Genomic DNA, 72,089 nt, shown 5'->3' with positions numbered 1-72,089 from the left:
TTAATTCTAAAAGTGCTTGTATCACTGAAATATACTTTCAGAAATCTAAAAAACCTAATTTAAGTAATATACCGCAAAAAAATTGATTAATAAAAGAAAAAAAATTGGGGTCCTTGAAGGACCCCAGCTTAGTAAGCAACGTTGATAAAAAAGCTTAGTATGTTAAAGGATATATATATTTCTAAATAATATACATTTCTATACAATAAAAAGTTTATTGTATACAATTATCAGTTTTCAGCTTGTACTTGGTTAAGTAATGTATGATCAATTTATTCAATTCATTATTCCTCGATAGAATTTTCGACAAACTTAAATCACCTTCCATTCTTCATAAGCACAAAAAAAAATATATTTTTCTTCTGAAAAAAAACATGTACATCAAAAATAGCATATAAATTCACAAAACCTATCAAAAAGTACTGTTTGCAATTACAACTTCTTCAGTAAAAATCTCAATGAGATGGAAAATGGATATCATTTTTGTAACGAAGAAATATATGGACCATACACTGACAAAGAACATAAACATAATATTACAGATTTGTCTATTATTGAATCTGAATATCTACAGTAACATCATGAGTCTTGGCACAAAATTCAGATTAAGTAAGAAGATTTAGAAAATTCGAAGTTTCAATACCATCTCTTATGACCATCACAATTAAATCTCATCATCACTCTTAATACCATCACAATCGTTCGATAGTTTAGCATGTTCTCCACTATACAAGTGAGGTTGTGAGGAATCGGTAATTTTCTTATAGTATTGATTATTATATCGTGGCGGACCGAATCAAAAGCACCGGTAATGTCTATGAAAACTATGGCCGTTATTTGACCTCGTCGATGTCTAGTCGTGGTCTCCTCCATCAGTGATGCTACTGCTTTTTCTGCCGAGCCACCTGTACGAAATCCGAACTGTCTTCGGATAAGCTAGTCTGCCTTCTCTAGATAGTAGTTGATCCGTTGCACCACCAATTTTTCTAGGACTTTATCCATTGTAGAGAGTAATCAGATGGGCGATGCGACTGCAGCACCCCTGGATTCCTATCTTTCTTCAGGAAAAGCAAGACCTTACCACGTTTGAAATACTTTGGGAACACTGACAACTTGACTAAACTATTGAAGATATCTGTGATAACATGACCATGGGCTGCGACTAGGGTTTCCAAAAGAGGAATATTTATGTTATCAAAACCCGGAGCTTGTTTATTGTTCAGTCTTCTGACTATTTCATTGATCTCCGTATAAGTGAATGGTGGGCCCGTCATAATCATAGATGGCGTGTATGGAGTCAAATTTATAGTATCCGGGAGGTTCGGAAAGATCTCCAATTGTGCTTGGACCGCTTCCAGCATCGTGGCACCGGTATGTGGAACGTTTGACATCATTGCCTGTGGTGGTGGGTGCTTCGTTTTGAACATAGATTGGTACGCTTGTGCAAATGGGCGGCTTTCCTCTGCGTAGAAGACAATCCAACTAGTCGATATTGCCTTGTTTACCACCTTAATATGCCCTGCTCTGAATTTTCTGAACTCCTTTCTCGCCTGTACTCCATCATCACCCTTGGCTTAATGAAACGACGCTCGAGTTTACGGAGTTGCCTGTGTGAAGCCGCTAACTCATCCGTCCACCATTTCAAAGAAGCGGCAATACGCGGTTGTGCACAGCCCAATAATTGGGCACACCGATTTTGAGCCGCTGCATTGAGGCATCAAAGCATGCATTAACCTGATCCTCGTCCACAATCATGTGAAGTTGTTCTTGGAGGTCCATGAAGATCTGCTCGGTAGCAGACCTGATCTTTGCTAATCGTCTTGCGGTAGTTCTATACTTCGTGGGTCTTTGATATCTATGCGTAATATTGAGTTGTATATATAGTTGTTGGATATATTGTGCACACTATACGAATCTTCCGTATCCACTGACCAATCGGATACGCCTGTAAATATTTTGTGACGTAGTAAACGTAAGATCTGGCCATCGTTTTGCGTCATAACGTTGTTAGGTAGGTCTTGTCCGTCTAGAATTAAACAGAAACAAGTTTCTGCTGGTGGGAAATTCCTGCATCGCGCGCCCTCTTGGATCCGTCTCTCGATAGCCCCACCACGAAGAATGACAATTTGCGTCCACACAGAAGATAATGTCGGTACCTGGTGCTGACTCGAAAAAAATCATCCATCTCCCTATGGCTTCGTCTACTTCTTCGTACGGATAAATATAGACACTAGCAATTATAAGTTTACGTCCCTATAGACTTATCTGAACAGCTACCAGGTGGCGGCCAATCTTGTACGTGGCCGGTCTAATATGAGTCGATGGGACTAATGTAGCAATTGTGCATAGTTGCGCCGTCAACGACTGCCATGATTGTGGAATACCACGTAAAAGACCTCTATTTTGCCATGGTTCTTGAAGTCGAACCACATCTATTGACTGTGCTCTTACGAAAGCCTCCATATGTTCGATACAGATCTTAGCTTTGTCTGCGTTTAATTGGAGGAGACGAAGTCCGTGCCTTACTTTGTTGTTTTTTGCCGAATGTGACGTCATCAGTTTCGTGTTACTTTACTGTCATTATTCAAGCCTACATAGTTAATAACTTATTGTTACACATTTCTCTTCGAGCGTCACACATTACCAATCTCTGCGTCGCTGATTCAATAACTGTCAAGTCGACCGCAGACCTATTATGAGGAGAAAACTGGGATATTCTCTGCTCCTCGACCTGTGGTCCGTGCTAAAGCGGAGATCTTGCGCCATGTTCATGAGCACACAGTCAACACATCTGCCCGTTCTGTCCATATGAGTGTTGACCGGTTGACTATACCCGGTCATCTGCGTTCGTCTCGTCTATACGCCTAGTGTATTTTGCCAGTTCCGATAGCGATAACTCATGAGTTCACGTGTGTTGACATATACTCGCCTTTTTTCACTACTCCTTGTGAGAGAGGGTATTTTCTTCGTCGTTGGTCTTGTCGAAAGTGTCCCCTTGGTGTACCCAGTGTACTGTCCCTATAGTCGGAAGTGTAATGGTCAGACGTAATGTGCTTCCGTCGGTGTGGTGGATACCAGTCACGCCCATAAGGATCATAATCAGACCTCCTAATCTTTCTTTGAGCATAGAAATTGGGAGAGTTTGTGGCCTTCCTACTTGACGGCTGAGCCAACTGTTCTTCTGCGTGTTGTACCTGTACATTGTCCCATGCCGTATACTGAGTAATTTATCTTTATCCATGTTCATAATTCAACCCCCCCCCCTTAATTGTTAATCCGAATGTCTTAATTTAACGCAATCAGTCTCTAAAATTTAAAAATGTCTGTGTTGTGATTCATTGTGTCGGATCTTATTTCAATATGTTCTGTTAATGCAAATTTTAGTGAACCTAGGTAATGTGTGAATCCATTCATTTTCATCATGTTCAAAACTTAACGATAAATTTTAAAGTATTATGAAAATTTTGATTCAATCTAAATAACCTTCGAACATTAGGCATGTATGGACTAGGATGTACTTCCAGTAGGTCAACAAAAAATAATCTAATGCGTGTTAGTCAAACGGCAACCGTCAAAATAATTGGTTAGGGCTGTGGATTTGATTTTACTTAACATTTAATTTTACTTTTTTTAAGAGGCTTTAGTTGCTATAGAAACGAGTGATGCTTTCCCATCACTGGAAACTTGAACACGACCGGACTACAGGAGAAAGGCTTTCTTTCAATAGCTCTTTGAAAGGGTCCTTATAGTTATTCCGATTTCTAAAATATACAACAAATTTGCAATCGAGTACAGGTGCTAAATATACACACAGGATTCTAAGATCGTCATGAAGTAAAAAAAGAATAATAAAGGCTACAATAATCTCAATAATATCTGAAATTTAATTCACTCATTTCATTTGAGCAATAAGGGGAATCATCAGAAGGAGGGAATATTTGAATACAGCATTTGATTGTATAATATAATTTCGACATAGTAATAATTTTCTTTCTTGAATGTGGATCATGTTCACGCTCCTCTCTCTCTTCTTCCCTCTCATCTTGCGTAGCAAGTCTTTTACTGAAACAGATGAAATTTACATAAATATGAGACAATATTCTATTTTCATAACTATGAACAATAATGTTCTATAAATATCGACGTTGAGTCGCCTTTTATATTCCTATATCAACGTTTCCCAACCTTTCTGAATCCAAGGACCAGCAAAATATTTGAAAGTTCGACGGACGTCTAACTTACAGCATGAGTAGCGTGACTATGTGTCTCGTATTTTGCGGGACATTCCAATGCTTTCGTTCATACTTTTTTTTATTTTCTGTAATCACTTCCCAAGAGATCTGTGTGATCCGATTCATAAAATTGACCCTCAATTTTCAACGAAGCTTATTCGAATTGGTAAAATTTAGTTAAAATGGTAAATGAAGATAACTTTCATAACATACAATGATAATTATAAGTAAATTATATAAACACACTTATCTTAGATCTTACGTATGCATTGTCATGCTCAATGTTTTTTCCGTGAACTACTTAGTCCTTCACTTTTCCACTGATTGAAAATTTTCAGCGATTACAACTACCGTGTGTCGCCCAGAATAAGACCTACCCCGAAAATAAGATCTAGCAGGATTTTTTTGGATACTCCTAATATAAGCCTTACCCCGAAAATAAGCCTTAGTTAAAATAGCCAATGAGAAGCATTTGGTATGTCATTGCAACACATGACAGATGTATTGAATTATATAAAATGATAATGGGTTTATTGTTATTTATTATTAAAAAAATATAAATAAGTGATATGATTGAAATTTATATTTGAAATAAGTTATAATTAAAAAAAATTCATTTTTCGTTAAAATAAAAGCAGGCCTTCTTGCACGAGAGGTGAACGCCTATGCAAACAGATAAATTTGAGATTTTGACTTTCATCGATGAAAATGAAGAAAATTGCTAACCAAGCGTTTCTGATGAGAAATAAGAGAACAGCATATGATCGGTGTTCTGTTCGCGTCTGCGAAAGAATGGAATTCCCGGTTTAAAAATGAAACAACATACTTTATTTAATTTCGAATTGATCAGATCAAAAATTTAGCAGTCATGCTTCTCGAACGGCGGTAACAACACCTCTATTTGGACACACTTAGCGCCGAGGACCAAACATCCGCATGAGAAAATTAAAGAAAAATATATAAAAAATGTGAACACAGCGCCATCTGGTGGCGTATTACCGAACTGTAAACATACTCCTGCCCTAATTAATTACTATTAATTATAATACATTAGAGTCACGAGGGAAGCTTGATGACCTTGGTAATATTCCGCTTGTAGAGGCCCTTGCTAGTCTTCACCGTGACTACACGAACGAGTCCATCAGTTCCGGGATGCGTTTCCACAATTTTAGCAATCGGCCAGCTTGATGGTGGAAGGTTGCTCTCCTTAAGTACCACAACATCATCTACGGACAGGTTGGGGCAAGTGTTTTTCCACTTATGCCTTTGTTGCAGAAAATGGAGGTATTCAGTGTGCCTTCGTTTCCAGAAACTATTCTTCAGATTCCGAACAAGTTGCCATCTCGTTGAAGGGTGCTTGACATCGTCCACTTCTTCTGGAACTGAGCACAGAATATCGCCAGTCAAAAAATGAGAGGGTGTCAACACTTGCATCGAGTCTACGTCTTTGTCGTTGTGAGCCACCAATGGTCTGGAATTGAGTATCCCTTCGATTTGACACACTAGAGTAGATAGCTCTTTAAATGTCAGGCGTGAATCTCCAACGACTCATTTCAAATGAAACTTGACTGATTTAATTCCGGCCTCCCAAAGCCCTCCAAAATGAGGAGAAGAAGGTGGTATCATGTGCCACTGAATTGAACGTTGGTTGAGGAAAAATGAAATTTTTGGATTGTTGTTTATCTCCTTCGCGAACAACGTTAGTTCATCGAGCTTACGTCGTGCACCAACGAAATTCGTTGCATTATCACAGTACATATTCAATGGCGCGCCACGTCGCGAATTTAATCACCGCAATGAAAGAATCTGATGAGAGATCACTCACAATTTCAAGGTGTACAGCCTTGGTTGCCAAGCATATGAAAAGAGCAATGTATTCCTTCACGAATTTGGATCCACGACCCTTATGAAGCTTTATCTCGATAGGGCCAGCAAAATCTACACCACACTTCGTGAATGGTCTGCTCATGGTGACTCGAGGACCTGGTAAATCAGCCATCAGCTGAGAAGTCGATTTGCAACGGAACCGGAAACACACAATGCACTTGTGAATAACGCTATGAATTATTCTCTTAGCTCCAATAATCCAATACGATTGCTTCAAGATGTTGGATAGAAGCGTCGGACCTGCATGCAAATTCGCAATGTGAGATTCAAGAATAATAAGCAGGACTAATTGGGTGATCTTTCGGCAGAATGATCGGGTGTTTGGCTCCATAAGTCAATTTTGATCGTTGAATCCTGTTTCCTGCCCGTAAAACGCCATCTTTATCGATGAATGGATTCCATGATCCAAGAATGCTTTTACAGTTCAATGGTTTTCCGTTACGAATGCAATTTATCTCATCGTTGAAGTAACAGTCTTGAACCCACCGAATGATCACCTTCTTTACACGTTCTATCTCAGACAACTGCAATGGCTTCACAGTGGGTTTCGCGGTGTTGCTGCCTGTAAGTTTTGTCCCGAAGCATTTTGACAAAAATCTGAAGCAGTATGCAACGATACGAATTATTTTAGACAGAGATGAATATTTTTCAAATAAATCACTCAGAGTGTCGTTGATCGATGTTGCTGTGAGTATATTGGATCCAGTCTTTCTTCAGGTATAGGTGATGATTTCAGCAAGTCATCATTTGTCTTAGGCCAGTTCGTAGATGGATCACGGAGAAATGGTGGTCCATGCCACCACAGTTCATATTCTTGCAGCAGCTCAGGACTAATTCCTCGAGACGCAAGATCAGCTGGGTTGTCCTTTGATGCGACATGATTCCACACACTTACTGGTGGCGTATCGAGAATCTCTGAAGTCCTGTTGGCGACAAAGGATTTCCATCTTCGTGGGTGTGACGACAACCAGGACAAAACCACTCTGGAATCAGTCCATGCAAAAACTTGAATGCCTGGTAGCTTGATCATTTTCAGCACCGATTTGAACAGCTGAGCTACCAGAAATGCACCACAGAGTTCAAGTTTTGGGATCGACAGTTGTTTCACAGGCGCTATCTAAGTCTTTGACACAAACAGAGTGATCTTAGTATTCCCAGAATTTTCTTGACAGTAATAAATCACAGCAGCATAAGCTTGAGCAGAGGAATCACAAAATCCATGTAATGATATCGGACCCTCTGATGCTGATACACAACGAGGCACCTTTAGCACATTTATTGCATTAAAATGAGCTTGAAACTCAAGCCATTCCTTCGTTAGAACATCGGGTAATGGATCATCCCAATCACATTTCACCACCCACAACTTTTGGTAGAATATTTTGATCCATACTATACAAGGGGAAATTAATCCCATTGGATCGAATATCTGAGCAGATCTAGAGAGGACCTTGCGTTTTGTCAAGGGAACTTCAATATTAAAGCATGGTGTGAAGAAAAAGGCATCATCCACAGAGTTCCAGTTCAATCCCAATACCTTGGACTGTTCATTGCTGTCAATTGCAATATTATAGTCACCACAATCTGCATCCAGCTCCCTCAGAAGTGACTTCGAATTCGATCTCCACTTACGAAGCTCAAAACCTCTGATTCGAAGTAACGAAGACACTTGTGAGCACAACAGCTTGGCATCTTCCGTAGTATCTGCACCGGATAGCAAATCATCTACGCAGAAGTCATTAGAAATGATTCTTGCTGCATCTGGATAATCGCCTTGACTGTCAATGCTTATTTGCTTCAAGCATCTAGTAGCCGGGAACGACGAGGAACACAAACCGTAGGTGACCGTTTGTAATTTTTACACAGCGACAGGATCAGAGGAATTGTCACGCCATAAAATACGTTGGTATGATTGATCAGAAGGAGACACAAGTATCTGTCTGTACATTTTTGCAATGTCTGCCGAAAATGCAATTTTATGCACTCGAAAGGTCAGCAATATTTCAAATATATCACGTTGTAGTTTAGGACCAACACCAAGAATGGAATTCAATGAGACGGAATTCTTACTAGTACATGATCCGTCGAAAACGACTCTCAACTTTGTGGTTGAACTAGAATGCTTATGTACAGTACGGTGAGGGAGAAAAAATTTCTGATCATCTGGAATCATCGAGCAGTCATCATCAGCCAAGTGCACGAGACCCAAATCCTCGTATTCTTGCATAAACGATCTGTATTCCCTTGACAATTCTGGGTCGTGCTTGAATTTTCTTTGCATCGACTGCAGACGCGAGAATGCAGAGTCATAAGAGTTTCCCAATTTGACATCAGGTTGGTAGATTGGAAGCTTCACAACAAAACGTCCATTCTCGTTGATCGAGACATTTTCCCTGAAATGCTTTTCCCAGAATTCCTCCTCAGGAGTTAGTTCAGGAACCTTTACACAAGGAATTGATTCGATCTCCCAAAACCGTTTCAGTTCGTCATTCACGCTGAGATTTGTCACTATCAGTCCAACAACCGAAGAGACATTGGGATGGGTCGTTACTGGCAAAATCAACAATCTTGAATTTTTGGCAATGGGCTCCTTGTTTGCGTTCATCACCTGACCAGGAAGAATTATCGAGAAGAAGTGATCAGCTCCTATGATTAAATCAATATCATTTGGAGTGGAAAATGTTGGATCCGCCAGGTTTAGACCGTCAAGCATGTTGCGATCTTTGAACTTGATCACCGAAGATGGTTGAGGAGCAGTCAATCTCTTTAGTACAAAAGCATCCATGTTGAACATTTCGCGTTGATCGTATTTTGATGTTATGCACAAACTGAAAATTCCTTGAATAGTGGTCGGCTGGTACGATGCCAATCCAGCTACTGGGACACGAACACATCTTTGTATGCTCCCAAGTTTATACGTGTACTCACTCCCTGATTAGAAAATAAAATTTCATTTCTATTATATACGTACACATGTTTGATTAGAAATAACAATTTCTTACCCGAAACTACTCGAAATAAATTTCCCTCATCGTAGAACATTTACATAATAAGCTATGTAATCATTAACCTTATGTGTAGTAGCATCTTTGTATGCTCCCAAGTTTATACGTGTACTTTCTGCTTGATGAGAAAACAAAATTTCTCATTTTTATTATATACGTACACATGTTTGATTGGAAATGACAATTCAAAACCTGAAACTACTCGAAATAAATTTCCCTCATATTAGAACATTTTCACAATATACCAAGTAATCATCAACCGTATGTACAGTGGTATCCATTCTTATTGAATACTGTAGCCTCGTAGGGTTGAAACTACTATGTTTATTTTGAAGAAGGGACTGAAAATTTACATCTGGGGGAAAAAAATCTGGCTTACAACAAAATATATACCGCGTGGGCGACATCACAACAACTTCATTCGAACTACTCTCGAACACGACTGCCACGAGAGTGAATCACGGGCACGCCACCTGTATTTACGAATACGTACCTGACGGCCTTGACCGTCACAGACTCCCCCTCTGGTTTCATGAAACCGTCTCGGTATGAAACCAGGAAGAGTCTTCAAACATAAACAATACGGTGCATATAAACAATCAAAAATATTTGACGAACACATTTCAATAGTGGAGGGCAATAAAAATAAAAATAAAAATCACACATATTTTCAAAAATAATATATATATAGTTCATTCTTCACGAGAACGATGACTTGTAGATAGATCAATCTACGACTTTTTCGGAGGGCGGCCTCGTCGATGCATAGGCATCACCGGTGTTTATGCAATGTTCTTGCAAGGTCGAAATGCTGACGTATGATTCACTCCAAGTGATACCTGAGGTGAAGATGTACTGGCCACATCATGTCTACATGGAGATCTCTGGGACACAGCAGAATTTTGGTGCCTGTCTACAGTTTTCGTCTTTTTCTTTCGTCTTGTGGAACTCTACGTGATCCTGGAAGACGGATTCGTCCTCGAAGGTCATCTCACAGTATTGACAGACGGTCACCTGGACGCGAATTGGCTTTCGCGATTCTGGCAATGACGCTGTCGTTTCCGCGGCGTACGCCTCGTTCATGTGGGTCATGACGTGCTTTATCACCTGCAATTTCCGACTGAATGTGGACTGGCAGATTCCGCAAACGTATGCAGCCTGCAAGCGACTGGCGGACACGACCTTGCAGCTGCTTGAAGTTGGTGACTTTGTGGACATGGAATGGTTTCTTGAGTGTTGCTCGTCAACGTGTCTCTGAAACTGACTGTTCTGAACGAACTGGCAGACCTGACATCGGAATAAATATCTAACGTCGAGCGGAGGATTCGCTGCGACCCTTTGTTTCTTTGCATCGTCTTTTCCGGACATAGCCGTTGTTTCTATCAAGGCCTCGACCTTTTTTCGTCCCCTTTCTCTCTGGCTTCGGATGTTCACGAGTCCAGGCGGGACAGGCTTGCGACCCCTTTTGGTTTTCGCTGGAGACATTCGGTACTGAGACACAGGTGGTGGTGAACTATTACCAGTGTTGATATGATGTTCAACGAATGAACTAGGCTCTCCTCCTGGTTTGAAGACATCCTGATATCGCTTAGCGGGTGCGAAGTTGACGCTTTTGCTCGGGAGTCAAAACTCTTCCCTCGTCAGCACGCAATAGGTATGAATGCATGAAGTCCACTGATTCTGATACTGCACATTCAGCCGCTGGAACCTGCGGGAATGAGAATTGGTGATGGGGAGTGTCACTGAAAAACAAACATTTCCTTTTTAGATCCACAGCGATGCCTGCTGCCGTCAGGAAGTCTAATCCCAGCAGCGATCGGTTTCCCTTTGCTTCTGGAAACACTAAAAAGGTGGTATCAATAGTTTGATTTCCAACGCGTACAGGTACTTTGACTTCATAGACCTTGCTGAGAGACCGGGTACATCAGCCAGACAAATAGTCGTGGTGGCAATGTTCATTGGTATAGTTTTACTTAGGAAAAGCTTGTATAAGAGTTCCCCTGCAACCGAGTGTGTCGCACTTGTGTCGATACATATGAGACCACGATCTTAACATACTTGAATTTCCATCAGCGGTAGCGATACCTGAGCGTCTGTGGGTTGACAGCTGTACAAAATAGCGTTGTTTGGTGATTTCACAGCTGTCGCAGTCGATGGAGAGCAATTTGGACATTTTGCTTTGATGAACCCTGGCATACGACATCCATAGCAAACGATAGACGATCTGTCATGTAAAGGTACGGATTTTTGGGGTTGCACAGTTTCACAAACTTGTTCGTGTTTATTCGAAAAATTGTTTCGGTTGAAAACACTTCTGATATTGTCAAAGGCATCCAGTTTATTGGCAAGAACAGCGGGTGAGATTACTTCAGCCCACTCACAGGAGGGACTTTCTTTTTCATCTGGTCGGTAATGACCAAGTCCTTTAACCCATGGAAAGTTGTGATGTTCGATTCAGTTAACCAGTTCTCGAAGAACGACCTGAGCTCGAAATAGTAATCACGCCAAGTACTATCTTTCGATTTCTTGTCAGTAGCAAACAGTTGACGGAATTTTTCAGCAGATAATCGGAAACGTTTCAGGGGGACCCCTTTTACATGTTGATAATCAGATGCTTTATCTTCTGGTTCCTGTGCGATGAGCGATGTTACACTACTCGGCAGGACTGTGATGAGGTGGGATACCCAAAATTCTTCAGGGACCTTCATCAATTTGAGTTGCCGTTCAGCGAGAGATAGAAACAAGGATATGTCATCCTTTTGAACGTCGAAACTCGGGAGCAGTTTATGAAGTTCAAATCGAAGTTCTGGTGACGTTGACACAGAGCTGGCACAGTTATAAGCCACTTCGGTTTGAAGTTTGAGTTTTTCAAGTTCGAATTGCATATCCAACTTTCGGATTTCGATTTCCTTTTCTGCTTGAAGCGTGGCTTGTTCCCGTTGATCTTTGCGTTTAGAGTCCGAAATTCTCTCATCGATGACAGTTAGCAGGAATTCTTTCATAAAGTCCTCATCATAATCGTCGTATTTGATAATTGCAGATTTTATCTGAATGACTGTCATGGCGGTTGACACTGCTACTCCCAATGCTTGAGCTAGAACGATGAGGTCACACTATATATAAACGAATGTTTCAATAACAATAAAAAAAATCTACACTTTTCAGACTCGCGGACCGATATAAAAACTGAACATTAAACATTTTCACACTCAATGAACACTTTCGCGAATTTCGTTTCAGGTTGAAAATGAACACGGATGAACATTCGAAAAAACGAATGCGATGGATTCTTTTCTGGTTGAAAACGAACATCGGACGATCATTTTCACACTCGACGAACACTTTCGCAAATTTCGAAACAGCTGATGCAATGAATTCTTTTCAGGTTGAAAATGAACATCGGACGAACATTTCCGACGAAAGTTTCACTTACTAATTGGTAGGTACGTTCAAGCTGAACACTGATTCCCCTCGAGTTGAAAAAAAACGTCATATTTCACGTTGGATGTCAAATTGTAGCCTCGTAGGGTTGAAACTACTATATTTATTTTAAAGAAGGGACTGAAAATTTACATCTGAGGGAACAAAATCCGACTTACAACACAATATACAACGCGTGGGCGACATCACAACAACTTCATTCTAACTACTCCCGAACACGACTGCAACAAGAGTGAATCTCGGAATACGTATTTGTTTGGTTGGAAATTACAATTTCTTACCCGAAACTATTCGAAATAAATTTCCCTCGTCATAGAAAATTTTCATAATATCTATGTAATTATTAACCATATCTATAATGGCAGCTTTATATGCTCCCAAGTTCATACGTGTACTTACTCCCTGATTAGAGAACAAAATTTCATTTTTATTATATAGGTACACATGTTTGATTACAAATGACAATTTCTTACCTGAAACTACTCGAGATAAATTTCCCTCATCGTAGAATATTTCCTAATAAACTATGTAATCATCAACCGTATGTATAGTGGCAGCTTTATATGCTCTCAAGTTCATACGTGTACTTACTCCCTGATTAGAGAACAAAATTTCATTTTTATTATATAGGTACACATGTTTGATTACAAATGACAATTTCTTACATGAAACTACTAGAGATAAATTTCCCTCATCGTAGAATATTTCCTAATAAACTATGTAATCATCAACCGTATGTATAGTGGCAGCTTTATATGCTCTCAAGTTCATACGTGTACTTACTCCCTGATTAGAGAACAAAATTTCATTTTTATTATATAGGTACACATGTTTGATTACAAATGACAATTTCTTACCTGAAACTACTCGAGATAAATTTCCCTCATCGTAGAATATTTCCTAATAAACTATGTAATCATCAACCGTATGTATAGTGGCAGCTTTATATGCTCTCAAGTTCATACGTGTACTTACTCCCTGATTAGAGAACAAAATTTCATTTTTATTATATAGGTACACATGTTTGATTACAAATGACAATTTCTTACCTGAAACTACTCGAGATAAATTTCCCTCATCGTAGAATATTTCCTAATAAACTATGTAATCATCAACCGTATGTATAGTGGCAGCTTTATATGCTCCCAAGTTCATACGTGTACTTACTCCCTGATTAGAGAACAAAATTTAATTTTTATTATATACGTACACACACACGTTTGATTGGAAATGACAATTTCTTACCCGAAATTACTCGAGATAAATTTCCCTCTTTGTAGAATATTTCCTAATAAACTATGTAATCACCAACATTATGCATTGTAACATATTTGTATGCTCCTAAGTTTATACGTGTACTTACTGCCTGATTAGAAAACAAAATTTCGCGTTTATTATATACGCACTAGTTCGATTGAAAATGACAATTTCTTACCCGAAACTACTCCAAAAAATTTCCCTCATCGTAGACATTTTCTTAATAAACTATGTAATCATCAACCGTATGTATAGTGGCAGCTTTATATGCTCCCAAGTTCATACGTGTACTTACTCCCTGATTAGAGAACAAAATTTAATTTTTATTATATACGTACACATGTTTGATTGGAAATGACAATTTCTTACCCGAAACAACTCGAAATAAATTTCCCTCATCATAGAACATTTTCATAATAAATTATGTAATCATTAACCATATCTATAGTGGCATCTTTGTATGCTTAAAAGTTTATACGTGTACTTACAAACTGGTTACCGGACGAAATTCCAATCTTATTGAATATGTACTTGTTCGATTGGAAATGACTATTTCTTACCCGAAACTACTCGAGATAAATTTCCCTCATCATAGAATATTTCCTAATAAAGTATGTAATCATCAACCGTATGCATAGTGGCATCTTTGTATGCTCCCAAGTTTATAGGTGTACTTACTCCCTGATTAGAGAACAAAATTTCATTTTTATTATATACGTACACACACACACGTTTGATTGGAAATGACAATTTCTTACCCGAAACTACTCGAAATAAATTTCCCTCATCCTAGAATATTTTCATAATCAACTATGTAATCATCAACATTATGTATTGTAACATATTTGTTATGCTCCCAAGGTTATATGTGTACTTACAAACTGGTTACCGGACGAAATTTCAATCTTATTGAATATGTACTTGTTTGATTGAAAATGAAAATTTCTTACCCGAAACTACTCGAAATTAATTTTCCTCATCATAGAACATTTTGATAAAATTTGTAATCATTAACCATATCTATAGTGACAACTTTGTATGCTCCCTAGTTTATACGTGAACTTACTCCCTGATTAGAGAACAAAATTTCATGTTTATTATATACGCACTTGTTCGATTGAAAATGACAATTTCTTACCCGAAACTACTCCAAAAAATTTCCCTCATCGTAGACATTTTCTTAATAAACTATGTAATCATCAACCGTATGTACAGTGACATCTTTGTATGCTCCCAAGTTAATACGTGAACTTACTCCCTGATTAGAGAACAAAATTTAATTTTTATTATATACGTACACATGTTTGATTGGAAATGACAATTTCTTACCCGAAACAACTCGAAATAAATTTCCCTCATCATAGAACATTTTCATAATAAATTATGTAATCATTAACCATATCTATAGTGGCATCTTTGTATGCTTCCAAGTTTATACGTGTACTTACTGGCTGGTTAGAAAACAAAGTTGTATTTTTATTATATACGTACTTTTCTTGTTTGATTGAAAATGCAATTTCTTACTCGAAAATGCTCGAAATAAATTTCCCTCGTCGTATATTTTTTTCTTATTTTTCTCTCATCGCGTAATTTTTTACTATTTTCCCCTCAACACGTAGAACATTTTCATAACAATGTGTAATCATGAACTGTATCTACTCTTCGAAGAAATAAATATTATTAAGATGCGATTTGAAGAAATTCATTACCTAATACATTGCATTCTCCTTATTATAAATTTTCTTCCCGTTTATTCTCCTTAAATAAACGTCTTAGCAGCAGTCTCTCTCAAAGAGGAAGGTGTAACGGCCCTTTTTTATTTTTAATCGAAAACACTGTTACATAAAAATAGTGGAAAGGGGAAATACTGTGTTAGGCTAAAAGCTTGAAGGCTAAAATTCTGCGAGGGACAGAACCGACCAATTGGGCCTATCGTTTTCCGTGTTCAAGTGTCGCTCCATTCCAATTCATTTGATGATCAACCAGCACAATAACGAAAATACTACGACTCTGGATGTCATAAGGGATCGCCATTCCTTCTCGAACAATACCTTCTAGAGCAGTGATTCCAAACGTTGGCGTTAACGACCCCTGGGGGGCGATGGAATGTTCCAGGGGGGGGCGGTCATATTACTGGAAAGTGTTCTTGATTGAAATCTGACATTGCAGTACAGTCGAGTCCCGTTATAACGAACTTCTAAACGAACTTCATTAAACGAGACCCGAGAAATTTCTTCGCAATAACGAAATTTCGTTATAAAAGAATTCCGGGTTTTCACATTATTCCTATGTAAAGTTGTCTGGGGGATTAGAAAAGTTTTCGTCAAAATGAGATTTTCACTGTAACAGTATTCGTTAAAACGGGATTCGACAGTAATATCTCTACTTTCTCCCTAATTTAACCTCTCTTATTTTTCAAATGTGTTTTATGTCTTTTTTCGAAATTCCAAAAAGTCGCATATATTGTCCAGTACACTTATAACATAACCCGCATATAGCATAAACCGTGGGTATAACATAGGTAGTGTAATCCTTTGAATTTGTCCCCATTCATACCAGACCAGAATTGAAAGTTTTCGTCGGTTCCTAGCCTTTACAGGCTGTCTTCCGACCTACAAATTCCCTGGGATTGGCATATGATGGAAAAGACAAGTTGTGCTTGCGTGTCAGTGATGTAGTGAGTGTATGTGTAGAGAGAAATAGATTTTAATGTCAATCCAAGTGGACAATTTACAGATCTTTGAATTCAGAGCATTCATCACGAAAAATATTTACTATATTCCAGTGATGGTAACCTTGTCAAGCAAAATTTCCCTTGAAAATTCCGAAAATTATCCCGCCATCTATCGGTGGAATTATGCAGTCAAGTATTTTACACTAGAAAAACATTTTTTTTTTTTTACATTTATATTTTTTTATCAACGAAAATTCTTTTTGATGAACTCTCAAAATCTTATACAAACGCCATGAAATTTTCCATGTGGACCGATTTTGGCCAATTTTTCCCATGAATATGGGAAATTTCCCACGAGTTACCATCACTGCTATATTCTGAAGGAACATTTGTCATTAAGAGGGTGAAAAGAGTAGTTGGTGTGTGTTGTGTTACCGAAAAACCCCCACGGATTATGTGGCATAATTGACAGGTGCTAATCAGAGATTTATGTTTACAGAGCATGAGTAATTTTTTTTTTTAATATCGTTCATTCATTAAATATTACAATAATTATACACTTTTCATGGTTGCACTGTCTGTGAACACAAGCCAAGAGCTGGGCATGGTGGTGGCAATTTGATTCTAGTCTGGTCTGGTCTGTGAACACCCCTCAGTAGTCAACCCTTTTATATGCGTTGTTACTAAATTGCACAGACCTTGTAATACTTTACGTATACATTCATAACTATACAAGCAAGGCTCAAGACTAATGCAGTTAACATAATAATTATCAAAAACTGAGTGCAATTTCAAAAAAAAAAATTATAATAATTGCAATATACAACTTTTTTTTTATCACAATCCACAAATGTCCACAAAATAAAAATAAGTGTTGTCTTATAAGTTTGCGAAAAGGAATAAATGAGAATATCACCAGTCCAGTCCAGTCATCGAAACCGTCTACACGTGTGTTTGTGCTCCATACTAAATGGATTATTAATTATTTCTGAGGAAGTTTTAAGTGGCGCGTGATATGTTCGCGTACATAGGAATGTTTTCTGCACATATGGGAAGTTACGGCGAGTGAGTCGAGAGCGGTGTTCGTAAGTTACGCTCGTTAAAAGTTTCGTTGAAATAGCACGTGGTTTCCTTAATGATAGGCCTACGGAGCACTTCTGCTAAGTGGTTTCTAAGCGGGATAAGTCGCGTCTAACTAATCTAACGGAGAAAATTTTGATGGAATAATGACAAGACGCAGGTAAAGCATCAACTTGTGTCACGCTGCGAGGTCAACAAATAAGATTGCTTGTCATTACCGCAAACGCTGTTTCAAGTGAATAGTAGTGATGGCTGGAAGCGAAATCAGGGACGTTCGGATTCTTCCTACTGCTAGAAGCTTCACCGTTGCCGACTATCGACAGACTGAATCCAGGAGAGATTTTGATCGTGTGCTTGGACAACACAGGCGTGTGGAGAATCTCCAGGACTTTATTTTCCAGAACTTTTTTGGGAGGTGAGTACCGAACTTTCGACTCCCGTTTTCTTTGGGAATTGATCAATCATGGCGAGAAATTACAAATGCTTTTTGGGGGCTCATGTTTCTAAGGAAGCGGTTGCATGTTGGGAACATTGTGGCAACATAGTAAAATTCACTAAAAATAACGAAGGGTAAATATAATAACAGGCAAAAGGCTGTTTTGGGATGCCCTTCAGGGTGTTTTCACTGCGGCAAGTTTAGTTCATGAAAAAGGTATTTTGATAAATGCTAAATGTAATTCTAGTAACGAATTCAAGAAACTAAGAGATTTATTTGTTGATTTTTGTGAAATTGAGAATAAACAGGAAGCTTCAGCAATACAACGAGATATAGTTGGCAGGGGTATTAAATTCTTCAGCAACTCATGTCAGCACGTATCAATTAAAATAATTGATAATATTGGCACTGTGCTATTTGAATCTTTTTTTTAATGTTATCCTTCAACGTAAGAAGTTTTTAAGGAATAAACAGTTGGAGGGAATTTAGATAATTACAGAAAATATATTTCATGGGCCGCCGCCTCCTCACATCCAGGAGCCGGGCTCCATGAGAAATATTAGATCCAACTCAAATATTTCTCATTGGAGCCTTTGATGGAACTTCAAATAATTACGTGAAAGGAAATATTTTATTTCATGCCCCCCTCATCCTGAAACTGGATCCCTTGGTAAGATCTGTGGAGATCTTGGTAAGACCTGCTAAGGTCAAAGTAATGAAAATTCTAAATTTTTTAATGTCATAATTTCAACTAAATACATTCACAAATTTTGAAAAAGTTCAAACGTCTAATGATGCTTTTATTTCATGTCAATAGGGTGAGGACTGGATATAGAGAGAACCACCAGACCAGAACCAAAGTTTCCCCCCCCCCCCCCATGGCCAGCTCCATAAGGTCTGACTGTGGGACTATAGACGGGCCCATATAAGAAGGGAAGATATGTGTTTGAGTTTTGTGCAAGAGTATGGATGTGTATGAAAGAGAAAAATTGACAATTTCGGGATAAATGGTCCTGGTCGGTCATTGCTAATAAGAATTTTAGCCTTGGAAAAAAAAAATGCCACCACAACAGTTCAGCCTAAGGAGAGGAAACAGTTCAAGAAAAATAATGGTACAGTGGTCATTTACATGTGAGTTCAAAGCAAGCTCTGTAAACTCATTTTCTAGGTAACGATAATTTTTGCAAAAACGTTAATTTGCAGTAAATCCAAGCAGGCACCACCATCACCAGTCAAATCACAAAATTTGTAAAGATGTTATACAATAGTCACTCAAACATCAGTCAAACCAATCCTATTCGCCAGGGTGATTCTTGTTTTTAAATTTTTGATATAAATATGATTAATGCCTTGGCATGCCATTCATGAGCCTTGGACAAAGTGATATTCCATAGCTCCTACCTAACACATGACTCCCACAAGGGTAGGGCTGACAGGGGTCCAGCCCTGGGGTTTGGAATGATCCTCATCACGCTATATGAATTAACTACAGAGGGTCCCGTAAAGAGTGCCATGGGGCCCTAGGTGGAGTAGACTTGGAAGTCCGGGGGGGGGGGGGGCACAATGATGATGATGTCAATTCATATATGCATATATACATTAGATTAGTCGACTCCACTTTTCACCAACTCCCCCGTATCTCCGCCCATGCATGGGGCCCACCAAAAGTCCCAGCGTAGGGGCCGTTCTCCAGGATGTGAGGGCCACGACATAGCACGAAGTGTAGCCATCTACAAATATTTTCATAGTAAAAAATCATGGTATCTTTCTTTCTTTCTTTCAAACCGAGCATAACTCCGGGCTATCGCCATGGGCAATTTACTACCGAATGAGTTGAGCCGGCAGTGTGAGGGAGTTTATCTAATGACCTGAATGATTATATAGTGTTGTCTGATTTGTCAGTGGTGCCACCTATACTTCAGGAGTGAAGTGTAATGATTGAAATATTTTTTACCGTTGCAGGCCTTGATTTATATATTCTGTTATGATTATATATATGTCTATGTCTGACACTTTGTTCATGAAGAAACACACATAACACCTATTTAAATCACAAACAAAATTTAAATCAATGAAACAAAACCAAAAAATTGAATATTAGACATCAATGTCTCAGAACTTTTTTTTTGATGATCGTGGAAATTTAAAGGTAGAATAAAAGAAACGTCACTTAAATTTCTTTCAGTGCAAAACTTATTGTGTATATTTTCTTATTCTGTGTTTCATTTTTAGGCGTTAAGAAAAGAAATAACGTACAGATAGAAACATAAAAAGATTTTACTTACTTGAGCTAAACACAAAAAATATCACGTCGAATATTTACTAGAAATTTTTATATTTTTCTTTCATTGAAATGCGTTTTAACTTTCCCATGGCAGAAACTGATATAAAGTTGAAGTCATCAACTTTTCTTACATCAAGAAAACAGGAGGGAAATATTACATGAATTCATCACATTATCATTATTGATTTACTGGCTGTTCCGATCAATCGATTTCGATTGTTTTCGATCGTTGATCACAGTTAATAAATTTAGTTAAGTTAATCGACTCGATCTCAATCTGATTAAAATTCAACTAAAATTTCCACTAAACTTATGTAAGTTAACTTTATTTACTTGAAGAAACCAATTAGATGTCAACCAATATAATGATTGTCGTCAAAACATTTTAGGTGAGTGACCATATTTAGATAATCTTGAATCAATGATTTTCAAAATTTTCTTCGGGGATTGGAAAATACGAGTCGATTCAACGAAAACTGGGGAGGATTTCAGTTCCAAATTGAGTGTGTTTGAGTTTTAAAAGAAAAGCTCAAAATATATATTGTTTCCACTGTGAACTGCTTTTTTTTTGCTTTTCGAATATTGACATGCTACATTGAATAACTTTTTGTAAGCGCCAACATGGTCCACGCGATCCCTTGTGTTTCGAACCCTTGATGATGTATGATTATGCCATAAATAAATAAACTAACAAGAAAAAAAAATTAAATACGACGCCAAACTCAGTCGAATACATGTTTAAGATTTTCATTTTTGAACAATGATTCAATGCATTTTGAAGTACCTAAAACTTGATTACAAGTTAATAGTATTACGGCACAGGACGCGTCCGAATGTTTATTTGTTTATATATGTATTTTTCATATAATTTCAAACATGGTCGTGTCACCGTCACTCAGCAGGTTGATACGTCCCGTTTTTTCTTATATATTATACGTCCCGTTTTATATATATACACGTTATAACGGGATTCAACTGTATACCAAACCGGACCCTACTTAAAAGATAGGCTACTTTAGAAATTCGTCAGAGCAGGGCAAATACCCGAAATGGGGGAAGAACTGTCGGGCAACAGCTGTTTCTATGCATCAACAATCACTTTCGGAATGTTTACTTTGTTCCAGGACCGTCTTAAGAGCATCATGGGCCTCGGGCAAAGTGATTTTTCTGACGCCCTACCTGGCGAATTCTCGAAAATTTGAACCGGTTATCATTTTTGTCGGGCCCATCTTTTCTTGAAGCCCCCGGGCGTGCTCGGGTGGGCCCATGCGTTAAGACGGCACTGCTTTGTTTACTGTGATTCTCAAGCAATGCGTTTCAGACATGTATAATATGCCTTTGCAATGGTTTGTCACATCTTTGTCGCTGCCAGTATATGTATAATAAACTGAAGAGCCAAAAAAACTGGTACACCTGCGTAATATCGTGTAGGGCCCCCGCGTGCACGCAGAAGTGCCGCAACACGACGTGGCATGGACTCGACTAATGTCTGAAGTAGTGCTGGAGGTAATTGACACCATGAATCCTGCAGGGCTGTCCATAAATCCGTAGGAGTAAGAGGGGGTGGAGATCTCTTCTGAACAGCACGTTGCAAGGCATCCCAGATATTTTCAATAATGTTCATGTCTGGGGATTTAGGTGGCCAGCAGAAGTGTCTAAAGTCAGAAGAGTGTTCCTGGAGCCACTTTGCAGCAATTCTGGACGTGTGGGGTGTCGTATTGTCCTGCTGAAATTGTCCAAGTCCGTCGGAATGCACAATGGACATGAATGGGTGCAGGTGATCAGACAGGATGCTTACGTACCTGTCACCTGTCAGAGTCGTATCTAGACGTATCAGGGGTCCCATATCACGCCAACTGCACACGCCCCATACCATCACAGAGCCTCCACCAGCTTGAACAGTCCCCTGTTGTCATGTAGGGTCCATAGATTCATGAGGTTGTCACCATACGCGTCCATCAGCTCGAAGCAATTGGAACCGAGACTCGTCAGACCAGGCAACGTGTTTCCAGTCCTCAACAGCCCAATGTCGGTGTTGCCGGGCCCAGGCGAGGCGTAAAGCTTTGTGTCGTGCAGTCATCAAGGGTACACGAGTGGGCCTTCGGTTCCGAAAGCCCATATCGATGATGTTTCGTTGATTGGTTCGCACGCTGACACTTGTTGATGGCCCAGCATTGAAATCTGCAGCAATTTGCGGAAGGGTTGCACGTCTGTCACGTTTAATGATTCTCGTCAGTCGTCGTTGGTGCCTTTCTTGCATGATCTTTTTCCGGCCGCAGCGATATCGTAGATTTAATTTTTTAACGGATTCCCGATATTCACGGTGCACTCTTGAAATGGTCGTACGTGAAAATCCAAATTTCATCGCTACGTCGGAGATGCTATGTCCCATCTCTCGTGCGCCGACTATAACACCGCTTTCAAACTCACTTAAATCTCGATAACCTGCCATTGTAGCAGCAGTAACCGATCTAACAATTATGCCAGACACTTGTTGTGTTATACAGGCGTTGCCGACCGCAGCGCTGTACTCTGATTGGTTCCATATCTCTTTATTTGCATACGCATGCCTGGGCCACTTTTTTTTGGCTCTTCAGTTTAGTTTATGCCTTTATAATGGCTTGTTAATATTTCCATCCCACCAGTAATTAAAGATGACCCAAGCAGCGCCGGATATTATAGCTAATAACATATACAAATAAACGGTGCACTGTTTAACTCATTGAAATTTCCCGTTTAAAATACGGTCAATTCTAACGGTAAAACCTGTTATGACGTCACTATAATCTCTGATTGGATAAAAAGAGGGGGGACGACATGCACAAAAAACGTGGGAATTTCGAAAAGCGTCATTTCATCTAGTGGCGGAAATGTGAACTATCCCATTGAAACGAACCGTTCCTTATACTGCTGAATAAAATAAATTTTGGATTGCATCCTAAGATTTGCAAATATGTGCTAAAAAGCATAGTTTCCCAAACTTTTTTCCATCGACTCCTACTTCAGAATTTTTTTCTCTCATCGTCTTTCCCCCAAGAGAGCCCATATGATCCCATTTTAAATCCGTAGCTTCTATCGCCCCATGCTCCATCCATAGCCCTCCATGGGACGATATTGCTCACTTTGGGAAACACTGTGCTAAAATATGAGAAACATAATATTCAAAAATAAAAAGTTCGGTTCTCACCTGTGGCTGCAGCAAACATCATCGATAGAGCAGCGAAGACAACAAGGATTGCAGCAAGACCGAAGTTCTTCATGATTTGGAATTTCCGAAAGCGAATCTTTCCAAAAAGAAACTGATTTGGAATCGTCAAAACTGCTTCCATATGAATTTTAGAGGCGGAGCATTGCAATCGTAAATATATAAGGTGGGTTATCAGTGATTTTTCGGACGAATCAGGGGAACGGAATCTTTGTTCCGATTGCTCAGATGACTTTCAAATCCAATGATCATATTTTTGTTTCTATGAATCATCATTTTTATTTCGTTAAGTGTCCGCCCATACACGAATGATATACTATGCTTCTGCGGTACCAATCAGAGAAGATGAGATGAGTCATACGAGACTTGATATCAAACGATTCGAAGGGAGAAGTTAATACGCCGTCGATGCTATGCGATTGCTTCGCTTTCAAGAAGAAGCACAAGCAGGGCCTAATACAGGGGTCTTCAACTCATGGCCTTCCAAGCTTTTTGCTGTGGCCCAACAACCACTTTTAGAAAATATCTAATTCAGATTCAATAAAACGTTTGTGCATTTGATACATTAAATGGGCCGCGTAACGAATTCAGGGGGATCTGGGCCTAAACAGTTTTTGAGGACTATGATTCCCTATAGGCTACATGTGACGAAAGGTCAAATTCGACATTCATTAGGTTGCATAATTAGGAGATTTACAGAAATGCTGAAGAACACCTTGGCGAAAAAAATAATTTTAGAGTTATTAAAAAAAAAGATAACTTCATAATTGATGAAAATTTATTATTAATGAAAAAAAGTTACAGAATTTGCAGAATTATTACCAATAACTTTTAGAATTGTTAAGAGTAATTTCAGAATTTTCAAGACTATTTTCAAAATATTTAAAAGCAATAATTCAAGAAAAAAATTATGAATTTTTGAAAGAAATGATATTGATAATTGATGGAAATTTAAAATGAATGGAGAAATATTTTCATAATGATTCGGAAAAATTTCAGATTTAATAAAAGAAATAATTCATCAAAAAGAGTAAATTCATTTAATAAAGAAGGTTTTATTATCATTTTCAAATAAATAAAAATTCAAATTTAATGAAATAAATGAATTCAGTGTGAATAAAAGTGCTCAATAAAATTGAAGAACCCATGTTTAATATCCGAAATAATACCATTGTATGATTTTGTGGCCCCGCGGTTTCGTGGAAAGTTTAATTTGGAACACAATTGCTGACCCCTGGCCTGATACTTGAGTTGAAAACTGCTTTGATGGATTTGATAGAACAGGCTACGGAGAATCTTTTCCAGAAAACTGAATCCACTAATCTTCACAAAAAGAGATTCACTCTGTAAATATTAATAAACTTCATTAATTTCGCTGCACATACAGAGATACTCTTTTCCCAGTATTTTAACTATCCTTTCATTCTCCTTCGCTTTTGAGTTGAAGACTTGTGTGCACTGTCTGTTCTGCATATGACCGTGCTTTGATTCCATTCACATATATTTGTGAATAATATATGTAATGGCAATTACATCACGAAGTAGGGGAAAAAAAAGACACAGAAAATTAATAAATTTTGAATCATTGTTTTACATTCGAAAAAATATTATTAATAGAAACTAAAATTATATATTAATCATTTTCAAATTAGTCAATCAAATATTTGAATGTGTTCACAATCATTTTCCGTATTTTAAATCTTCTGAAAGCTCAATAAAAAAACATCGAATAGTGCAACGATGAACAGGTAAAGGTTTCGAGCAAAACAGCAAATGATCAGAAAACAAGAGTCGACGCGGAAATATTTGTTAATAACACGGGTGTGTTCACGTTCAGGCGTTTTCAGTTCGACTTCTAGAAGATTCTGTACGAATCAAAGTGCCAAGTGTCACCCACATGAATAAATTCATTAGACATACAGAAGCGTTTTATTTGTTCAGTGTTATACCTACGCGTTTTCCATGAGATTTCCTCCCACATAGCTCCAGTTGGATGAACACTTCTTGTGCGTCATTCACGCACAAGAAGGTGTCAATCGTTTACACGAAAATATTTACCCAATCTCCAGGTTCATTGTAAAATGCGCATCAGAAAAAATAACCGAGACTGTAGTAACGCTCAGAAAAAACAGTCAAGTTGCAAAGCAAATTTTAACGGTTTTAGGATATATTCGATGTTATTTTAATTTTACAACTGGTGCTGGTTTTGCCGAATTGGATCTACTTTTTGAGGTAATACATATTCTCAACATATAAATGTAATCTGCGGCCATTAATATCTTCGATGAAATTTCACTTTCAATTGTTTATTTATTTTCCAATCTTTCTCACTGCCGTAAAACGTGGTGAATAGCAAAGAAACTTTGTAAAAGCGCAAACATATACAGGGTACATAGGGGTATACAGGGTGTATACAGGGTGCATAGCAAACAGAAGGTATGGTATTTTACTGGCGAACCGTTTTTCGTAAAGGTATACTTCTAAAAGTTAAAAAAAACGTTTCCAAATAACGTGTAGCACTCAGATATGTCACTCATGTTTCAAGCGATTGCATAGCTATCAAAATAAAAACAATAGATTTTGTTATGTTGATTTAGGTTGCAATTTACTCATTATAGATCCCATTTTAAATTAACATTAATTTATGGGAATGGCCGTGAAGAGATAGGGAGGGTTTAAATTTCACTCAGGCTCGCGTTTATCATTACCATTATGAAACAGAAATCATGATCTCACAAAAAATTTGACACAATGAAAATTGATCAAACAACATTTTTAATTGCAGCAGAAGTTTAATGAAACGGGTAAAGTCTAGTGGCCCCTATAGGATTGAGAACGTGAAAACACAATGGAATGTTCAATTGGTATACATAGACATGAAATGGACGGCGACCTTTCGACGCGAAAATTCGCAATTTTTAAACATTTATATCGCCCGGAAGTTGATTGAGCTAAAGGGAGGAGGGAAGTATCTGATTTAAAAGTAATTTTCGTAAAAACATAATTTATTCGTCTCCCACTCAATTACGGAAATACTATACAAATTAGAGTTTACAATTAAATTACATATTTTACAACATTTGAAAGAAAATCCAAAGCTAAAGAAAAAAATATTTGAATGGACACGGTAAGGTAGTTAATTCATAATGTGATGAAGAAATCTGGGACAGGGAAGACAGCAGTAGCTAAAAGTTAGTTGCTCTTGACCCTATGACATCTCGTACTTGCGATGCACATATCGGCCCCAATAGGTGTAAATATATTTATTAATTAAATTAAAAAGTGAATTACGACAAACTAAAGCTGATATAAGAGAATTTCATGCTACGGTTTTATTTTTCACTTTAATTAAATGGCAAATTTTTAATAATATACAAGGAAGAGAAAAAGCTGGACAAAAATAAAAATTAAATCTACACTTGAATTTACCTATCTACATAACCATATCGAGTTATTGTTTCCATTTAAATTTATCGGTCAAATTATTTATTATTTGATATAGAAAATTTATGTCAGGTTAAATAAATTTGTCATTTCACGAAATTTGTTTAAATTTCATTTATTGTCTTCCCATTCATTAATTTGTTAATGTGATATTTCTAATGCAGTATTTACTAACCACAAGTAATGGGAAAGAAGGGAAGTTGCTTCCACAATCAAAGGAGTTTCATCTGAGTTTTTGTGAAACGTTCATAATTAGTTGTACAATTAGTTCAGAAGAACGAGGTGGCGAAAAAAATAATTTTTTAAGAAGGACCAAGTGAGTCACTTCACGAGGCTTGTTGATGTGGGGGCAAGATAAAATAGATATGGATAAAGTAGGGGTCTCTCCAGGACACGAATGGAAGATCTCCACGTCGATTAGAAAATTACATCAGTAGAAAATTACAAAGTTATTGTCCCTTCAACAGTTTGGTTATGGAGAATAGGTGTTGAAAAAACAATGTATGAAGTGAGAAACATATACAAAGATAGGATTTTTAAAGAAAATAGTTTTTTGGGGAGAGGAAGGGCCGGACTTGGGGAAGGACTTCCGTTTGTCGTCGCAAATAGGATTCAGAGTTGCCGTTTTCTGGTATTTATCGCTTTTCCTATCCGTAATCCTAACGAAAATCTCTCCCACAATGCACCGCAAACCACAAACACGTTAAAAACGCGGACTTAACGACATCAGCGTAATAGACCCCCCAGCACATTTATTAGCGAAAAATCTAGAATGTGTGTGAGTGTCCCGGAAAAACAGTACATATAGTCAGCATATGTTAGGGGTCGCAGATAAAGTTCTTGTGATAAGGTGGGGTGCTTGCTTTAAAAAGTTTGGGAACCCTGCTTTTGGACATTACCCCTTTCAGACACTATTGCCTCAAATATGTGGGTTGCTTTTGAACTCTGTAGAATTTTTTTTCTTTTTACCTCAGGCAGTAAAGCCCTGACATAGTTTTGAATCGGAAATGTGGAGGATATGAACTTTGAGGACTTTCATCAGAAGGCAGCACTTAAATTTGAATTCACAGTGGTTTTCAAGATGGCTTCTAGGAGAGCGTGTGGCGTTCCGGAAAAAGTGAGATATATCCTCCATGGGCGGAGATATGGAGGCGTGGGGGGGGGGGGAGCAATGCCCCCTCACCCCCAGCATCGAGGGTGAAGTTGACTGATCTAATGTATATATGCATATATGAATTGACATCATCATCATCGTTCCCCACCCCCAGACTTCCAAGTATATCTCCGCCTATGGATCTATCACATTAAATTTAGCAATATAATTCGGGAAAAAAAATCATATTTAAAAACGAATATAATATGCATCATCATGACTGAGAAAAAAATTGAACGAATTTATTTCTTCACAAAAAAAAAAAAAAAATTGAAAAATGAAGATTTACTGACATTTGTTTCTTTTTTTTTGTACTTCTCTAGAAAAAGAAAACCACAGCATTTATTTTAAGAGTAATATTGTTTTTCCTCACCAAACACACATCTAATACTGTAGGCTGAAGGGGGAGAAGGAGGGATTACCTCTTCCAACAACACTCAAAGCTAATTCCTAGTGGCGTCATCTGTCGTCTAAATTGAGGAAAGTGGTTTGGAAATGGTACTCGCAGATGTGCTTTTTCAGTTTTGAATCTGAAAACCATGGGCGGAGATTCGTGGGGACATTGCCCCCCAGCGTCAAAGTTGGAGTCGACTGATCTAATGTATATATGTATATAAGAATTGACATCATCATCGTGGCCCCTAGCAATAATGGCCCCGCCCAGACTTCCAAGTCTATGCGGATAACCCTAGTAATTTCGAAAGTTTGATAAAAAAGCTTAATAAGAGTAATTCTATTTTAGGAATGGAATAAAAAAAGAAACAGATCAAGTTATTGTGTATGACAATGTAAGCAGTTCCAATGAAATTGCATCAGGCTAGAAAATAATAACAAAATTGTAATACAGAGAAATCTCGATATAACAATGGAGAAAATCGACAACACCACTACAATCGAAAGTTTACTGTTTATTATTAGAGTAGAAACATTTCCCATATAGTCTTCGAAAAATACCGTTGAAGAGGGATTTTTTGTGAAATAGACAGACAGACAGAATTTAATTTTTCTCGTCGCTGCCCAGCCCAAAGGGGCTGCCTGGCGACTTACAGACTGCTCTTGCTAGCTATGAAGAGGGTTGTAGACAAGTTTGTGCGTGTTTGTGTAGATGTGAAGTGCTTGTAAGTTAATAGAGAGAAAAAAAAAAACACATACAGTCCGATAAATGCTACCATCAGAATAGTAAAATACACAAAGATCAGACAAACTTCTCCAAAATGGCACTCTATGCAATAGAGCAGTTGATGAGTAAAATCAATAGTAGTAAAAAAAAAAAAAATATATATATATATATATATAAATACATACACATATACACACACATATTTACACATACATATTATGCGATAAATGTATATTATAATGGACACAAAAATGAAATTACTTAGGTACAATTCACCAAAACGCTACATAATGCACTAATGAGAAAATAATAATAAAAAATAAATCTAACATACAAAAGAAGTCATAGAAAAACAAGTGAGTTAGCCGAAATTATACAAATTGGTGCAGTGCAAGATCAGTCATGTACATCAAACCACAATGCCACTCTATGCAATAGAGTTGATCGATTATTTCGATAGCAAATTAAAAGTACAAAAATATTATGATAGACAAAGATTATACAGCTCAGTAGTTGAGAACCTAACGCACCGACCATGGCACATGCAGCACGTTTTGAGGCCTAAGAAATTTTAGTCTTTCACGTGGGTTGTAATCGACCAGCTCTCTCAGATGCTCGTATTCTGAGTTCCTCATCCTTTCAAAGTGATCCTCTGAGATTTGTTGGATGTAGCTGAGGATGGTTGGAATCTTCAGGTCTTTTCTAATGTCAGCCCCTCTGATGTACTTTGGTGCACGCACAAGAGTTCTCAGTATTTTATTCTGTTGACTTTGCAGACGCTGCATGTTGGTTTTTGAAACATGAGCCCATACTGGGGCAGCGTAGGTCATGATAGGTCTAATGATTGATTTAAACAATATGACTTTGTTTTTAAGAGTTAGTCTTGCACTTGGAAATGTAATGCGTGACATCATTCCCATGGTTTGGGTAGCCTTAGTTCTTACGTGATTTATTTGCGGAATGAAGGATAATGATTGGTTTAGAATACATCCCAAATATTTCACTTCCTTCACAGGTCTTATGGCTTCTCTGCCCAGGTAGATTGGTGCTCTAGTGAATTTGGTTCTTCTTGTTAACCAGATGAACTGACACTTGGCATGATTAAGCTCGACAGCATTATCCTCACACCAGTCTTCAACCTCCTCTAGAGTCTCCTGAAGATTTTCTCTGCATTTATCAGATTTTCTGTTGTTGGTGATAATAATTGCATCATCCGCAAAGAGTCCCAGTATGCCCATTTGGGGGGCAGGGAAGTCATTGATGTAGATGGAGAAGAGCTGAGGCCCAAGAACTGATCCTTGGGGAACCGAGGCTCTTATTGGACGAACAGAAGAACAAGCATTTCCATTTTTTACCAGAAAATGCCTGTCTTTAAGATAGCTGTTGAAGAACAACACGTAGTGGTCAGGAAAACCGTATTCAACAAGCTTGGCCAACAGAGTTACGTGATTCGTTTTGTCAAACGCCTTACTAATGTCCAAGCACATTGCGCAGGTGAAATCCTTGTGGTTGAAGGCTTGTATTGCGAATTCTACGACTCGATGCAGCTGTGTGACACAGGAGTGGTTTCTTCTGAATCCATGCTGCTCAGGACGAAGAAAATTAGAAGATTCGAGATAGTTATTGAATCGTATAAGAATAATACGCTCAAACAGCTTAGATATATTGCTCAGAAGGCTGATCGGTCGGAAATTTTTGGCTATGAGAGGGTTAGAGCCAGATTTGTGGATAGGTTTGATTACTGAAAGCTTCCATATCTTCGGGAAGTGACAAGTTTTTAACAAGCTATTAAAAATGTTGGTGAGAGTCATAAGGGCAGATAGGGGCAGATTTTTGAGAGCAAGATTGGAGATTTCATCCAGTCCAGAGGCTTTTTTGATCGTGAGCTTGTTAATAAGTTCTCTAACCTCCTCCATAGTTGTTAGCTCTGAATCTTGAAACCCACTAAGACTCTGATGACGTGGCCTGTTGAGAAATTCCTCAATTTTATGCAAGTGTTCCCGCTGAGTGCCAATCGGTTGATTCGTGTTAGGTTTGAACTGACCCTCGGATTTTTTGTGAAATGCTATAGATAAATTGCATATACATACACTTACCTTCAAACAAGACTACACGATATGAATTCATTGCCCCGGTAGGCGCGTCATGCCGGAGAAAAAATTATGTGTTACAAGAAGAAGGGTTACAGTTCCAAGGGTATCGTGGTGCGGTTGTTTCATACAGTCAGTGCCCGAGTAGTTCACTTCTACGTTTTCCCGATAGATGGCAGCAGCAGATTTCGTTAATAGTTTTCCAAACATTCTATTTTTTGGTGTCATTCGGATATGTCACCGTATTAGAAAACTCGTCTTTTAGCCCCTTTTCAGGTTTTCAGAATATTTTTCCTTTTTTTTTCAGGGAATTTTTTTTTTTTTTTTTGAATCTGAAACATATCTCTTTATTGGTAAGAGTGTTTGTGTGCGTCTTTTTCACACACATTTTTACACGCGTTGACAAACGCCCTCGATATTCCCAGATGAATCCAAGCACGGCAGATGCTATTCTAACCATGGCCCAGTTTGCCCCAGGATAACATAAAAAGTCAGTGGGAGATGGAGTTCTGAAAGAAGAAAACCGCAATATCCATTTGTAGATAGAGATCCATTTGTAGAGAATACCATCTGGTCGGAAATTCCGACATTAAATGAGCTTGACAACTGTAGGACTGACCTCTTACTTTTTTCAGATTAGCAGATTATGGCAGTTCCACTTCACAGGCGATGTGCGCGTATATGTTATTAAAAATGCGCTAAATCAGTAGTAATTATGCATATCAACCGGCAATGTGGTGTAACTATATGTAGTACGTAGTATATTTAGTATGTGGTATAGTATACGTATGTTTATATATATATATAGTATGCACATTAACCGGTAAAGCGTTTTATCACTTTTGCCGACAATTATGAATAATTCCCAAATAAAGATGGAAAACCTGATAAGTATGGAAAAATTTGTGTAACCTTTTTTCTCTTCATTAAAAACCAATTAATTATATTTACCCATACATGATGCCTACACATATTTTGTGTAACCAATCGCTCAGTTTGATACATTTTTCAACATTTGTCACTTTTACCGTTACTTATACATAATTCCCGATTGAAGTTGAAATATCCCTTGAATTGAACCACTTATCCGTTTCTTCCGCACATGATTGGGTGCACTACTACGCATATCTACTCTATAATATAAAATCAAAAACTCGAAAAGGGCCTGTTTCAATGCAACGGAAATTGGTGACGATTTTATGTAACGGTAGTCGGTGACGATTTTATGTTACGAAAATCTGTTATATTTTTGTGTTATGGAAATCGCTTACGATTTTTTGGGTCAAGTTTTCGTTTAACTCTCGCATATATCGGGACCCATTTGACCCATCAAGACCAAGTTATGTGCATGTACCGAAAGGTTCCCACATTCTATAGCAGGGCCCCTAGGCTGGAATAAATGGCGAGTCCCCAAACCAGCTTTTTCCGTCTGTGGTTAATTTATAGTGTGAAAAATCAAAAAGTGATAAGAATCGTTCCGGCACGTGTCAGTCCTGATCTTGTGGGGGTCATGCCGAGAGGTATGTATAATATATATATATATATTGTATAATATATATATATATTATATATATATATATATCACCAGTGCTACCATCACAGGGTCGGGGTACGCGGGGAAATTGCAGATACACCTTCATGGGGTAGTTAAAAGGTTTCATTTCCAGTGGCCGTTGATGGATCTCATTGTTTACTTGTGGCTTTAACATTGAAAAATTTACGATTGCGGAAGCCGAAGATACATCCGGATTGTGGGGCCCCACAAAATTTTCGAATTCGGTCACATGTAATTGCGTGGGGGGTCCTTAATTTCTTCGTTGGTAAAATGAATACAAATGAACATTTGCCGTGGCCCTAACAGGGGGAGTTTTGGGGCCCTGGATGAAACTCATTCTTTTGTGTTGTTCAACTTTGTAGAATTTTCAACAACGGAAGCCCAAGATAAATCTAATCTGAGTCCCCCATTAAAAATCTGCTCGTTGGGTCACAGCTAGTTGATGTGGTGGCCTAGATTTTATTTTGTCTAAAATTGATAAAAATGAAAAGTTTTCGTGGCCCCTCACAGGGGGGATTTCCGACAAGCTTCTAGGTCGGGCCCCATGGAAATGTTGGCAGGTTCCAATTCGGGCGCCCTTGGATGTATCTGATAGATTTTTGTTTTTTAACATTGTAAAATTTGCAACACCGGTAGCCCGAAATAAAACCAGTCTCGGCCCACTAAAAGCATACGAATCGGTGTCCCGGGTAATTGGATGGGAGCCCTGGATTTTACTCGTTGGTAAAATGAATTCAAATGAAATTTTTTCATGGCACTCGCAGTGGGGGTTTTCCGACAAGTTTCCAAGTCGGGGGGGGGGCGATATGGATATTTACAGGTTCCAATTTGGGGCCCTGAATGAATCTCATTCTTTTCTGTTGTTAAGCATTGTAGAATTTGCAATAGCGGAAGACCGAGGTAACGTCAGTCTGGGACCCCACTAAGAGTATGCGATTTGGTGTCCTGGTAATTGGTTGATGGCCCTGGATTTTATTCATTTAAAATGAATACAAATGAAAATTTTTCATGTCACTCGCAGCGGGAGATGACCGACAAGCTTCCAAGTCGGGGGCCTCCATATTTACAGATTTAATTTTGGGGGCCGTGGATGAATCTCACCTATTTCTGTTGTTTAGCAATATAGAATTTGCAACACAGCGGACGCCTAAGATAAATCCACTCTGTGTCCCAGTCTGGGCCCCACTAAAAGTATGCGAACTGGTGTACCGGGTGGGGAGCCGTGGATTTTATTCGTTGGTAAAATGAATAAAAATTAAAAATTTTTCATAGCACTTGCAGTGGGGATTGTGGGACAAGCTTCCAATATGGTTCGTACTCTTCCAAGGTAAAACTTAAAAATTCAAGGACTCTTTACAAACGCATATTTTTCACATGAATAATAGGCGCATAATTAATTTTGATTGAAACTTTCAGGGATTAAATTTCTACATACTTTATTTCACATCATCCGTAATGTATATCATACAGCGAATTCATTGCATACTTATATGCATTTTCAAATTTTCACATCAACATTGAAATATTAAAAAAAAATAATAAAATTCAGTCAAACAAGGTGCACGTTTTCATCATAGAAAAAAAAGCCCCACTGTGTTAATCACTAAACAATCACTGAGCTTTATGACAAATTTCTCCCATGGAAAATGTTTCCACTACAAACAAATCAAAAGTACAAATTAGTCTAATTTCTTTCTGATAATTCAAGAATTATAAACTAAAAACGCACTGAGTATTTATAATAAGCCATACATTTCTCAGAATGATTCATAGGCCACTGCGTATTATCTACAGCTTCCCCCCCCACCCCATCCTTACTTCAGAAAATGGAAGCCAGATGGCAGCATGAACATGAAACAAGAGCAACTCGACAACATAAATACGTTAGGGCCAAGCATACACTCAGAACACACATTCCCGTATGTGCCGATTCGTTAGAAATTCCGAAGAGGAATGTGTACGAGGTACATATTCGGTTAAGTAGTAGGTTGTTTATATTGATTTGAACGAATGATGGTGTTTTTATACATTGTAGTGTTCATATACAACTTCATTTTTCAATAAATGACCTCCAATGAAACATTTATTTTGTTTTCAAAAGCGTCACTTTTTCAGGCTTGACGGAATCATTCACGGCAGGAAGTTAAGTTTTGAGCAATAAATTTGAAGATGATTCGAAGATGAAGCCAGATTTTCACTGAATCGCAATCCTTTTCATTTTTCATACGGGAATTTCAGCATCAAGCTTTTATTACTGGAGGGAGCATGGAGCTGCAGTGACGCCGGCGACAACGAAATCGACAACAGTTATAAATTTTTCAAACATTAATCGATGGTTGGGGGGGGGGGGGGGGTTATGGATTTGATTTTATTCAACATCTTATTTTCCTTTTAAAGTGGCTTTCGTTGCTATAGAAACTAGTGATGCTTTCCCATCACTGAAACTTATCCATGAACGGACTAGAGGAGAAAGGTTTTCATTCAATAGATCTTAGAAAGAGTCTTCATAGTAATTCCGGTTTCAAAAATATGCGATTAATTTGCAATCTGGTAAATGTACTAAATGTACACACAAGATTCCCAGATCGTCATGAAGTAAAAAAAGAATAATAAAGACTACAATATAATCTCAATAATATCTGAAATTTAATTTCCTTTTTTCATTTGAGCAATAAGGGGAATCATCAGAAGGAGGGCATATTTGAATACAGCATTTGCTTGTTTATAATTTAGACATAGTAATAATTTTCTTTCTTGAAAGTGGATCACACGTTCACGCTCCTCTCTCTTCTTCCCTCTCATTTTGCGTAGCAACTCATGTTTTCTGGAAAAGATGAAATTTGCATGAAAATTAGACAATATTTTCATATTTCCAAACAATAATCTATATATATAAAAATGAATGTATGTCTGTCTGTCTGTTTGTCCTTTATGAATTACTACACCATTCATCCGATCGCCACGAAACTTCGGGAAGTTGTTGAGTACACTCCCGCGAAGGTTTCTGGCATACTACATCTATCCTAGATGGCGCGTGTGTCGAAGGTTTCTGGCATAGTTCTGTAGCGGGTGCTAGATAACGGCAATTTATATGTTTTATACTGGCAATTGCATCACTTTTGGATGGTGGTCGAACAGCGCATTCAGCACTGAAATTGCCGTTGAATTTGCAAACCACTGAGACGCCAACATGCAATATCACCAAAATTTCCGGAATGGGCAAAGTTCTCCAAACATGTGAACTTATCATATGGGACGAATGCACAATGGCTCACAAAAAAGCATTGGAAGCGTTTGATCGTACACTGGACAGCCCTTCGGTGGAGCACTCATTTTATTGTTTGGTGATTTTCGGCAAACTCTGCAAGTCATACCACGTTCAACACCCGCTGATGAACTTAATGCATGCTAAATCATCAGTTCTATGGCGACATGTAAAGAAATTGACTTTGAAAACCAATATGCGTGTTCAACTACAAAATGATGCATCCACCGAACGTTTCGCAAAACAATTGCTGGATATTGGGAATGGGAAGATGGCAATCGACAGATCTACACATTGTATCATATTGACAACAAACTTTTGTAAGACGACATCAACCAAAGACGAATTGATTCAAAGGAATTACAAAAATTCATCAGTGGCTCAGTGCACGTGCTATATTTGCAGCTACGAACAACGATGTCAATGCCATCAATTTCAGCATTCAAAACGGAATACCAGGTGAAGTCACAACGTATATGTCCATCCATGCTGTGATGAATGAAGACGAAGTTGTCAATTACCCAACGGAGTTCTTGAATTCACTCGATTTGCCAGGTACGCCACCGCACACTTTAACATTGAAAATTGGCGTTCCTGTCATTCTTCGAAACATCAATCCACCACGACTTTCCAACGGTACAAGACTTTCAGTGAAAAAGATGATGAACAATGTCATCGAAGCTACAATTTTGAATGAGAAATTCAAGGGGAGAGATGTATTTGTGTTGCCACGTATTCCAATGATCCCAACAGATATGTCATTTGAATTCAAACGTTTACAGTTTCTGGTGCGACTCGCTTTTGCAATGACCATCAACAAAGCACAAGGACAATCGCTGCAAGTGTGTGGGCTAGATTTGGAGAATCCGTGCTTCTCACATGGACAACTGTATGTGGCCAGCTCACGCGTGGCAAAACCTTCTGATTTATTCGTGTACGCACCAGACGGAAAAACAAAAAATATCGTGTATCCACAAGCACTCTAATAAATAAATAGAATTAAAACGACGCTTTGAAATGTTTTCCATATGAAAATGAATACGTTTCAATAAAAATTACACAATGTAAATTGAATGTTATTATAACGAGTTAACGTACACGTCAACGATTTGGAGGCATTCTGTTCGTTATTTGCGTATCTTCACCTTGACGTGTACGTCAACAGCACTTTATCGGCTGTTTTCTTTAGTTATTTTTTTTTCTGCCTTGAAGAAATTCTCGTGACATTTAGCGATGCTAACCCTGCAAACCGTTTTTTATTTCGATTCTTTTTCCGGTTTTTATGAATTTTTAAAGTTTCTACGGACTTTTTGTCCACTCTGTAGTTAAAAAACGTAAAATATTGAGATATTAAAATTTTGTCGTACATTTCACGCCAACCCTGTATATCAGTATATACTTGTATGCATGTATTCCATATACAGTCAGATATAAAAAAAAGTACTTTGACATATACATTCGAGTATTTATATGATTTCGCGGACTCGTTTATATTATATAATCCGAATATTTATGAATCAATCTCATCAAGAAATACCAAAAGCGTATTTTGACAATGTCCTATGAAAATATTAATATCATCGAATATATTTGCGCAGTTTTATTTTCTTATTAAGAGAGAAGATACATCGTATAAATGTGCATTCAATTTTGTTTGTACTTTTTTATGTGTGGAGAATTTCTTGAAAAAAAAGGGCTAAAAAATTGAAATTCTACGGTTTATTTTGCATAATCCCGCTGAAAAAAGAACATTTTCGTAAACTATGCAATCATGAACGGATATTGATATTGACATAAACGTATAATGACATAAATCCAAGCACTTACAACCTGGTAAAAAGGAAAATTTAAATTTTTATTGAATACGTACTTGTTTGACTGGAAATGAACATTCCTCGTCCAAAAGTAATCGAAATAAATTTCCTTCATCGTATCAATATTTTTTCTGCTTTTCCCTCGTCGTAGAACATTTTCATAACAAACTACGTAAGCATGAACGGTATTAATAGTGACATCTTTTTATGCGGTCAAGTTTATACTTTTACTTACACCCTGATTTAGCAAATGAAATTCAATTTTTAATGAATACGTACTTTTGCGATAGGAAATAATTTCTCAAACGAAACTACTATAAATAAATTTCCCTCATCGTATCAATTTTTTCGTTTATTTCTCATCGTAGAATGTTTTCATAAGAAACTATGCAATCATGAACGGTATTTGATAGTAATATCATTGTGTGTGTCCAAGTTTATACTTTTACTTACAGGCTGATCATCGAACAAAATTCCATTTTAATTGAATACGTACTTGCTTCAATGGAAATGAAAATTTCTTACTCGAAATAAATTTCCCTCATCGTGTGAATTTTTTTCGATTTTTCCCTCTTATTGTAGAACATTTTCATAAATAATATCTAATTATGAACGGTATCAATAGTAACATCTTTATATGCGCCCAAGTTTACACGTGTACTCGCAATCCGGTTAGAAAAAGAAGTTCCATTTCTATTGAATACGTACTTGTTTGATTGGAAATGACAATTAATTTCTCACCCGAAACTACTGGAAATAAACTTCCCTCATCGTATATAAACACATGTATTTTTTTTCTCCTCGTAGAACATTTTCATAACAAATTATGTAATCATGAACGGCGTTAATAGCGACATCTCTTGTATGGACCCACGTTTATGCATATATTTGCATTCTGGTTACCAAAGAAAATACCATTTTTATTGAATATGTACTTATTTGACTGGATGTCTTTTAATTTCTTGAACGAAGCTACTCAAAATGAATTTCCTTCATCGTAAAATTTTTTCTATATTTTTTCCTCACCATAGAACATTTTCATAACAAATTATGTAATCATGAACCGTCACAACCGGATAATATATCGTCAACATACGTCTCATTCTTGATGACGTCCGCAACAGCTGATAAGCTCTCCTCACAGTTCAAGGCCATGTGATGCAATGATCTAGTAGCGGAGAAGGGGATCGACGATGTTCTGTAAGTCACCGTGCATAGTGATAATTGTCCTGAAAATGCCTCATTAAATTCCTATTCAGGGGAGAGAGAGTTTTCATGGGACACTGTAGCAATCTCGTCGGAACCATGAAGTGTTTCATCTAATATCCAATTCAGAATGAAGACATCAAGTTAGCATTAGACTGACAGTTATTATTAGCTACATTATATTTTGTAGGGATCTTTCCTGACAGTAACCAACCAACCAATGTATTTTGGGCGATGAGTGCACTATCGTTATCCCGTATTTGCCCTGGACGTATCAAAGAGAAAAAATGCTGAGCTCCAATAATAATGTCAATGTCTTTACACTTATCAAAGTAAACATCAGCTTATTTCAGAGAATCAGCATAAGAATTTAGTTCATCCGAACGAACAAACTCAATGGACAATGGAGCCGTTAACTTTCTCAAGATATACGAATAGATGTCAATATAATGATTATCATCATAGGTAGAATATAATTTTAAGTGGTACCAGCGTCCACAGCTGTCACTCCTTTCACAGTAAAGCGGACATTTTTGCGGGGAATATTCAATGCCTGGACACATGCTTCACTGATAAAGGAACACTGAGAGCCCGAGTCGAGAAGTGCACGGATAACATGACGATTACCTGACGTATCCAAGACGCACACTTGAGCCGTGGGTAATAGCGTACGAAAAGAAACATTAGCGGAAATATTTGATTGAAACACTGTGGAATCGTGCACGTTAGACTCGGTAGATACAATCATATCCGATAACGCTGCGGTAACACTAGTGGAAACGACTTCGTGCAAAGTTGAATGATGCCGCTGATCACATCGCAAACACCTGAACGAGGACGAACATTCATAAATCTAAAAAATTGAAATTCAACGGTTTATTTTGCCCGCTGCAAAAAGAGCATTTTCGTAAACTATGCAATGATGAACGGATATTCATAGTGACATAAATGTATAATGACATAAATCTAAGCACTTACAATCTGGTGAAAAGGAAAATTCAAATTTTTATTGAATACGTACTTGTTTGACTGGAAATGAACATTCCTCGCCCAAAAGTAATCGAAATAAATTTCCCTCATCGTATCAATATTTTTTCTGCTTTTCCCTCGTCGTAGAACATTTTCATAACAAACTACGTAAGCATGAACGGTATTAATAGTGACATCTTTTTATGCGGTCAAGTTAATACTTGTACTTACTTTCTGATTATCAAATAAAATTCCATTTTTATTGAATACGTAGTTTTGCGATTGGAAATGACAATTTCCCAAACGAAACTACTATAAAAAAATTTCCCTCATCGTATCAATTTTTTCGATTATTTCTCATCGTAGAATGTTTTCATAAGAAACTATGCAATCATGAACGGTATTTGATAGTGAGATCATTCTATGCGTCCAAGTTTATACTTTTACTTACAGGCTGATTATCGAACAAAATTCCATTTTAATTGAATACGTACTTGCTTCAATGGAAATGAAAATTTCTTACTCGAAATAAATTTCCCTCATCGTGTGAATTTTTTTCGATTTTTCCCTCTTATCGTAGAACATATTCATAAATAATATCTAATTATGAACGGTATCAATAGTAACATCTTTATATGCGCCCAAGTTTACACGTGTACTCGCAATCCGGTTAGAAAAAGAAATTCCATTTCTATTGAATACGTACTTGTTTGATTGGAAATGACAATTAATTTCTCACCCGAAACTACTGGAAATAAACTTCCCTCATCGTATATAAACACATGTATTTTTTTTCTCCTCGTAGAACATTTTCATAACAAATTATGTAATCATGAACGGCGTTAATAGCGACATCTCTTGTATGGACCCACGTTTATGCATATATTTGCATTCTGGTTACCAAAGAAAATACCATTTTTATTGAATATGTACTTATTTGACTGGATGTCTTTTAATTTCTTGAACGAAGCTACTCAAAATGAATTTCCTTCATCGTAAAATTTTTTCTATATTTTTTCCTCACCATAGAACATTTTCATAACAAATTATGTAATCATGAACCGTCACAACCGGATAATATATCGTCAACATACGTCTCATTCTTGATGACGTCCGCAACAGCTGATAAGCTCTCCTCACAGTTCAAGGCCATGTGATGCAATGATCTAGTAGCGGAGAAGGGGATCGACGATGTTCTGTAAGTCACCGTGCATAGTGATAATTGTCCTGAAAATGCCTCATTAAATTCCTATTCAGGGGAGAGAGAGTTTTCATGGGACACTGTAGCAATCTCGTCGGAATCATGAAGTGTTTCATCTAATATCCAATTCAGAATGAAGACATCAAATTAGCATTAGACTGACAGTTATTATTAGCTACATTATATTTTGTAGGGATCTTTCCTGACAGTAACCAACCAACCAATGTATTTTGGGCGATGAGTGCACTATCGTTATCCCGTATTTGCCCTGGACGTATCAAAGAGAAAAAATGCTGAGCTCCAATAATAATGTCAATGTCTTTACACTTATCAAAGTAAACATCAGCTTATTTCAGAGAATCAGCATAAGAATTTAGTTCATCCGAACGAACAAACTCAATGGACAATGGAGCCGTTAACTTTCTCAAGATATACGAATCGATGTCAATATAATGATTATCATCATAGGTAGAATATAATTTTAAGTGGTACCAGCGTCCACAGCTGTCACTCCTTTCACAGTAAAGCGGACATTTTTGCGGGGAATATTCAATGCCTGGACACATGCTTCACTGATAAAGGAACACTGAGAGCCCGAGTCGAGAAGTGCACGGATAACATGACGATTACCTGACGTATCCAAGACGCACACTTGAGCCGTGGGTAATAGCGTACGAAAAGAAACATTAGCGGAAATATTTGATTGAAACACTGTGGAATCGTGCACGTTAGACTCGGTAGATACAATCATATCCGATAACGCTGCGGTAACACTAGTGGAAACGACTTCGTGCAAAGTTGAATGATGCCGCTGATCACATCGCAAACACCTGAACGAGGACGAACATTCATAAATCTAAAAAATTGAAATTCCACGGTTTATTTTGCCCGCTGAAAAAAGAGCATTTTCGTAAACTATGCAATGATGAACGGATATTCATAGTGACATAAATGTATAATGACATAAATCCAAGCACTTACAATCTGGTGAAAAGGAAAATTCAAATTTTTATTGAATACGTACTTGTTTGACTGGAAATGAACATTCCTCGCCCAAAAGTAATCGAAATAAATTTCCCTCATCGTATCAATATTTTTTCTGCTTTTCCCTCGTCGTAGAACATTTTCATAACAAACTACGTAAGCATGAACGGTATTAATAGTGACATCTTTTTATGCGGTCAAGTTAATACTTGTACTTACTTTCTGATTATCAAATAAAATTCCATTTTTATTGAATACGTAGTTTTGCGATTGGAAATGACAATTTCCCAAACGAAACTACTATAAAAAAATTTCCCTCATCGTATCAATTTTTTCGATTATTTCTCATCGTAGAATGTTTTCATAAGAAACTATGCAATCATGAACGGTATTTGATAGTAATATCATTGTGTGTGTCCAAGTTTATACTTTTACTTACAGGCTGATCATCGAACAAAATTCCATTTTAATTGAATACGTACTTGCTTCAATGGAAATGAAAATTTCTTACTCGAAATAAATTTCCCTCATCGTGTGAATTTTTTTCGATTTTTCCCTCTTATTGTAGAACATTTTCATAAATAATATCTAATTATGAACGGTATCAATAGTAACATCTTTATATGCGCCCAAGTTTACACGTGTACTCGCAATCCGGTTAGAAAAAGAAGTTCCATTTCTATTGAATACGTACTTGTTTGATTGGAAATGACAATTAATTTCTCACCCGAAACTACTGGAAATAAACTTCCCTCATCGTATATAAACACATGTATTTTTTTTTCTCCTCGTAGAACATTTTCATAACAAATTATGTAATCATGAACGGCGTTAATAGTGACATCTCTTGTATGGACCCACGTTTATGCATATATTTGCATTCTGGTTACCAAAGAAAATACCATTTTTATTGAATATGTACTTGTTTGACTGAATGTCTTTCAATTTCTTAAACGAAGCTACTCGAAATGAATTTCCTTCATCGTAAAATTTTTTCTATATTTTTTCCTCACCATAGAACATTTTAATAACAAATTATGTAATCATGAACCGTATTAATAGTGTTATCTCTGTATGCGTCAAAATTTATACGTGTACTTATACCCTGGTTACCGAGGAAAATTCCATTTTTATTAAATACGTATGTATACGAACGACGAACGCGCCGTTATATACGGAGAACGCAAAGGTCTCAATTATAACGAAAAAACGTTTATTAATGAGATGAAGCAACGGTACGACTGAATCGAGCCGATACAAAGTAATATCTGCCTCAAAAAGCGGGGAAAATAACATAGATAATAATTGTGTGATCGGTGCCATCTAGTGGTGACACAGAGAAAAAGAATAATTCGCGACCTCTGTGTTGTTGTATTCTGACAGGTCCTGTCAACTCCACAAGCTGAAAGAGAACGATTCAAAGAGGAATGTCGCAAACGGTTTCCCCACCCGTAAGTTACATCACCACAACTTTCAACGAATGCATTTTCAGAAGAAACATCCCAAGAAATATGTTCAATTGGTTTCATTGTTCAATTGGTCCAAAGTCTTTATTAGGGACGAAACTATGACCTTCTTTCTATCAAAACGAAGCAATAATTTTTCACACGCCTCTATGTATGTGGCTTCTGACACTGGTATGTGTTTGATCAGTGCCGCTGCATCACCCTCCAAGAGGCCCTTCAAGTAGCTGAATTTCTGGACGTTCGTCAAATGCTCGTTTTTGTGAATCATCGATTCGTAGAGGTCCTTGAAACTGTTCCAGTTTATATACGACCCTGCGAATCACGGAATGTTTATGCGAGGCAAATAACTATCTCTTACTTCAGTAATAGTAGAAGATGGTGAACGCGCGCGTGATCAACTGCGAAAGCACTCGTTTTTGTTCCGCCAGCTGCAGCAGAATTCTTTCAGTACGGGTGTCGGCTTCGGAAAGCTCAACCGCCGTCGTGGGCACCTCCGTCGCTGCAGCCAGAGCTCGTCTCAATTTCGATTTCGTTGAAAGATACTGCTCTTCTACCTGAGCAATTTCTGATAATACCTCGTACAAGCACTCGTCATGGGCAACGAATTCCTCGAAGACATTCTCGAGCCTTTCCAATCTGATCTTGATGTCCAAGTGGTCGAACTCGGCTGCGCTTTCGATGAAATGCTCGATTCTTGTGATCGAGACCTTAGATCTCTGCCACGATGTCCTTAGTTGTCATGATTAATTGACTACTTTATGCAGCGAGTCCCTCTTCGAGCGAAAAAATGTATACGAAAGACGAATGCGCGGTTATATACGGAGAACGCAAGGGTGTGTTAAACTTATAATAAAAAAACGTTTATTTATAGACATGGGCAAAGATACGACTGACTCGAGCCGATACAAATGAACATCTGCCTCAAAAGGCGGGAAAAATAACATAGATAATAATTGTGTAAGCGACTCCATCTAGTGGCGATACAGAAAAAGAATAATAGGAAATAATACAGCTACATACGCAAACAACGTACTTGTTTGATTGGGAATGACAATGTCTCGTCCGAAATTGATCGAAATATTTTCCTCATCGTTTAAATTTTTTTTGTATTTGTTCCTCATCGAAGGACATTTTCATAATAAATTATGTAATTATGAATTGTATTAAATTTTGTTTTTTATGCATTTTATTTGTATGCACACAAGCTGGTTAAAAGAAAAAATTCCATTTGTATTGAATGCGTACTTGTTTAATTGGAAATTACAATTTCTTGCCCGAAACTTCTAGAAATAAATTTCCCTGATCATAGAATACTTTCATAAGAAACTATGCAATCGTGAACGGTATTTGATAGTGAGATCATTCTATGCGTCCAAGTTTAAGTTTATACTTTTACTTACAGGCTGATTATCGAACAAAATTTCATTTTTATTGAATACGTACTTGTTGGATTGGAAATGCCTATTCCTCGTCCGAAAGTAATCGAAATAAATTTCCTTCATCGTATCAATTTTTTTTTCTGCTTTTCCCTCGTCGTAGAACATTTTCATAACAAACTACGTAAGCATGAACGGTATTAATAGTGACATCTTTTTATGCGGTCAAGTTTATACTTGTACTTACATCCTGATTTACCAAATGAAATTAAATTTTTAATGAATACGTACTTATGCGATAGGAAATAATTTCTCAAACGAAACTACTATAAATAAATTTCCCTCAACGTGTGAATTTTTTTCGATTTTTCCCTCTTATCGTAGAACATATTCATAAATAATATCTAATTATGCAACATCAATCAATCAATAGCAAAATCTTTATGTGCGCCCACGTTTACACGTGTACTCACGATCTGGTTAGAAAAAGAAGTTCCATTTCTATTGAATGCGTACTTGTTTGATTGGAAATGACAATTAATTTCTCACCCGAAACTACTGGAAATAAACTTCCCTCATCGTATATAAACACATTTATTTTTTTTCTCCTCGTAGAACATTTTCATAACAAATTATGTAATCATGAACGGTATTAATAGTGTTATCTCTGTATGCACCAAAATTTATACGTGTACTTACACCCTGGTTACCGAGGAAAATTCCATTTTTATTAAATACGTTTGTATACGAACGGCGAACGCACCTTTATATACGGAGAACGCAAAGGTCTCAATTATAACGAAAAAACGTTTATTAATGAGATGAAGCAAAGGTACGACTGACTCGAGCCGATACAAAACAAATCTGCCTCGAAAGGCGGGAAAAATAACATAGATAATAATAGTGTAAGCGGTGCCATCTAATGGCGATACAGAGAAAAAAAATAATTCGCGACCTCTGTGTTGTTGTATGCTGACACGTCCTGCAAAGTCAACTCCACAAGCTGAAAGAGAACGATTCAAAGAGGAATGTCGCAAACGGCATCCCACCCGTAAGATACATCACCACAACTTTCAACGAATGCATTTTCAGAAGAAACATCCCAAGAAATATGTTCAAGTGGTTCCAATGAATTAGAACGCCACTTTCTCAAATGGAAGTCAAGTTCTTTAAAAACACCGATAAGCTGCGGCTGCGAACAAATGTTTATAGCGCTTGTCAAATCATCACAACCGCATAATATATCGTCAACATACGTGTCGTTCTTAATGACGTCAGCAACAGCTGATAATCTCTCCTCACAGTTCAAGGCCATGTGATGCAATGATCTAGTAGCGGAGAAGGGGGTTGACGATGTTCTGTAAGTTACCGTGCATAGTGATAATTGTCCTGAAAATGCCTCATTAAATTCCTCTTCAGGGAAGAGAGAGTTTTCATGGGACACTGTAGCAATCTCGTCGGAACCATGAAGTGTTTCATCGATATCCAATTCAGAATGAAGACATATCAAATTAGCATTAGACTGACAGTTATTATTAGCTACATTATATTTTGTAGGGATCTTTCCTGACATTACCCAACTGAACAATGTATTTTGGGCGATGAGTGCACTATCGTTATCCCGTATTTGCCCTGGGCGTATCAAAGAGAAAAAATGCTGAGCTCCAATAATAATGTCAACAATTTTACACTTATCAAAGTAAACATCAGCTTATTTTAGAGAATCAGTATAAGAATTTACTTCATCCGAACGAACAAACTCAGTGGGCATTGGAGCCATTAACTTTCTCAAGATATACGAATCGATGTCAATATAATGATTATCATCATAGGTAGAATATAATTTTAAGTGGTACCAGCGTCCTCTAGTGGTACCAGCGTCCACAGCTGTCACTCCTTTCACAGTAAAGCGGGCATTTTTGCAGGGATATTCAATGCCTGGACACATGCTTCCCTGATAAAGGAACACTGAGAGCCCGAGTCGAGAAGTGCATGGATAATATGGCGATTACCCGACGTATCCAAAACACACACTTGAGCAGTGGGCAATAGCGCACAGGAAGAAACATTAGCGGAAATATTTTATTGCAACACTGTGGATTCATGCACCTTAGACGCGGTAGATACAGGCATATCCGATAACGCAGCGGTAACTCTAGTGGAAACAACTTTGTGCAAAGTCGAATGATGCCGCTGATCACATCGCGAACACCTGAACCGAACATTCATAGATCTTGTGAGAGCTGGAGAAACAGTTGAAACATAACTGTTTCTTGCGAACGAAGTTTTTTCTCTCGGCCACTGACCAGGACTTGAAAATGTTACACTTATGTAGCCCTCGAGGTCCGTTGCATGATGGGCAGCTCTTGACGATACCGCTAGGTGAGGATGTTGATTTCTGTGGTACCTTGATTCCGCTTGCTGACCTTTCAGGATTGAAGATCTCGAGGGCAACGCATCTTGAATTGAGGAACTCAAGGGAGTTTCCGAACTTTGGAAAATCTTCTTCGGCTGTCTTTTGAGCCCAAAGCTGTCGCGTTTGTGGATCAACTTTCTCCAGCAGGATTTGAATGAGCCAAGGGTCCAGAGTAACAGCTTCATCAGCAATGACACGCGAACTTCGAATAGGCTCATCAGAAGTATCGTCAATGCGTCTGAGTTTCGGCTCATCAGGAGTAGAAACCGGTTGCTGTTCGAGGAACGTCTTCATCAGGGACAAAATTATGCATTCTTCCTATCAAAACGAAGCAATAATTTTTCCCACGCCTCTATGTATGTGGCTTCTGACACTGGTATGTGTTTGATCAGTGCCGCTGCATCACCCTCCAAGAGACCCTTCAAGTAGCTGAATTTCTGGACGTTCGTCAAATGCTCGTTTTTGTGAATCATCGATTCGTAGAGGTCCTTGAAACTGCTCCAGTTTATATACGACCCTGCGAATGACGGAATGTTTATGCGAGGCAAATAACTATCTCTTACCTCAGTAATAGTAGAAGACGGTGAACGTGTCATATCAACTGCGAAAGCACTCGTTGTTGTTCCGCCAGATGCAGCAGAATTCTTTCAGTACGGGTGTTCGCGTCGGAAAGCTCAACCGTCGTCGTGGGCACCTCCGTTGCTACAACCAGAGCTCATTTCGATTTCGTTGAAAGATACTGCTCTTCCACCTGAGCAATTTCTGATAATACCTCGTCCAAGCACTCGTCATGGCGAACGAATTCCTCGAAGACATTCTCGAGCCCTTCCAATCTGATCTTGATGTCCTCGTGGTCGAAGTCGGCTGCGCTTTCGATGAAATGCTGGATTCTTGTGATCGAGGCCTTAGATCTCTGCCACGATGACGATGTCCTTAGTTGACATGATATGTTGACTACTTTATGCAGCGAGTCCCTGTTCGAGCGCCAAAAAATGTATACGAACGACGAACGCGCCGTTATATACTGAGAACGCAAAGGTTAAACTTATGATAAAAAACGTTTATTTATAGACATGAGCAAAGGTATGACTGACTCGAGCCGATACAAATGAACATCTGCCTCAAAAGGCGGGAAAAATAACATAGATAATGATTGTGTAAGCGGCGCCATCTAGTGGCGATACAGAAAAAGAATAATATGAAATAATACAGCTACATACGCGAACAACGTACTTGTTTGATTGGGAATGACAATGTCTCGTCCGAAATTGATCGAAATATTTTCCTCATCGTTTAAAGTTTTTTTGTATTTGTTCCTCCTCGAAGGACATTTTCATAATAAATTATGTAATTATGAATTGTATTAAATTTTATTTGTATGCCCACAAGCTGGTTAAAAGAAAAAATTCCATTTGTATTGAATGAGTACTTGTTTAATTCTAAGTGACAATTTCTTGCCCGAAACTTCTAGAAATAAATTTCCCTGATCGCAGAATATTTTCATAAGAAACTATGCTATCATGAACGGTATTTGATAGTGAGATCATTCTATGCGTCCAAGTTTATACTTTTACTGACAGGGTGATTATCAAACAAAATTCCATTTTAATTGAATACGTACTTGTTTCATTGGAAATGAAAATTTCTTACCCGAAACTACTCAAAATAAATTTCTTTCATCGTATAATGTTTTCCTATTTTTTCCTCACCTCGTAGAATATTTTCACAACAAACTGTAGTCATGAACTGTATTAATAGTGACATCATCATATGCGCCCATGTTTAATCCAATCATAAGCGTCTAGAAATCCGTGCACGGTGAAGCTGTAGTGTTCAACGAAAGTTTCAATGAAATTTGTGGTAAGGTCGACTTTCGTTTTTGATGTTGTTCATTTTTAAATGACAAGAAGGCTTCTAGACAGTGCCCATCGTGAAGACTTCAATCTGTAGCTACCTGGATTTCTTTTCAATTTTGTCCAATTATTTTATTTTAAGTTGTCAGCTCATTTCAAGGAAGGGTAAAATATATTTTCTAGCTCCTTAAAAAAGGAGAGAAACCAATTGACTCTCCATTCCCACAGACCAATCTCTCTTACAATCAGAAAGATAGAGCAGGGAAATTCAGTTGAGCAAGCGCTTCACGAGTTACTAACCATCATACGAAGTTATCATGCCAATAAGAGGCTTACCGCTATCATATCGTCAATATCAGGATAGATTTTGGTTTTTATTACGCCATCTATATCTATTCTATAATATAAAATCGCAAACTCGAAAAGGGTCCATTTCTATGCAAAGGAAATCGGTTACGATTGTTTTGGCTCAAGTTTTCATTTAACTCTTGAATATGCAAATACAAATACAAAGCCACAACAGGCAAAATGTCCAACGAGGAGGCTGAGAAAAAGAGGCCAATAATAAATATAGATGTCATATATTTAATAAATACAGCAACATTGAATTACAAACAATATATAAGTATATACATGACCAAATATTATACAATGGCTATAAAAAAATAGTTGTCTTATTCTAAACATGGATATCTTCTCCATTTACCCCAACATGTCTATCGTATTTCTTTTTAAACGCGTCAATTGTGTTACGATTTAGTATCTCCGGGGGTAAGCTATTCCATTTATCAACAATCGTATCAGACAAAAATTCCCTGTGACACATTAATCTCGCATTGTCCCTTACCAATCGATATCGGTGTCCCCCTGTAAAAGCAGTCGATTGGCGGTGTACTAATAATTCATGATCCAACCTATCCGTTCCGTTGCATGCGGTATTGCTTATTGTAATGCAGTGCTTATTGCGTGTCGTGGTGCATTGCGTATTTTAGTGCTTTACTAATTGCGATGCATCACTTATTGTGCTGTATTGCGTATTCTGGTGCATTGCGTATTCATATGCATTACGTATTGCAGTGCGTTCCTTGCTATTTTGGTTATTTTAATGCAGTGCATTGCGTATGGTGCTGTATTGCCTATGATGGCGCTTTGCTTATTGAGCTGTATTGCCTATGATGGCGCTTTGCTTATTGAGCTGTATTGCCTATGATGGTACATTACATATTGGGCTATATCGCTTATTGTGATGCACTATATATAGTGATTTACTGGCGTATTGCAACTGTTTTGTAATAACTAGCACGCTGAAATAACTTCACAGGGCTGGCGTCTTCGCCTTTTATTCACTTTGACGTAGATTTGCATACGGTTTCTTCTTCTTTCCCAGGTTCCATTTGCATATGAATGGTGTTTTCCCCCAATAAATTTCAACAGGAATGCCGTTTTAACGTTTGCGTAGCGGCCGTTCCGATACGCGCTAGCGCGTTTGCATTCCATGTTAGACCCTGCATTCTCGGATGAAAATTGTTTGTATTGGTGTGTACTTATCACCTCTAAAAGTTTTTCCCATCTATTTTAAACCACCCACCTGATGCTAAATTATTCAAAATTGAATTGAATATTTTCAAAATTATTTCTCATCAAATTAGTTTTCGAAAGCGCAAGTGTTAATAATTTTTCATTCCGAAAACAAGACATGAATAAAATAGGCTGAAGTATCTTTCTATTTTCTTCTTCTGGTTCGTGTCGTCGCTGAGAGAGTTTGGTCTGACCTCTGGCTCCAACATAATGCCATAATATGCGAACCAGTAATACTCTGATTATTTTAATCTTAAATATAAAAATAATGCCTGGAATTAATTAAGCCCGCAACCCATACGTAGAGGTTGCAACTACGAGAAATCGGAAACACGAGTCTTTAGGATGGAAACAAATACTGATTTCGACGGGCCCGTGCCAACTTCGTGGACGCCATCACCCAGGAGACGAGATGAACATATGAGGCCTAACTGATCCAACCTTTCTGAAGATCTCTGCAACTCGCTTGGACTAGCCACCTATGGACGATGTATATGGAATATGGTAATCTTCGGCCTACGTGCCTGTACTTCGCAACAGCTCCTAACTCGACGACCTGCAACACATCCGCAATAGAACTCTAATGTAGTGAATATACTTTTTTTAATTCAGGCTTGGCACGTAATTTTTTTAACGATAATCGAGATTTCACTAAGAAATTATAATTGCCGTCTGAAATGCAGTAAAAATGTATGAAGTATTATATGTCTAACTATAATTTTATAATTACTTAAAAACTATTTTCTCTCTCTCTTGACTCGTTTCGACTTGATTTAATTGTGTTTTGAGTTTATTTTGCCCTATACGATCACGAGCTCCCAACCAACTAAGGGGATGGCCTAACCTCCCCACAACAATTATATTCATTTGAACCATGAAGAATGATGGTGAACACTTTATTCATATGAATGTTGTATAAAAGTCATTAAAAGGCAAGGAACTAGTTATTTAGAAACAAAATATCAAGCGAAGTGTGTGTATTATAATAGTGATACTCCATAACTGGGAAAATCAATATATATTTCAAGAAAGACGCAAAAGATAGGCTTTTCATGAAATGTATTATTGACAACTTCAAAAAATCTTTCATCGCATTTAACAACAAAACAGATATTTTTTTCGTTTCCAGAGATTTTCCAAACATTCAGGCGATCAATCCGAGAAGTGGTCATTACCATTACAAGGAATTTCTTTTCCACTCATAACAGTACCCACTCGTCACGTGATATAATGCAGGAAACACCAAGCATCCCTATTTGCGCAGTCTATTTTGTTCTATGTATGACACTTTGTTCACGATGAAACTTACTTAAATCACAAACAAAATTTAAATCATGAGAAAGAAACCAAAAAATTCAAAAATTAGACATAAATGTCTCAGAACGTGGAAATTTAAAGGTTGAATGAAAACATTCAAATTTCCTTCAGTGCAAAACTTATTTTGTATATTTTCTTGGTATTATGTATTCTTTGAATTAGTGTTTCATTATCGGACGTTATTACATATTCGCTGTCGAAATTTACAAAGATAGAAAAGAACATATCAGATAGAAATATAAAAATATTTTTACTTACTACAGCTAAACACAAAAATATCACAAAAAATATTTACTAGAAATTTATTTATATATATATAAATAAGAAACTCATCTAAAGTTGAAGTTACTGTTACATCAGGAAAAGAGGAGGAAAGTAGTACATGAATCCATCAAATTATCATTATTATTTTAAGGGCTGTTCCACTGCATTGATTTTGATCGTTGATCACAGTTAATAATTTTAGTTAAGTTAATCGACTCGATCTCAATCGGATTAAAATTAAACTAGAATTTCCACTTATGTAAGTTAACTTTATTTACTTGACGAAACCAATTACATGTTAACCAATATGATGATTCTCGTTAAAACATTTTAAATAAGTGACCATATTTAGATATTCTTGAATCAATAATTTTCAACATTTTCGGGGATTGGAGAATACGAGTCGATTTCACGAAAACTGGGGAGGATTTCAGTTCCAAATTGAGTTTGTTTTGAGTTTTAAAAGAAAAGGTCAAAATATATTATCTCCAAAGTGAACATCGGTTTTGACGTTCGAAACACATGCCCCCCCCCCCCTGTACGGAAGTTGTTTACGCCTCTTAGTTATTTCCTACATATTTCAGTGGAAACAAGCAACAGTATAAAGATCAAAAGTGGTTTCGAAATCAGTGACTAACCTAAAATAATCGGTTTTCTTAAAAAGTAAAAAAAAAAAAAAACACAAGACTCGAAGACCCGAATTCAGAAATTCCAGGATGTGAGCAGAATATGAAACTGGTGCGCCACGATTTTTGTGTTTTCTGACGTTTCCCAAACATTAAAGCATAAGTAAAGATATCATTTGTAATGAAGGTTATGATAATTTAATTTAAAAAAATTAACATGAAAAATTGTGGTGGTGTTATTTCGATGAGGAAAGCTGAAAAAGGAGAGATAATGAATGAATAAGTCAAATTTTGATAGGGAGTCCATTTAATGTCATACTTTATTAAAAACATAAGAGACAAACATTAAAAATGAACAAGCGCTTGCAATAGCTCTCATAAGTGAGCTAGATGATTCGCCAACAAAATATCTAAATATACAAAATGAATATCACGAACACTATTTGATCAACAATGGGAATGTTCAATATTGAACCTGCGGATGTTTGATTAGGGTGCTCTGCTATGATAAAATTACTGTTAACACCAAATTTAAGAAATCCCAAACATATATAAAACCAATACAGACTAAATTATGACTTAAGGTACTTCACAAAAATGCATATGGAAATTGTGACCACAAAACAAATGTACGTTTCTCAGATCTCATTAATGTGAGAATACGTAATGTCTCGATTCAACTCGCGCGTTGGAAATCTCGCCGATTAGTGGATGATGCACGATCCAGGAACTCATCTTATTTGTTCAGCATATAGCCCCCACCATTCCAATAACATTGAAAACTGCGTTGGAGAGGCTGGAATCGAAATGCCCTGATTCATCTTGTATGTTGAACAAGGTCAATAACGTCAAAATATTCCCGTCGTGTAGACCAGCAAAATTCCTGGCCACCAGTTAGCAGACCCGACCTATGGGTACAGTGACTAGACTCAAAAGACGTAAAATCAGTCAGAGAACGTAGTAAAGAGTTTATTCAAATTACAGCATTTTTTCAAACGTTTAAGTAACATGAATTGTCTAGTATAATTAAAAATGCTGCCGATTGCATGTGACGAAAGAAATATTAACATAAATCAAAACTCAAAACGTCATTAGGTCAGATTAATACATGACTATCTGATTGAATGGAAATACTAGGAAAACCCAAGCTAAAACTAATTCACGGAGAGCCCGCTATACTATGACAGAAAAAATTAGCGGCCACTCACCACTAAGCGATTCATACTTCCGACAGAGATTCCTGAAAAGCCTGTTAGCTATGTATACTAAATAGGCGCCGCCTGTAAACATCTCGCGTAGATCTGGCAATCCATCGCAGTAGGGGGAAACATGATCTCGAGCTTAATCGACGGACATTTTTCGGAACTTAGAACTCTGCCATAGAAAAACTGGAAAAATCAGCGCGTCCCAGCCGCGAGGCCACTGCCATTCGAGGAAAAGGAACTGACAACCTCAACGAGAAGGAAAAAAACTGAGCGTCTGCCAAACTTCCCGGCTCTTTTAAATCCCAAGCAAAACAAGGGGAACAATAGGAAGTTATGGCGATTACAAATTTGCATACTTAAACAATTTTTCCATTTCACTTCCCCTTCTGTTTCTATTTGTGGACTAGACGACCCAAAGTCAAGTATAACGTATGTCACGGGGGCAAGCTTTTAAAGCTACCAAGCTGACTCATCACATAGCATCGTATTTCTGTATGAATTATTTCAGATAAAAATTTTTACGACAGTTACTATGTGCCAAAATTTATATTGTCACAAATTCGAAAATTCGCATTTTTACTAATTTTCATGAAAGAGACTAAATGTCAGCTTTTACCAACTCGACTTGGTAAAACCTAGGATTTACCACTCTTCGGGCTTTCACCGTAACATATGCATCAATTTAGAACAATTTTGCCTTGTGATCATTTCAGACATGTAAAACATGACGTTTCAGACATGTAAAACATGACGTTTCAGACATGTAAAACATGACGTTTCAGACATGTAAAACATTCCTTAACAATGGTTTGTCACTTCTTTAACGCTACCAGTATATGCATGAAAGGTTATGCCTTGCCAATTTTTCAATCCTCCTAGTAATTGAAGATGACCCCGTCAGAGCTGGGCATAATCCCACTGATTGGTCCATTGAGATGACCTGTTTAAAATATGGTCAACTCTAATAGAAAGTCTATTATGACGTCCCTGTAATCTCTGGTTGGTTAGAAGGAGGGGAACGACCTTTTCACATAAAAATGTGGGAATTTCTAACAGCGCCATCTGATGTAGTGGCGGAAATGTGAACTTTCCCGTTCAACCGATCCGTTCATTAGTGCGGAATAAAATAAATTTTCGATTGCACCGTGAGACTTGCAAATATATGCTAAAGCATAGTTTTTCGTAAACTTTTTCTTCCATCGCCCATTCTTCAGAATTTTTTTCTCTCATCGTCCCCCCCCCCCCCACAACTCAAGAGAACCCATAGGATCCCATGTTAAATCTGTAGCTTCTTTCTTCCACCTGCTCCATTCCATCACCCTCCATGGGACGATATTGCCCACTTTGGGAAACACTGTGCTAAAATATGAAGTATGAAATTTAAAAATAAAAAGTTCGGTTCTCACCAGTGGCTACAGAAAACATCATCGATAGAGCAGCGAAGATAACAAGGATTGTAGCAAGACCGAAGTTCTTCATGATTTTGAATTTTCAAAAGCAAATCTTTTCAAAAAGAAACTGATTTAAAACTCCCAAACATGGAGCCTATTTATAGGAATTTTAGAGGCGGAGCATTGCAATCGTAAATATATGAGGTGGGTTATCAGTGATTCTTTTGACGAATCGGGGGGACGGAATCGCCGTTCCGATTGTTCAGATGGTTTTCAAATCCAATGATAATGCTTTTGTTCTATGTACCATCATATTTATTTCGTTAAGTGTCCGCCCACAGACGAATGATATACTATGATTCTGCGGTTCCAATCGAAGGTGAGATGAGTCATATGAGACTAAATATCGAAGGATGCGCAGTTGTTATTACCGCTGATCATCCATTCCAGGTGGTTGAAGTAGAAGTATTTGTTCAGGCAGCCACGGGGAAATTTAATGGCACGTGGAGAAGTTAATACGCCATCGATGCTATGCGATTGCTTCTCTTCGAATAAGAAGCACAAGCAGGGCCTAATACAAGGGTCTTCAACTCATGTCCCACCAAGCTTATTGCTGTGGCCCACCTACCATTTTTAGAAAATAGTCAATTCAGATTCAATGAAAATGTTGAGCATTTGATACATTAAATGGGCCGCGTAACGATTCCGGGGAAATCCGGGTCAAAACAGTTTTCAAGGACTATGATTCCATACGGGCTACATGTGACGAGAGGCCAAATTCGGCATCGAACAGGTTACATCATTAGGGAATTTACAGAAATTCTAAAAAAGCACATTGATGAATTTGAGAGTTATTTAAAAATGATAATTCCATAATCGATGAAAATTTATTATTAACCAAAAAAAGTTTCAGAATTACTGAAAGAAATGATTTCAGAATTATTGAGAATGATTTCATAATTATTGAGAATGATTTCATAATTATTGAGAATGATTTCAGAATTATTGAGAATGATTTCAGAATTATTGAGAATGATTTCATAATTTTTGAGAGTCATTTCAGAATTGTTAAAAGTAATAATCCGAGAAAAAAATATGAATTTTTTCGAACGAAATGATATTGATAATTTATGGGAATTTAAAGTTAATGAAAAAATAATTTCAGAATTATTCGGACAAATTGCAGATTTAATAAAAGAAACAATTGATCAAAAAGAGTAAATTCATTTAATAAAGGAGGTTTTATTATCATTTTCAAATAAATAAAAAATCAAATTTAATGAAATAAATGAATTCAGTGTGAATAAAAGTGTTCAATAAAATTGAAGAACCCTTGTTTAATCCGAAAGAATACCAATGTATGATTTTGTGGCCCCGCGGTTTCGTGGAAAGTTCGATTTGGCCCGTAACGTCTGAGAGGTTGAAGACCCCTGGCCTGATACTTGAGTTGAATATTGCTTTGATGGATTTGATAGAACAGGCTACGGAGAATCTTTTCCAGAAAACTGAATCCACTAATCGTAACAAAAAGAGATTCACTCTATAAATATTAATAAACTTAAAAAGTAATATTATAATAATATTAAGTTTATTAATATTAATAAACTTATAAAATTAATTTCGCTGCACATATAGAGATACTCTTTTCCCAGTATTTTAACTATCCTTTCATTCTCCTTCGCTTTTGAGTTGAAGTCTTTTGTGCACTGTCTGTTCTGCATATGACCGTGCTTTAATTCGATTCACACATATATTTGTGAATAATATATGTAATGGCACTTGCGTCACAAAGAGGGGGGGGGGCAAAGCCTAGCAGGGATTTCTCGACAACGTTGAGTCAAAAATCCTGATGTAGCTGATACTGGCCCTAAATCCAGTCCTCGACTGGCGGGTAATTTCGACAAAGTCCAGTGGGTCCTGCTCAGTCAAAGCCACTTATCTTCACGTCCATGTCGGTGCCCCCCAGGATCTCGTATGCTAAGGCAGCGAGACTCGGACGAAGAAAGTGGTAGCTTCTTTCCTTGTGCGATCAGAAGAACTGGAGGAACCCCGTGGGGGACAGAATGGGGTCTCAGAGGATGACTGCAGTAGAGGGTACAGGTGAAAAACTGGGTTTAGCGTTTCCTGGTCCGCCAGGTAGTACAGGGGCCCGAACCCTGTATAGCCAACAGAGAGATTGCTCTATCAACTGGTGTATAATCCCGCTCGTCCTGTATTTCCAGTTGGCACCTGGGTGGGATAATGCTGGACGATGCGGGGGGGGGGGGCTCTCCCGAGGCCACTGCTGCATAAAGGAAACTGGGGTTAGCTCTAGGAAATCTCCCTCGAAGGAAAACCAAGGACACTGGTCACACATTCTTTCTACAAATAGACCATGAATTTGGGCAACAATGAAAAAAGAGAAAAAAAAACGCTGGATGTCAATCCCCAATGCATTAAACCCCTGCACCAGAAGGAGAGCTGGAAGCGGGAGTGGAAACGAGAGCCGAAGTATCAGCGGAAGCACTTGTGGGAACACCCGTGGAAGCACAAGAGGAAGCCAGGAACCCTGCTGTAGAGAAAAATCAACTTCTTTCGGCTAGCAAGGGCGGGGTGCATGTGTGGTGTAGCAGTAGTAGGTAGGGCCTCCAAAAAATGGCTCGGGGATCCATGATGTTCTTAAGTCAGCCAGCTCGTTGGGCAATTTGCCTGTTGTGGCGTTGTATTTGTATTTGGATGTGATGTCAATGCTCACCACACAGCGTGGAGCAGCTCAGACATAAACCAAAGAGGAGAAACGTTATTAGAGCTCCTCATGAAAACAAATCTGGTTTGGGCTAACCAAGGGCACGCACCAACCTTCCGTACACGTAATCGGGAAGAAGTTATTGATCTGATCCTGGTCTCAATAGATATTGCAAACACGATCAAGAGATGGAGGGTCAGCGATGAACCTTCCTTATCGGATCACAGGTTCATAAACTTCTGCTACGAAGCATCACTTATTCCCACTTTTTTTCGGAATTTTAAAAACACAAACTAGAATCTTTTTAAAAGAAACCTGGAAAGCCAGCTCCACACTCTCGTCAGCCCTGGTGACGAGATCTTAAGAGCAGATGACTTGGACCACCATGCTTCCACTCTGACAGAGGTGATCAGGAACTCTGCAAATCAGGCGTGTCCACTCAAGCCTGACAAATCCAAAGTCTACTCTAAAAATTGGTGGTCTAAAGATCTTGAACTCTGGTCTAGCCGAACTGGTTCTACTTTTTGAAGCCGGGGTCGTCGTACACATTCAATGTAAGGCTAGTTAAGTGATAATTGTAATCACGGACACAACGATGATCCCGATCAAGGCTTTCCCGGTATCTTCACGGCTAAAAAATTTTCTCTGGGCCGTTACAGCGCTATCCTTTGACACGTCTTGCATAACTCTGTACTTATCACGATCTCCACTGGAAGTGGCAAATGCTAGCGGGAATTCAGCAATTAATATGCTTCATTATGAAAAATCGACGTGGTCTTTCTACTGATAAACTGTATTTACGTTAAATATATATTGGGTATGAAAACCATGTCTCTGACATGTCTGTGGTCACTCAATACTCAATGAATATTTTTTTTAATAACTCGTTTTTGAACAATTTCCATTACTTAATAAAATATTCATTTCCTGCTTAATACCGTTTTATGAAATATCGACGTTAAATAAAACTTACATTTCTGCTGAAAATATTTCTAATGTTTATCAATCCGGGAGGTTACTCCGGCTTACGTAATATAAAATATTATATCTATGTTTATTCGAGTTTTTTTTCATGAATTTTACGTTTCTTAGCAGACATTGTTACCACGAGACGCATGGTTTTTTGAACAGTGATGAGAATAAGACCATTGAAAAGGCTAAAAATAAACTACGGTATCCGATATGATGGGTGCCAACTAAATTTTAAGAGTGACATTCTCCACGACATTTTAACTTTTATTCTTTCTCACACCAATTTTCTCAGAAGCATCTTCACGTGTGTATATTCAATAAAATAATAATACTTTTATAAAAAAGGGATAAATAACATTATATAAAAAATGATAAAAAACTTTAAAATGTGATAATAACGTTATGAAAATGATAAAAATGTTAAAACTCATAAAAATGATTTAAAAAAATAATCCACAAGAGGAATTTTTAGCCAGCAAGACTTCAACATGAATGTCCTTTTTTACTGTTTCTAAATCGCTATTGAACACGGTATATCGCAAAGTTCAAGATCTTTAGCCCACCAATTTTTAGAGTAGACAGGATTTGTCAGGCTTGAGTGGATACGCCTGATTTGCAGAGTTCCTGATCACCTCTGTCAGAGTGGAAGCATGGTGGTCCAAGTCATCTGCTCTTAAGATCTCGTCACCAGGGCTGACGAGAGTGTGGAGCTGGCTTTCCAGGTTTCTTTTAAAAAGATTCCAGTTTGTGTTCTTAAAATTCCGAAAAAAAAGGGAATAAGTGATGCTTCGTAGTAGAAGTTTATGAACCTGTGATCCAATAAGGAAGGTTCATCGCTGACCCTCCACCTCTTGATCGTGTTTGCAATATCTATTGAGACCACGATCAGATCAATACCGTCTTCCCGATTACGTGTACGGAAGGTTGGTGTGTGTGCCCTTGGTTAGCCCAAACCAGATTTGTTTTCATGAGGAGCTCTAATAACGTTTCTCCTCTTTGGTTTATGTCTGAGCTGCTCCACGCTGTGTGGTGAGCATTGGCATCACATCTAAATGTCATGCTTATATTGTGATGTTCGCCGTATTCTACCAGTTCGCAGAACATTCGCCGAATTTTGAGATCATAGGCCATATAGACTGGGCAGATCATGATAGGGCGATTCTTCTTTAGTCCATTACCCTTTATCAGAACTGCGACAACATCTTTTCATGTGAATTGTGGCAGTGCCCAGGCATGGATACTTTTGGAAAGGTTCACACATGCTCTTGGATGAAACCCCGTTCCTTTCTTAAAGAAGAGTTGGGAGATGGGTAGACGGCCCATAATCATCCTGTTTCTGACCCACGATCTGATCCTGTTTCAGAGCTACAAAATGATTATGGTTGCGAAAGGATTAAGGTATTAAAGGTAATTAAGGGATAAATAAAATATTTATAAAATTAACAAAAAATATAAAAAAAATGACAAAATTATTGATGTCAAATATTAAATAAACACAGAAAAAACACATGCAAACACAATATATATATATATATAAGAGAAACTTCTTAATTTATGATGAAAAATGTAAGAGAAACAAGGCAATTTTACTTTCCCATAAAATTCCCAGATTTAAGGAAATGAAATGATTTTTTCAGCTGTTTTCATAAAGTACTCCTGATATCACACTATAAAAATAAATGGGGTTTTTTTTATATATAAGTTATTCTTCTTAGAATATTTTCATTTTTTTCACATATTCAACAAAATGGGATACATGTCGTTCTTTTAGTTTTTCATAGATTTCACAGAGGTTTCCGAGAATTCACCTAAACGTTGCGCTAGTCAACAAGTTAATTTGTTCTCCCACCCCCAAACAAGAGCGACAATAGAAAAGTTAGAAAAGGCAGTATGGATACAGATGATTTCAATATCAAAGATGGATAGATGAAACGAATACAGAGATGTTTGGTTTATCGTGTATGGATGAGATGAATAATGGTTTTTCAAAACTAAATCGTTCAAATGGATAGTCATTCACGTAGTTTTCGAATGATGTTCAATGATGTTTCGTCGGGGTTTCTTCCTGCTATTTTTCTAATGCTCATTAACCTATTGCGTGAAGTTACACCGGCTTTGATGCTATGAAATATTATCGCTGTATATTTCTTCGAGTTTTTTTCGTGAATTTTACGAGTTTCAGCAAAATTACATCGGTACTTGATAACTCTCATATCGAATTGCTGAACATCAACGCGATCACGAAACCCCCATGTCATTAAATACACAATAATCCTTACCCATATGATCGTTCATGCGGAGAGTTATACTTTGATTTAGACAAAATTTATCACTTTAAATTCACTTTGAACGTACAAGTCTGATAAAAAAAATTTATCAGCGCGGTCAAAAAAAAGCGCGAAAATAAAATTTAAAAAAAAAATAAAAATAAATAAATCCGGTGGCGCCATCTAGGGGCGGAAATGAGTAACTTCACTTCTCGTGGTGAAGCGGCGCCAACACTACTCGTGTTCCATGTATAGTGTTATTTGCTAATCATTATTTCTTCGATACGTAGAAACAGACTTTTCTGTTTTCTTTAAAAGTCAGGTGTGCAATCATATAATCATGCAGAAATCCGATTTAGATAACCAAAGAATATAGATGCGACGCCAACTCTTGTTTGATCACTAGATTGCTTCTGACGTTATTGTCCCTGTTTATTCATCAGCTCGATTCAAGATTTTCCTCGAGCCACATCAAGGTGTTAAAACAAGAATACGCGTGTAGAATCTCTGAATAAGAAGTCGTTTTATCCCATCAAAAAAAAAAATAAAAAAAAATTGCTGTATAGCCTATACGTTCCCGGCCATTCATTTTGAGATAGCGCATATGAGAAACATTCGTAACGCGTATCACTGGCTAACCACAGATTTGATTTCTTTCTTACGCCTCGTCTTGGTTAAATTTTATCTCCTCTCTGTCATACACACACAAAGAAACTGATTTTACGGGATCATTTTTGGAACCTTCTTTAATATTTGTTGATTTTTAAAACTTCTTTTTGAATTGGTTATAACGGATTTCACATTTCGTTATACCGAAGAAATAAGCAACTTATTCTTCCTATGCAAACTTATTTAAGGATTAGAAACGTTTTCGTTCCAACCGAGATTTTTGGTACAATGGTATTCGTTAAAACAGGATTCGAATGTATTTTGCTGTTTATTAAGGAAATGAAATTTTTACAATACCGTTCGATATCGGAAAACAGGGTAACATACAGTTACACAGAAATCACGCCGAGCCGAAACCGCTGAAACTCATAAAACATGGACAGAAAATTTGTTTCGTGACGTAAAAACCATAACTAAGATGGGGAATTTCGAAATTCGAACCCTAATGGTGGAGGGGGGGGGGGAACCATGCTGGGGTTCAAAGGTAATTGTTGTAGAGAAATCAAAGGTAAGGTTGAGAAATCACTCCGAACAGAAACGCTTGAAGCTATATTCATGAAATTTGGTCAGAATTATTGATTTGTGCCGTAAAGGTAAAGTAAAAAAAGTTGTTTTTGCAATTAAACCCTCAAGGAGGTCATGAGGAAAGTTCAAATGTGACAGAGAAATCACGCCGAGCCGAAACCACTGAAGCTGTATTTATGAAATTCGGTCAGAAGATTTATTTCATGACGTAAAGACTATAAAATAAGAAGGGGTTTTTCGAAATTCGACACCAAAGGGGGTTCACACGCATAAGGGGGATTCAAATGTAACAGAGAGAATTAACACCGAGCCGAAACCACTAAAATTCATTAAATTTATTAGTTTTAAGAAGAGTTTTGAGAAATTAAGAAAGTTTTTCCTCAACCCATTAGCAGTTCAAAGATTGACATTCATGAAATTTGCAAGTAGTTTTATTTCGAGACGTAAAGATCTACTAAGAAAGTTTTTTTTTTTTTTTAATTCGACCCCAGTGTGGGTCATAAGGGGGTTCAATAAATTAGGGGTGTCATATGGAGAAATCACGCTGAGTTGAAACCGCTAAAACATTATTAAATATGAAATAATTTGGTCAGCATTTTTGTATTGTAATATAGGGACTCACCACGAAGCGATTTTTAAAAAATTCAACCTCCGCAGGGGAGGCGGGTTTCAAAGGTTATATGGAGGAAACCATCACTGAGCTGAAATTGCAAATTCCATAAATATTAAATTTACACAGCATAAAATTTTATAATGCAGATACCTACCAAGACGGGAATTCTGAAAATTCATCCCTCAAGAGAGTCATGAGGGATTCAAATGCTATAACAGAAAATGATCGCTGAGTAATTTTCAGGTTACCAAATCCACGGGAACGAGCCGCTATTAACAGCTAGTTTTATATGTGTAGTTAAATAAATTCTGATTATTTTGTAATTTGTCGGAGACAGTTTCAAAGCTGGATTTTGGTAATTGTAAAAAATATGAAAATTGAGGATTCCAGAATCGATGAAAGTTCAGGATTCTGGAATTGATGAAAATTCAGAATCCCAAATAGGGGTCATTCAAGTATTACGTCAGCATGGGGGGGGGGGTTTGCTGACTTTTTATGACAAGGGGGGAGGGAGGTTTGAAAGTTGCTCACGTCATCAACCACCCCTTTTTAAAGATATGAAATATTCTAAGCTGCTGACGAAATTTTGCTGACGGGGGGGGGGGGGTCTAAATTGGTTGGAAATTTGCTTACGTAATACTTGAATGACCCCATATGACAAAAATTCACGATTCCGACATCGCTGGAGATTTAGAATAATTGGAAGAACTATTTATAGAGCAGAGGAAAATTGAGAATAAATAAAGAATATAATTCCAGAATTGAGAAATGTCGAAATAAATGATGAAATGTGAAGATTCCGAAATTGATAAAAATTCAAAATCCCAAATATGATGAAAGTTTAGGTATCCGGAATTGATGAAAATTCAGGATTCCGAAATGGATGTAATTACAGGATTCCGCAATTGATGAAAATGCAGATGAAAAAATATGATGAAAATGCAGATGAAAAAATATGATGAAAATGCAGATGAAAAAATATGATGAAAATTCACGATTCCGCAATTGAATAAAATTAAGAATTCCAAATATAGTGGTAATTCAGAATTCCGCAATTGAAGAAAATTAAGGATTGCGTAATTGTTGATAAACAGTGATAATTTCTGTCGTCCATGATCACATGATCTCCCTCCGAAAGAAATTCTTAGGAAAGTAATAAGTGAATAAGTTATCGTGTTGTGAAATTTCCCTCTAAACCTGTTCTACTTCCATCTTGAACATAAAATCCTGTGATAAAATGTAACAGGATTTTGTTACGAAAATGTTCTGCAGGCGTCGCACCCAAACAGGAAGACATTTTAAGACCAGTTAGGAATCTTTTTATTTGTATTAACGAGTTCTACCATTAGACGTCAAAAATGGTTTATGCTTTGATCATCGATCATTTTTGTCATCCCACGGTCATTTTCTGCACAGGAGGGCTAATAAGACTGGGACCTACAATTTATTGCCGATTACGCGAATAGCATCTGTTTTTTTTTTGTTTTGTTTTATGCTTACCGAGAAGTTGGTTGGTTAACAGATTTCGATGTACGAATACCTGCGGTACCAATCTTTTCCTGTAGTCATGTCATTTTCTGTTTGCATCCCGTGTGGCAGGAAATTTTCTGACAAGAAGATCCGGATATCGAACTCGTGACATTTCTAAACATCCTTTGGTACTTCAAATGAGTGTCTTATCGATCTGGGCTACCGCGCCCATGGTTTATGCTTCGTATAATTCAGAGGATATGAACGTTTAAGATGTTTCGTTGATGTAAGTTTACCGTTTCAGAGATGTAACATGATCGATATGATAGAGTAAATACAATGATGGATCAACGTCGATAGTTACATGAAAATTGTTTTTTGTTATTAAAAATAGAATTTTTTTTTTCTCATATTTATGTAAGTTTCATCTTTTTTCAGAAACATTGAGTTTTCCACGAAGGACGAAAAGGAAGAAGAGAGGAACATGGATGTCATCTACATTCAAGACGGCAAATTATTAAAATGTCGAAATTATTCAATCCAATACTGTATCCGAATACCCTCTCCTATCGAATGCTCTTATTCACCAGAATACTCAATACTCTTATTGCTCAAATGACAAAGTAAATTAAATTTCAGATATAACTCAGATTGCTGTAGTCATTGATTGTTGTTTTTTCTTATTAACGATCTGAAAATGTTTTGTCTACATTTACCACATTTACTCGATTGCTAATGGATCGTGATTTTTAGAAATACCAAATACAGTGGCACCTCGGTTTTCGTCAAAAATCCGTCCGAAAACAATCGGCGAAATCTGAAACGACGAAAACAAAGACAAGTATTTCCATATGATTCAATGTAAATCCAATGATTCATTCTAGACACTCCAAAATAATTCCAAAAAAAACACATTTTGTAGAGAATAAATGTAGTGTTTAATACTAAAGCCAATAAGAAATTTATATAAAATGAATATAAAAGACTAATGCAAAGACTGAATGAACACAACATGTAATTAATAAATTTTTATAGTTTTGTAAAAACTCTTCTTGGCGTATGGAAGACGGTGAAAAGGGGGGAGAGAGAGGCGTAGATATTATTGTTTGTAAGGGGAGTTCCCCTCCATAAGGATCTTAGGCATTGAAGCACTATCTAGGGCCACTTCCCTTCTTAGTCTTTTGTCACTATGACACAGCTTCAGAGTCAGTGGACTCATATCGCTCGTAAAAGCTGTCCCACAAGAAGTCTGTCTCTGCCGCCTCTATAAGATTTGCCTAAAATAGGGCATGACACCTTCTTCTTCGAAGGGATGCTGGCTCTGGATTCTTTCTTTGGTCCTATGTAATTGTTTGGCTAGACGAATTTGGTCGAATTTCGAAAAGAAAACTTTCTTAGTTGGTCTTAAGTCATGAAATAGAACCTCTGGTGAAATTTCATGAATTTCAGCGGTTTCGGCAGGTGTAAATAATTTTTCCAGATTAACAATTGTCTCTATCTTCTTTTCTTCACGTGTTTCCTTATGCGTTAATCGTTTTCAAATTATATGCAACAAGTATATTTTTAATTATTTTATGTTTTTCAGGATGATTAATAAATATTTTTCTTTTTCTATATAAATAAACAGGTGACGCAAATTTTAAAATATCATTTAAAACATGTTTATGATCATTATTTCTAATATTTTATTATCATTTTTATTAATTCTTTCTTTTTAAGATGTCTATTGTTAAGATGTAATTGGTTAGGAATACTTCTAAGCTAATAAAATGTAAATGTACTGAGTGTACTTTCTAGATGATTAAAGTTTACTCCTTCCATTTATTTTGAAATAAAAAATTGTTGGCTCGTACAGTTGGGCATATACTAAATTTATTTACAAGGAGAGGAACAGAAATTTACATTGTTAAGGAAAAAATCATGCCTACACAAAGCAACACACACAGCATGGACGACATCGCAATTCGCAACTACTTCATCGTTCGAACAACTCTTGAACTCTAATCGCTACGACATCACAGGCGAGACCTAAATTTTACGGGGTGGTCGGCCTTGACCGTTACAAAATGAGATTTTTTTTATTTCTTATTTGTAGGTCAGCATTTTTATAAAGGGTTTTCAGAAAGTTACCTGCACCCGTTTATTATGATAATTACTTCTTAACTGTCTCTGCTCGTTAGCAGAATACATTGTTTATCACAATTACGTTTTCTATAATTATAAATACTCTTCCAAGTTCTGTGGATACTGTTTCTATGACTACTTTCAATTTTACGAACATAAAATTCTTCAAATGGTTTAACCTGTTTGCAGTATGTACAGTCTTTCTCCATTTATTAAGAGGTATTTTTTTGAATCCTTATAATTACTTAAAGTAATTTAAATGAAAGAAACTACTTGAGTTATATAAAAGGTTCCAGGGGTTACAGCAATGAATTATTCTCCAACCAAAATAATCTTCGTAATCAAGGAAGTAAATAAAAATTCAACCTCCAAAGTTCGTAATCTCATTTCCTTTGAGATAGTGAATAGTAATTTTATCAGGGTATACGGAAAATTCACTGCCAACAATTCACCGCCGGAAAATTCATCGACTAACAATTCACCAACAACAGTTCGATGCGAGTCAGAAAGCGAGGGAGTGAGCGATTGAGTTACTGAGTCAGTGAGCGAGGGATTGAGCGAGTGAGTGATTGAGTGAGCGAGCGAGCTACTGAGTCCATGAGTGAGTGCGTGAGCTACTGAGTCCATGAGTGATCTAGTGAGTAAGTGAGTGAGTGAATGATCTAGTGAGTGAGTGAATGATCTAGTGAGTAAGTGAATGAGTGAATGATCTAGTGAGTAAGTGAGTGAGTGAATGATCTAGTGAGTAAGTGAGTGAGTGAATGATCTAGTGAGTAAGTGAGTGAGTGAATGATCTAGTGAGTAAGTGAGTGAGTGAATGATCTAGTAAGTGAATGATCTAGTAAGTGAATTATCTAGTGAGTAAGTGAATGATCTAGTGAGTAAGTGAATGATCTAGTGAGTAAGTGAATGATCTAATGAGTAAGTGAGTGAGTGACCTAGTGAGTGATCCTAAAGATATGGCGGAAAGTTTTAATAATGACTTTATTAGAAGAAATTGAGATGATACGGAAGAAATTACAAATTGCTGTTGCACAATAGAATATATTCAATAATTCCATTAACTCTATATTTCCCTCAGAATCTTCTAACGAAACGTTAAAAGGAATAATAACAGAGAATTAAAAGGTAATAAAGTACGTGGATACGCGATGAATTAACTCCCTTAAAATGCTTAAAATGATCTCCTGTTATCACTTTAATATTATAAAAAACATTGTTGATCATCAGTAAGCAATGGATTATTTTTTCATGATGAACTAGCTGTTACCAGCGACTTCATTGGTGTGGATTCTGCAATCTCAGATTTACTCAGCAATGATTCCTCTTATACCACTTTAACACCTCATGATCCCATTCCCATAGGTGATGAACTTTCAGAAATCCCGTCTTATCAGTGCATATCTACATCTATATACTGTATATAAAATAACATGTCCTGACTGATTCATCATCGCCGAGCCAAAACCGCTGAAGCTATAAATATCAAATTTTGTGAATAGTTTTGTTTCACAACGTGAAAACTCACTAAGAAAGGTTTTTCCATATTCGACTCCTAAGGGGTGTTCAATAATGGAGGGGATCATATGTTGGAATCACGCCGAGCCGAAACCACTGAAGCTGTAAATATGTCATTAGGTCGATATTGTAATATATACAATATAACATAGAACAATCAGATTTTTTTGGTGAATATTCCTGGCGGTGAATTTTCCTAGTGGCGAATTGCATGGCGGTGAATATTTATCTAATATTGTAAAATACGCAGAAAAGGAATTAAGATAACATCTTTTTAGTTTTTTTCTCGAATTCGTAGTAACTACGTCGGTTGCAAGAATAATATAATTTACAAAAAAAGTTTTGAAATTCTTTCGTTTTTAACTTATCTTCATACGACGGTTATGCATCTATTTTATTAATACACATGTTTTTCGTTGGATGCTCTCACTTTTATCTTTGAAATTATATAAGATGTGATTCACAGAAGATTTCACATACACGTGGATGCGATAATTTTGTGAACTTCTTAGAATGTAGCTATCTCTATAAGTTCTTTTGATCCAAATCTAACGTATCAGTATATAGTTATTTTTATGTCTTAGTACCAACTGTTTAGTATTAACGTTTCTTATCTGACTTTGCAGAGAACATTCATAACCAAACAAGTTTTTTCAAAGTGATATGATACTCGATAAATAATTTATAACTGCAGAAAACTGGTCATATTTTATTTAATTTTGAATCACTTAGACTTAGAACTAAGGATGTTAAGATTTGCTTTTACTTCGACTGTGCATTAAAAACACACATATAGTGTCAATGTCTTAAATATGTAGTATATAAGTCTGAGATACCTTATTTCTTTTGTAGTATAATATATAAATAAATAAATAAATAAATAAATATATATATATATATATATATATATATATTTTTTTTTTTTTTTTTTTTTTGAAAATTGCAAGTTTTTGCATTCATGTTTTTCTTTGCCAAGAGACCTGGTTGGTCTCCAGCGTCCAAATTAAGATTCCAAGATATCAGAGTCTAAGGCGGAATCGATTACATAATCGGGGAGGAAGAGTCGCCCTTTTCATTCGAAATAGCATCCCTTTCTCCCCCCTTGATCTCCCTGACTCCTCTATGGAGGCCATTGCAGCTACTATAAACATTAACAATACTAACATAAATATTGCCTCCATTTATAAACCCCCTAATAAAAAACTTGATCTAAATCTTCTTGCCTCTCTTTTCAATACTAACACACCCACTCTGGTAACCGGCGATTCGAACCTGCACCACACAGCGTGGAATTGCAGGTACAACCAAGCCAAAGGCACCGCCCTCTTTCATTTCTGTCAAAACAATGTTATTGACATTCTCGCCACTAGGGAACCCACTCACCACCCTTCCTGCTCGCTCCAACTCCCCTCTGTTATCGATTTCGCCCTAGCAAAGAATTTTGACCACGCCCTCTCGATTACCTCACGCAAAATAATAGACTCGAATCATAACCCGATCATTATCAAAATGGATTTTCTTATCTCCAGGAAAATACCTTTTTTCTTGAAAACAGACTGTGAAAAATTCACTCTGGAATTATCTGAGATTCCAGAAATAACGATACCATGTCATACAGAATCGATTATCGATGACACGATCTCTCACATCACCAATGTTATCTCCAGCGCCATCTCCCGGTATACAACAAAGATAAAAATTAACTAACATCAGTTTGGACTCTCGAAAGAGCTACTGAAAAAAATCCGGGAAAAGAACAAAGTGAGAAAGAAATGGCAGAAGTTTCGTCGTCGAAATGATAGAATTCTGCTCTCACAACTGGAGAGAGAGATAAGCAGAAATTACGGCGTATACCCCCGAGCGCTTCAATCACTTCATGAGCGAAGTTAACACAGCGGATGGCTCGATAGGGAAAGCGTTAAAAATCTGTAAACCGAAACTACAGCTTCCGAGGACAAGGTGGTACCCCTCACGGATATCCAGAAACTCAAACCTAGGAAAGCCCCCGGGCTGGACAACATATCAAACCAGGCGATCAAGTCCCCCCCCCCCCACCATAAAAGCCAGTCTGGTCAACATTTTCAACGCCATGTTGAAAATTAGTTATTTCCCTATAGACTGGAAAACTGCAGTCATCAAAAAGATACATAAGCCTAATACTCACCCGCTCCTCCCCCAAAACTTTCGCCCAATCAGCCTTCTATCAAATATGGGCAAATTATTTGAGAGAGTCTATATTAAAAGATTTAACGCCTATTGTGAAAACAACGCCGTAATTAGGGCAGAGCAGCATGGATTTAGAAGACAACATTCTTGCGTCACGCAACTTCTCAGGACCACTGAGTTTCTAATGGACGCCTTGAACTATAAAGAGTACGTCTGCTCCCTCTCCCTCGACTTCTCCCGTGCCTTTGACAGAACGGACCACCCCACGCTTCTTTACAAACTTATCAATTTGAACTTTCCCCCGAAATTTATCTACTTTGTAAAAAATTACCTACAGGGGCGTAGCTTCATGGTAAAAGTCAGTGACTCGCTCTCGACAGTCAGGCCCGCAAGGGCGTCTGTCCCTCAATGAAGTGTTTTAGGCCCTTTACTATTCTCGTTGTAAGTAAATGATTTCCCGGCCCCCCAGAGAGGACTAATTAGTCAATACGCTGATGACGTGTTAATATCCACCAACTGCAGGGATCCACAAAAAGCGTTAGAGAATTTACAGGAAGCAGTCGACGAAATAGAGGAATACTGCATAGACTCTGACATCGCCCTGAATCATGGCAAGTGCAATTTCATTTGGTTTCATAAAAGAAGAAACCCGTCCATGGGCCAGAACCATTACATCCAACTTGGGCAGGCTAGACTCCCGCCTAAGCAGCAAATCAAATACCTCGGAATCTTCTTTGGAAAATTAACTTCAAGGCACACACGGAATATGTACGGATGAAAGCCACCAAGCAACTGGGAATGCTAAATAAGATCTTTTTCCCCAATAGTGGACTTTCATTAAAAAACAAGCTGACGCTGTACACCTCAGTAATAAGACCGATAATCACCTACGCAACACCAGTCTGGGCCTTTGCCACGAAAAATAATATCAGTACGCTACAAATATTTGAAAATAAAAACTTCAGAAAATTCACCAGAGCGGGCTGGTACTGCCGTAACGTTGATATTAGAAGAGACCTAATAGTCAACACACTACTGGAACATATTAGAAAACTCGCAGAGGCGCAGTATGAGACGCTGCGAAACTCGGAGCATAGACATCTAGCTGAGCTAGTCGATTATAACCCAGAGGTAATAATCAGATATGGACGCCCTCAGAACATACTCTCTCGACCCTGGTAACTGTATAGTGTAAATATTGTAAATACTGTAATTTTTGTAAATATTTCCTAATTTATCTTTTTAT

The 72,089-nt window shown here is 37.4% G+C and overlaps 2 protein-coding genes across 4 annotated transcripts; one reads left to right on the top strand and one right to left on the bottom strand.

Annotated features, from left to right (window-relative positions):
• Window positions 1-7,236: 7,236 nt before the first annotated feature.
• LOC149071792 (uncharacterized) lies at window positions 7,237-8,904 on the bottom strand. Its single transcript, XM_089248011.1, has 2 exons — window positions 8,190-8,904; window positions 7,237-7,844 (listed from the first exon to the last, which is right to left on the bottom strand). Exons 1-2 carry the CDS (start codon window positions 8,902-8,904, stop codon window positions 7,237-7,239), a joined length of 1,323 nt encoding a protein of 440 aa, XP_089104137.1.
• An 8,518-nt stretch (window positions 8,905-17,422) lies between these two features.
• LOC149071791 (uncharacterized) lies at window positions 17,423-65,871 on the top strand. Of its 3 annotated transcripts, XR_016194567.1 has the most exons (3): window positions 25,504-25,733; window positions 27,920-28,062; window positions 65,474-65,788. XR_016194567.1 is itself a non-coding variant. In XM_089247733.1 (2 exons), exons 1-2 carry the CDS (start codon window positions 17,825-17,827, stop codon window positions 65,652-65,654), a joined length of 348 nt encoding a protein of 115 aa, XP_089103859.1. In that variant the 5' UTR covers window positions 17,423-17,824; the 3' UTR covers window positions 65,655-65,823. The 3 variants fall into 3 exon arrangements, 1 of the variants encoding a protein (XP_089103859.1); XM_089247733.1 differs by lacking the exons at window positions 25,504-25,733; window positions 27,920-28,062 and adding an exon at window positions 17,423-17,991 and having other exon boundaries at window positions 65,474-65,823; XR_016194568.1 differs by lacking the exon at window positions 27,920-28,062 and having other exon boundaries at window positions 65,474-65,871.
• The last annotated feature ends 6,218 nt before the right edge of the window (window positions 65,872-72,089 follow it).

This window comes from Pholcus phalangioides, unplaced genomic scaffold (assembly GCF_987345545.1).
Source record: "Pholcus phalangioides strain wild (caught in Gottingen) unplaced genomic scaffold, Ppha-v1.0 ptg000018l_1, whole genome shotgun sequence".
Taxonomy (NCBI): Eukaryota; Metazoa; Arthropoda; class Arachnida; order Araneae; family Pholcidae; genus Pholcus; species Pholcus phalangioides.
Note: the sequence above shows the minus strand (reverse complement) of the source record. Positions and strands in the feature narration are given on the sequence as shown.

What these genes read in the sequence shown, in the direction of transcription:
- LOC149071792 (XM_089248011.1), bottom strand. Translation starts at nt 8,904, where the DNA reads ATGGATGCTTTTGTACTAAAGAGATTGACTGCTCCTCAACCATCTTCG. An exon ending in TTTCGACGGATCATGTACTA is followed by an intron (nt 7,845 to 8,189) that starts GTAAGAATTCCG and finishes ACTTCTGCGTAG; the next exon opens with ATGATTTGCTATCCGGTGCA.
- LOC149071791 (XM_089247733.1), top strand. Translation starts at nt 17,825, where the DNA reads ATGGCTGGAAGCGAAATCAGGGACGTTCGGATTCTTCCTACTGCTAGA. An exon ending in TTCCAGAACTTTTTTGGGAG is followed by an intron (nt 17,992 to 65,473) that starts GTGAGTACCGAA and finishes ATCTTTTTTCAG; the next exon opens with AAACATTGAGTTTTCCACGA.